The sequence below is a fragment of the Hippocampus bargibanti genome, unplaced genomic scaffold (genome assembly GCF_051943395.1).
Source record: "Hippocampus bargibanti isolate YZ-2025 unplaced genomic scaffold, ASM5194339v1 Contig00090_ERROPOS177943, whole genome shotgun sequence".
Taxonomy (NCBI): domain Eukaryota; kingdom Metazoa; phylum Chordata; class Actinopteri; order Syngnathiformes; family Syngnathidae; genus Hippocampus; species Hippocampus bargibanti.
Window position 1 is genome coordinate 106230 of NW_028296996.1, and position 70583 is coordinate 176812.

The 70583-nt window shown below is 45.8% G+C and overlaps 5 protein-coding genes across 6 annotated transcripts; 3 read left to right on the plus strand and 2 right to left on the minus strand.

Annotated features, from left to right (window-relative positions):
* The first annotated feature begins 12527 nt into the window (after positions 1–12527).
* LOC148881279 (pyruvate dehydrogenase (acetyl-transferring) kinase isozyme 2, mitochondrial-like) lies at positions 12528–14705 on the plus strand. The gene is made up of 4 exons (XM_088989386.1): positions 12528–12556; positions 12624–12817; positions 13137–13278; positions 14630–14705. Exons 2-4 carry the CDS (start codon positions 12700–12702, stop codon positions 14703–14705), a joined length of 336 nt encoding a protein of 111 aa, XP_088845512.1. The 5' UTR covers positions 12528–12556; positions 12624–12699.
* A 599-nt stretch (positions 14706–15304) lies between these two features.
* LOC148881280 (pyruvate dehydrogenase (acetyl-transferring) kinase isozyme 2, mitochondrial-like) lies at positions 15305–28070 on the plus strand. Its single transcript, XM_088989390.1, has 12 exons — positions 15305–15606; positions 15926–16067; positions 17422–17493; positions 18467–18651; positions 19015–19104; positions 19595–19672; positions 19798–19874; positions 19943–20041; positions 22122–22235; positions 23207–23320; positions 24550–24709; positions 25457–28070. Exons 1-11 carry the CDS (start codon positions 15489–15491, stop codon positions 24691–24693), a joined length of 1233 nt encoding a protein of 410 aa, XP_088845516.1. The 5' UTR covers positions 15305–15488; the 3' UTR covers positions 24694–24709; positions 25457–28070.
* A 2448-nt stretch (positions 28071–30518) lies between these two features.
* asb4 (ankyrin repeat and SOCS box containing 4) lies at positions 30519–38310 on the minus strand. The gene is made up of 5 exons (XM_088989387.1): positions 38052–38310; positions 37707–37940; positions 30913–31160; positions 30710–30823; positions 30519–30581 (listed from the first exon to the last, which is right to left on the minus strand). Exons 1-5 carry the CDS (start codon positions 38308–38310, stop codon positions 30519–30521), a joined length of 918 nt encoding a protein of 305 aa, XP_088845513.1.
* Positions 38311–48875: 10565 nt separating this feature from the next.
* Positions 48876–54873, plus strand: LOC148881282 (uncharacterized). Of its 2 annotated transcripts, XR_016114033.1 has the most exons (6): positions 48876–49607; positions 49691–51299; positions 51390–51491; positions 52111–52231; positions 53331–53393; positions 54018–54873. XR_016114033.1 is itself a non-coding variant. In XM_088989389.1 (5 exons), the coding sequence occupies exons 2-4, from the start codon at positions 51080–51082 to the stop codon at positions 52227–52229; spliced, it is 441 nt and encodes a 146-aa protein (XP_088845515.1). In that variant the 5' UTR covers positions 48876–49607; positions 49691–51079; the 3' UTR covers positions 52230–52231; positions 53331–53984. The 2 variants fall into 2 exon arrangements, 1 of the variants encoding a protein (XP_088845515.1); XM_088989389.1 differs by lacking the exon at positions 54018–54873 and having other exon boundaries at positions 53331–53984.
* A 4150-nt stretch (positions 54874–59023) lies between these two features.
* Positions 59024–60425, minus strand: LOC148881283 (uncharacterized). The gene is made up of 2 exons (XM_088989391.1): positions 60134–60425; positions 59024–60003 (listed from the first exon to the last, which is right to left on the minus strand). The coding sequence occupies exon 2, from the start codon at positions 59869–59871 to the stop codon at positions 59290–59292; it is 582 nt and encodes a 193-aa protein (XP_088845517.1). The 5' UTR covers positions 59872–60003; positions 60134–60425; the 3' UTR covers positions 59024–59289.
* Between the last annotated feature and the right edge of the window lie 10158 nt (positions 60426–70583).

The following is a 70583-nucleotide window of genomic DNA, read 5'->3' on the forward strand; positions in this document are numbered from 1 at the left end:
CGTTGGTCGCCAATCAGAACGTGGCAGTCTGCCACTGATCGGGACAACCAGCACCTGTGCAGGTACAGGCGGGGCCGACAGCGCCACCCGTTGGTCGCCAACCAGATCATGACAGTACCCTTATTTTCACAGACAAGATGCAAATGGTCCCACACGGCAGAAGACTTGCATTTACCAGTGATGTCTTCCATCTTGCGGATATTTAACGCAGAGTAACGCGCCAATAACTCGATGCTTGTTTTAAGCGTGCATCCTGTTGACGGATGCGCTTCATTATAAACGCAGTTTGGCGTGAGACCGCTGTGTCGACACATTTCCCGTCATGGTCACGTGACTTTTTAAAGCGGTATGCGCACCGACACGGGGTATCGCCCTGGAGGATCGGCGCACGCATCGATGCATCGGTGTCGCTGGACCCATCACTACAAATAACTGTGTTTCCCTTATATGAGTCCTATTCGTAACTTTTCAATGCAATTGCATGACTATGATGCACTTATTAAAAATGTGTTGAGGCAAAGCTGCACTACGACTTCCGCTTCCGGGACGAGCGGACGCTGGCGCGCTTTGGCTGCCGCTGCTTTCCCGCAAAATGTTTTTACATTCTTTTAGCCTTTTTAACCTCTTTTTAGCTTTTTTTTATGGTTCACGAGCCTCTGGAAATACCAGACAATCACCTACGAACGTTGGCTATCGATCCATCTCTTGATCCCGGTCGCTTATCCGGATCACAGACGAAGCCGCGTTATCATCTCCACCCACCTGTTCCCGCTGTCGAGGGCTAACCTGGCCGCTGCCTCTCTCTCGGTGTTGCTGGTGAATATCATGTCGCTTCTCCATCGACCTGTGGACGGCTACAGTACTCGGCGGCGGAGCTGCTGAAGTTCCGCTCCCGATGGACGAGCGTGCCACCGGCGATTTTCCGGTTCCCGGAAATCGCTCGTCGCCCTTCCCGGAGGTATATCCACCGCGGATCACGTCGAGGCTTTCACCTCGATGGCTCCAAGGATATCACCTCACTGTGGTCATCCGTCCGCCAGCTGCGCAGAAGGAGCAGCCGCTCGGTCGATCACCGTATGTTAGCCGGCCTCGCTAGGTCGGCTAATGCGCCTCGTAGTGGGCACGCCACCAGCGTCAACTTCGGCCTCCTCAACGTCCGCTCGCTTACAGGAAAGGGGTGTCTTATCCAAGACATATTAATTGACCGTAAGCTTGATTTTTTTTGTAGAAATGAGACTTGGCAAATGGCGGGAGACTTCTCCGAGCTCAATGGCGCGACTCTGCCAGGCTTTGTTTACATTTCTAAGCCCCGCCTCTCAGGCCGCGGAGGTGGTCTCGCGATAATTTGGAAAATCCTTCAAGTTTCACTCCAGGAAACCCTATCGTTTGAATGCCTTGCTTGTAAAATTTCTGGACCCTCACCCACCATCATAGCCACTGTATACCGTGAACCAAAACCACATTGTGACTTTGTAAAAGAATTCTCTGATGTCCTCACACACCTCTCCACCCTGTCACCAAATGTAATTATTCTCGGGGACTTCAACATCCACATGGACAATTCCACTCTTCCCCTCACTAAAGACTTCACCTCCTCACTCGACAGCTTTGGTCTGCATCAATTCTCGGACTTTCCCACCCACATAAAAGGCCACACCCTGGACCTCATTTGCATGTCTGGCCTTATCCCTAAGAATTGCACAGCTAATGAACTTCCCATAACAGACCATTTCCTGATTTCATTCACTGTTTCCATCACCCTCTCTCTCCCCAAACCCCCCCGTGTCATCTCATATCGCAACATCAAGGACATCAACGTTGCCACCCTCGCTGAGATGATCGCCACCCTGACTCCGGACTGCAACTCATCCCCTGATGAACTTGTTTCCCGGTACAACGCGGACCTCACGAACACCCGCAACGCCCTGCTCCTGTAAAGTCCCGGTCTGTCCAATTCACCCGGTCTGCACCCTGGTTCACCGCCCATCTCCGCTCCATCAAGACAAAATCTCGCCAACTTGAAAGACTTTACAGGAAGTCTGGGCTCACTACTCACAAGGACATGTACGCAGCCCACTTTACCCATTACAAGGACTCTATCACACGTGCAAAATCGCAATATTACTCTGGACTCATTGACTCTAATGCTGGAAACTCACGGGTCCTCTTTTCCCTCTATCACAAAATCACACAACCTCCTATCTCTCTCCCCTTACACTTCTATTCCTCTGAGACATGCAACACTCTGCTTATGTTTTTTAGTGAAAAGACCAACAAAATCCATCAGCACCTTGGGTCCTCTGTCCCCCCCCCCCCCCCAGCCTTTCTCCTCCTTCCCAACGACTTTATGCCTTTGAACTCCCCCATTCCTCTATAATCTCAGACATTATCACCAAATCCAAGAACTCCTCCTGTCAACTCGACCCCCTCCCTACTATCCTTATAATGTCCTGCCTACCCTCTCTTCTCCCATTTATTCCTACCATTATTCACTCCTCATTATCAACTGGAATTGTTCCTATCCCACTCAAAACCACAGCTGTCACTCCAATTCTGAAAAAACCTGGCTCAGACCCAAACGATTTCAATAACTTGCGTCCAATTTCCCACCTGCCATTCATCGCCAAAATTCTTGAAAAGACAGTTGTGTCCCAGCTTCACTCACACCTCACTCACAATAACCTGTACGAACAATTCCAGTCTGGTTTCCGCCCCCGCCACAGTACTGAATCGGCTCTCATAAAAATCACGAATGATCTTTTTATGGCAGAATCAGAATCAGAATCAGAATACCTTTATTCGTCCCGCAATGGGGAAATTTGCAGTCCACAGCAGCAATTGAAGAGGGATGGGGTTGGGGTGGGAGTGAAAGGATAGAAAACAAGATATTCTAAGCATAACAAAATAAAAATGTCAACTGTATACTGTGCAAATGTAGATGTGCAAAAACCGTTCTATAAACAAGACTGGCTGAAGTTCCGCTCCCGATGGACGAGCGTGCCACCGGCGATTTTCCGGTTCCCGGAAATCGCTCGTCGCCCTTCCCGGAGGTATATCCACCGCGGATCACGTCGAGGCTTTCACCTCGAGGCTTTCACCTCGATGGCTCCAAGGATATCACCTCACTGTGGTCATCCGTCCGCCAGCTGCGCAGAAGGAGCAGCCGCTCGGTCGATCACCGTATGTTAGCCGGCCTCGCTAGGTCGGCTAATGCGCCTCGTAGTGGGGACGCCACCAGCGTCAACTTCGGCCTCCTCAACGTCCGCTCGCTTACAGGAAAGGGGTGTCTTATCCAAGACATATTAATTGACCGTAAGCTTGATTTTTTTTGTAGAAATGAGACTTGGCAAATGGCGGGAGACTTCTCCGAGCTCAATGGCGCGACTCTGCCAGGCTTTGTTTACATTTCTAAGCCCCGCCTCTCAGGCCGCGGAGGTGGTCTCGCGATAATTTGGAAAATCCTTCAAGTTTCACTCCAGGAAACCCTATCGTTTGAATGCCTTGCTTGTAAAATTTCTGGACCCTCACCCACCATCATAGCCACTGTATACCGTGCACCAAAACCACATTGTGACTTTGTAAAAGAATTCTCTGATGTCCTCACACACCTCTCCACCCTGTCACCAAATGTAATTATTCTCGGGGACTTCAACATCCACATGGACAATTCCACTCTTCCCCTCACTAAAGACTTCACCTCCTCACTCGACAGCTTTGGTCTGCATCAATTCTCGGACTTTCCCACCCACATAAAAGGCCACACCCTGGACCTCATTTGCATGTCTGGCCTTATCCCTAAGAATTGCACAGCTAATGAACTTCCCATAACAGACCATTTCCTGATTTCATTCACTGTTTCCATCACTCTCTCTCTCCCCAAACCCCCCCGTGTCATCTCATATCGCAACATCAAGGACATCAACGTTGCCACCCTCGCTGAGATGATCGCCACCCTGACTCCGGACTGCAACTCATCCCCTGATGAACTTGTTTCCCGGTACAACGCGGACCTCACGAACACCCGCAACGCCCTTGCTCCTGTAAAGTCCCGGTCTGTCCAATTCACCCGGTCTGCACCCTGGTTCACCGCCCATCTCCGCTCCATCAAGACAAAATCTCGCCAACTTGAAAGACTTTACAGGAAGTCTGGGCTCACTACTCACAAGGACATGTACGCAGCTCACTTTACCCATTACAAGGACTCTATCACACGTGCAAAATCGCAATATTACTCTGGACTCATTGACTCTAATGCTGGAAACTCACGGGTCCTCTTTTCCCTCTATCACAAAATCACACAACCTCCTATCTCTCTCCCCTTACACTTCTATTCCTCTGAGACATGCAACACTCTGCTTATGTTTTTTAGTGAAAAGACCAACAAAATCCATCAGCACCTCGGGTCCTCTGTCCCCCCCCCCCCCTCCCAGCCTTTCTACTCCTTCCCAACGACTTTCTGCCTTTGAACTCCCCCATTCCTCTATAATCTCAGACATTATCACCAAATCCAAGAACTCCTCCTGTCAACTCGACCCCCTCCCTACTATCCTTATAAAGTCCTGCCTACCCTCTCTTCTCCCATTTATTCCTACCATTATTCACTCCTCATTATCAACTGGAATTGTTCCTATCCCACTCAAAACCACAGCTGTCACTCCAATTCTGAAAAAACCTGGCTCAGACCCAAACGATTTCAATAACTTGCGTCCAATTTCCCACCTGCCATTCATCGCCAAAATTCTTGAAAAGACAGTTGTGTCCCAGCTTCACTCACACCTCACTCACAATAACCTGTACGAACAATTCCAGTCTGGTTTCCGCCCCCGCCACAGTACTGAATCGGCTCTCATAAAAATCACGAATGATCTTTTTATGGCAGCCGATGCCGGTTCACTCTCGATCCTCATCCTTCTCGACCTGACCTCAGCCTTTGACACCATTTCCCACCCTATCCTGCTCGATAGACTTTCCACCCTAGGCATTACCCACACCCCACTCCGCTGGTTTCATTCCTATCTCTCTGATCGCTCACAATTCATCCAAATCAACTTGTTCACCTCACGGTCCTCTCCGGTGTCCTCTGGTGTGCCTCAAGGGTCTGTCCTGGGGCCACTTCTCTTTATTATCTACCTACTTCCTTTTGGCAATATTTTCCGTAAGTTTGGCATTCACTTTCACTGCTTCGCGGATGACACCCAACTCTACCTCTCCAGCAAACCCGACGCCTCTCTTCCACCTTCATCCCTCTCACTTTGCCTCTCAGAAATTAAATCCTGGCTTTCCCATAACTTTCTCAAGCTTAACAGTGGAAAAAACGAACTTCGCCTTGTCGGTACTGTCATGATCTGGTTGGCGACCAACGGGGGGCGCTGTCGGCCCCGCCTGCACCTGCACAGGTGCTGGTCGTCCCGATCAAATTGGCGACCAGCGGGTAGCGACGTCAGCCCTGCCGGCAGCCTCGCAGGTGCTGGTCGTTATAATCAATGACACTTAAAAAGACACCTGGCACGATCATCCGGTGCCGATTCATTGTTTGTTTGCTGCTTGGTTGCAGCATGCATTGTGTACGTGTTTGTTTAACCTTGGCGGACTTTTACACTTGGTTTTCTGTTGCTACTTTGTATTTTTTTCCATTCAGATCATTTTGATGTTTTACATTTTGTTCCTGCTGACTTTATTTTAATACAATTTGTCAAACAACCTCCTGCTCCCTCCTGCCTGCTTTTTGGGATCCGAACCCGCCATCACCACCTCGCAAAACCGTGACAGAATGAATCGGCCAACCATCGGATCCCGCAGGTACATCGGACCCGTCTCATTTCCACCCTGTGCCTGGCAATGCTACGTCCACGTTAGCGAAAGCCTCGTCGCGTTTGAATCGCGTCACTCGACGAGCCGCAACGTCCACGTAAACGTCCGGCCGAGACCTCCTTCCAGGTGGCCGTCCAGGGTGAAACTGGGTGACTGGCATTGCACGCCCACGTCCAGCCACGCTGTCGTCGTGCATGACGAATTGATTCTCATCCACGACGAGCCGTGCAACGTCCGCGTCAACGTCAGTCCGAGACCCCACTCACCGCTGGATCCCGGAGCGGCTCTGGACCCGTCTCGTTACCCCGGAGCCGGGCAGTTCACGCCCACGTCGGCGTCCGGCCGAGACCTGGTCCCATACGGCCGTACGGGGTGCCATTCTGCGCCTGGCAGTCGACGTCCACGCAGAGCCATGCGCCGTCGCGTGAACGTGCGAGAGGGATCGCGCTCACGCCCACGGCGATCCGTGCCGCGTCTTCGTCCACCCCAGGCCGAGTCCCGTTCCCATCAGGCCGCCGCCCGTCGTATGCTGGAGAGGTTTCCGCTTGACGGGCGTCCCCGGGGTAGGAAAACCCCTCGACCGTATGAGGAGGTAGATGATGCATCCTCCACACCATGCTGGGCTGGTAGGCAAATGCAGCGGGTCCAGCGATGAGCTTGCCAGCGGCGCAGGTGGAGGACGAGTCTCCAGCGTTCATCAGGTAGACGTCAGCGCCACGGTCTGTAGCTGTTGAGCTCTGGGGTTGGCAATCTTGGGCATGGGCCAGGCATGACGTTTTCCACAGCTGTGGACTCTGCCCAGCTTCAGGCTCAGGTTGAACAAGTGCTGGACAATGTCACACAGCTGGTCGGAGCAGGTCTTGAGGATCGGGAACTGATGTCATCCGGACCTGCTGCCTTCCTCACTTCATCGTCCTCATGGTTCCTCCTGCGCAGTTGTGCAGACAGGCAGGAACCAGGAGGCAGAGTGGCGGCTGAGGGTGTGGCAACGGTTGGGAGGGCAGATGTTGTTTGGAAAGCTGGTCGTGAGAGGGGGCAGGGAGGGTAAGGCCACAGTGAGGTTGGTGCAGGTGCAGTACAGGTGAAGTTGACGGTGGGCCGGGGGCTGGGTCTTGTCAAACGATTGAAAAAGCGGTTGATTTCATCTGCGTCCTTGTCTTTTTCGTTCAATGTCACTGGGCTTTTGTGGCCTGAGATGTTTTTCAGGCTTCGACACAGCGACATTGCTGGCTTGCAGCTGCTCCTCCTTTTTCCTGTAGGCCTTCTTCCTCTCTGATCTTCCTCCTCAGTTGATCGCACGGCCTTCAGTTCCTCTTGTTGCGACACAAAAGCTTTTTTCTCCTTCGGAGGACTTATGTCGGGATTAATCCATGTTTGTTGTTGGCAAAACACCGCACAGTCCTGGGGGTACGGTGTTTTGTTCACAAAAGTTATGTAGTCTGTGATGGTGTTGGTGGTGAGTCAATGTCTTCCATGATTCAGTAAAGAGCTCACCTGGTTGAATCAACAGCCCCAGAGCTTCTTCAGCTTCTGTGGACCATCTTTTGACGTGGGGTCACAGTGGTTGCTCTGGTACACAGGCGGAGATAAACCTTTGTGGTTGCCTTCGAGGGGGGGGGGGGGGTTTGTATGCATCCTTGGCTTTGAATAAAATAGGTCCAATATTATTGTCTCTGGTGGCACAATTACATACTGTGTGAATGTTGGGGAGAATTTCAGGGAAATGTGATTGAAGTCCTGAGATGATAAACAAGGCTTGGGACTGGGTTTGCAGCTTGTTTACAACAGATATGGGGATCGGAGGCAGCGCCGCCATTTCGGTAGGGGGAATGTACGTCGTCACGGCTATGATGTGAGAATTCTGGCGGTAATGGCCGAAGGCTAACGGCTAGCAGCTCGATGTCGAGTGCAGTTTTTCCTTCACCGTGATGTGCGGATTGCACCATTTGTCATTCACAATACAGCAATCCCCTCCTTTCTGCTTACGCTGCCTTCATTTCTGTCCGCTCGTACGAGTTGGAAGCCCTCCAACTCTGCGTGGGCGTCTGGAGTGATTGCCGAAAGCATGTCTCCGTGACGAGTAGCAAGCTGGCTTCGGTACTCCCTCTGATGTCGCGTTAGCGCCGCCAGCTCGTCCATTTTATTTGGGAGCGATCTCACGTTCCCCATGATGACGGACGGGAGAACGTGTCGGTATTTCCTCGTTCTTTTGCGGCGATCATTCCCGGCCCGACAGCCGATGCGGTTCACTCTCGATCCTCATCCTTCTCGACCTGACCTCAGCCTTTGACACATTTCCCACCCTATCCTGCTCGACAGACTTTCCACCCTAGGCATTACCCACACCCACTCCGCTGGTTTCATTCCTATCTCTCTGATCGCTCACAATTCATCCAAATCAACTTGTTCACCTCACGGTCCTCTCGGTTGTACCTGGTGTGCCTCAAGGGTCTGTCCTGGGGCCACTTCTCTTTATTATCTACCTACTTCCTTTTGGCAATATTTTCCGTAAGTTTGGCATTCACTTTCACTGCTTCGCGGATGACACCCAACTTACCTCTCCAGCAAACCGACCTCCTCTCCCTTCTGCCTGCTCACTTTGGCATCTCAGAAATAAATCCTGCTTTCCCATAACTTCTCACCTACGACAAAACTCGCTGACAGGTACCAAATCCACCCTCCACAAAACTACCAGTTTCTCTCTCACCATTGACAGTTCAACCGTGCCCCCCCCCCCCCCCCTCAGGTCAAGAGCCTGGGTGTCATCCTCGATAGCTCACGATCTTTTCAGTCCCATATAAATAACATAACTCGGTCTGCTTATTTCCACCTCCATAATATTAATCGTCTCCGTCCCTCGCTCACTCCTCACTCCGCTGCTATCCTTTTCCACAGTCTCGTCACCTCCCGCATCGATTATTGCAACGCACTTCTCTTCGGTATCAATCAGAAATTTCTCCATGAACTCCAACTCGTCCAAAATTCTTCAGCCCGGATCATCACTAGAACCCCCTCCTTTCACCACATCACCCCTGTCCTCCAGCAACTCCACTGGCTACCTGTTAAACATCGTATCGAATTCAAAATACTTCTGTTTACATTCAAAAGCCATCCATAACCTTGCCCCTCCCTATCTTTCTGACCTGCGTCAAATCTCTGTTCCCTCTCGGTCCCTCAGATCCTCATCCTCCCTTCACCTCTATGTGCCCTCTGCCCATCTCACCACGATGGGATGCAGAGCTTTCAGCCGTTCTGCTCCCAAACTCTGGAATTCACTTCCACCCAACATCCGTAATATTGACTCCCTCCCTATTTTCAAGGCTCACCTCAAAACCCACTTGTTTAAAATTGCTTTCAATGTCTAGTTCTATCTGCTATTTTATTATGTATCATTTTACTTATGGTTTTATTGTTATGTGCTTTGTTTTATTGTTTTTATTGTAAAGTGTCCTTGGGTGTTTTGAAAGGCGCTTGAAATAAAATGTATTATTATTATTACGAGTAAAAAGTGTGCAAAAAGACTAATTTGTTCTGCAGACAGAAAAATGTCACTTTACTTGAGGACACTGCACAAATTGGATGAGATGTTTTAATATTCATACACGATGCTTACAATTTAATCGATCGTCAACGTGACCAACAAAACAGGAGCCGTTTTCTGCCGCGGATTAATTTATTTCATTGACCTCAGGTAATTCGGTCTCTTGGTTATGTCCTCCGACGTTATTTCTCAAGCAAGTGCATTAGCTGGGCACAACTCTGATAGTATAACGGGTTTTTATTATAAATAAGAAGACAATGTAAATACAAAAAAAATACAACGTGCGTTCTCCCACAGTGGGGAGACTGGTGTATTAGGTGCGCTCTACGTTGTCTCTTGATAACCTTCCGTCACGCCCAATCCTCGGAAACACGGCGGCCATTGGTGCGATTCGAAGTCAATCTGTCGTCGTCTCCGCCCAACAACAAATACTGTTCAAACATAATTTTTGGTAGGTCAAAACATGCCAGGTGGACACCGCCAGCGACAAAGTAATATTTTGCTAATTTTAACATTCAATTGGCAATGTTAACCAAGCAATTTCTTTCACTGTGCTAGACATACGGCGGCAAACTGTTAATGTAGTCTGTGATGGTGTTGGTGAGTGAGTCAATGTCTTCCCCATGAATCTCAGTAAAGAGCTCCCACCTGGTTGAATCAAAACAGTCCCGCAGAGCTTCTTCAGCTTCTGTGGACCATCTTTTGATCGTGCGGGTCACAGCTGGTTGCCTCTGGTACACAGGCTGGAGATAAACCATATTGTGGTCTGCTCTTCCGAGAGGGGGGAGGGGGGAGGGTTTGTATGCATCCTTGGCGTTTGAATAAAATAGGTCCAATATGTTATTGTCTCTGGTGGCACAAGTTACATACTGTGTGAATGTTGGGAGGGAGAATTTCAGGGAAATGTGATTGAAGTCCCCTGAGATGATAAACAAGGCGTTGGGGGACTGGGTTTGCAGCTTGTTTACAACAGATATGAGGGCATCGGAGGCAGCGCCGCCATTTGCGGTAGGGGGAATGTACGTCGTCACGGCTATGACGTGTGAGAATTCCCGTGGCAGGTAATGCGGCCGAAGGCTAACGGCTAGCAGCTCGATGTCCCGAGTGCAAAGTTTTTCCTTCACCGTGATGTGCCCAGGATTGCACCATTTGTCATTCACAAATACAGCAATCCCCCCTCCTTTCTGCTTACCGCTGCCTTCATTTCTGTCCGCTCGTACGAGTTGGAAGCCCTCCAACTCTGCGTGGGCGTCTGGAGTGATTGCCGAAAGCCATGTCTCCGTGACGAGTAGCAAGCTGGCTTCCCGGTACTCCCTCTGATGTCGCGTTAGCGCCGCCAGCTCGTCCATTTTATTTGGGAGCGATCTCACGTTCCCCATGATGACGGACGGGAGAACGTGTCGGTATTTCCTCGTTCTTTTGCGGCGATCTTTCCCGGCCCGACAGCCGATGCCGGTTCACTCTCGATCCTCATCCTTCTCGACCTGACCTCAGCCTTTGACACCATTTCCCACCCTATCCTGCTCGACAGACTTTCCACCCTAGGCATTACCCACACCCCACTCCGCTGGTTTCATTCCTATCTCTCTGATCGCTCACAATTCATCCAAATCAACTTGTTCACCTCACGGTCCTCTCCGGTGTCCTCTGGTGTGCCTCAAGGGTCTGTCCTGGGGCCACTTCTCTTTATTATCTACCTACTTCCTTTTGGCAATATTTTCCGTAAGTTTGGCATTCACTTTCACTGCTTCGCGGATGACACCCAACTCTACCTCTCCAGCAAACCCGACGCCTCTCTTCCACCTTCATCCCTCTCACTTTGCCTCTCAGAAATTAAATCCTGGCTTTCCCATAACTTTCTCAAGCTTAACAGTGGAAAAAACGAACTTCGCCTTGTCGGTACCAAATCCACCCTCCACAAAACTACCAGTTTCTCTCTCACCATTGACAGTTCAACCGTGCCCCCCCCCCCCCCCCCTCAGGTCAAGAGCCTGGGTGTCATCCTCGATAGCTCACGATCTTTTCAGTCCCATATAAATAACATAACTCGGTCTGCTTATTTCCACCTCCATAATATTAATCGTCTCCGTCCCTCGCTCACTCCTCACTCCGCTGCTATCCTTTTCCACAGTCTCGTCACCTCCCGCATCGATTATTGCAACGCACTTCTCTTCGGTATCAATCAGAAATTTCTCCATGAACTCCAACTCGTCCAAAATTCTTCAGCCCGGATCATCACTAGAACCCCCTCCTTTCACCACATCACCCCTGTCCTCCAGCAACTCCACTGGCTACCTGTTAAACATCGTATCGAATTCAAAATACTTCTGTTTACATTCAAAAGCCATCCATAACCTTGCCCCTCCCTATCTTTCTGACCTGCGTCAAATCTCTGTTCCCTCTCGGTCCCTCAGATCCTCATCTTCCCTTCACCTCTATGTGCCCTCTGCCCATCTCACCACGATGGGATGCAGAGCTTTCAGCCGTTCTGCTCCCAAACTCTGGAATTCACTTCCACCCAACATCCGTAATATTGACTCCCTCCCTATTTTCAAGGCTCACCTCAAAACCCACTTGTTTAAAATTGCTTTCAATGTCTAGTTCTATCTGCTATTTTATTATGTATCATTTTACTTATGGTTTTATTGTTATGTGCTTTGTTTTATTGTTTTTATTGTAAAGTGTCCTTGGGTGTTTTGAAAGGCGCTTGAAATAAAATGTATTATTATTATTACGAGTAAAAAGTGTGCAAAAAGACTAATTTGTTCTGCAGACAGAAAAATGTCACTTTACTTGAGGACACTGCACAAATTGGATGAGATGTTTTAATATTCATACACGATGCTTACAATTTAATCGATCGTCAACGTGACCAACAAAACAGGAGCCGTTTTCTGCCGCGGATTAATTTATTTCATTGACCTCAGGTAATTCGGTCTCTTGGTTATGTCCTCCGACGTTATTTCTCAAGCAAGTGCATTAGCTGGGCACAACTCTGATAGTATAACGGGTTTTTATTATAAATAAGAAGACAATGTAAATACAAAAAAAGATAACCTTCCGTCACGCCCAATCCTCGGAAACACGGCGGCCATTGGTGCGATTCGAAGTCAATCTGTCGTCGTCTCCGCCCAACAACAAATACTGTTCAAACATAATTTTTGGTAGGTCAAAACATGCCAGGTGGACACCGCCAGCGACAAAGTAATATTTTGCTAATTTTAACATTCAATTGGCAATGTTAACCAAGCAATTTCTTTCACTGTGCTAGACATACGGCGGCAAACTGGAGCGTGTTGAGGGGAACGAGCGTTTGTGACAAACTGGGCTCTTTCGGAACAACAACCATGAAGTTCGCACGGTTTCTCATGAAAAACAGCTCAGTTGCCGGAATACCGAAGCAAGTGGAGAGGTTTTCCAAGTTCTCCCCGTCGCCTTTGTCGATGAAGCAATTCATTGACTTCGGTAAGTGTTTCCAGGACAGTTAATCACGTTGCCAGGTGTCTTGCAACCTCTCAAGGACAGCTGTGCTTTCTGGCACTGATTAAACTCTTGACGTGAATTGCTATGCTCGTTCAAAATATTTCAAATGGTAAAAAATACACGATTTGAAATAGTTAGAACTCACTTTTTGAAATAAGTTACTCATATTGTTTGATAAAGAGTACAAATTGCACAATTCTTCAGTCTATGGTCTTTTGGAACAGGATCTCCATCATCATTTGATAGAATTGGGTCAAAGTTTGTTTGCTAAGTTGTTTTGTTTGACGCATGCTGACTACAGGCTCTGCCAATGCGTGCGAGAAGACCTCCTTCGTGTTCCTGAGGCAGGAGCTCCCTGTCAGGCTTGCGAACATCATGAAGGAAATTGATTTTCTTCCGGATAAGCTCCTCAGCACTCCTTCTTTGAAACTCCTCACAAGTTGGTAAGACACATCAGGCGCATTCTCTTTCTATGCCCAATATTGCATCCAGAATCTGTGACGGATACAGCCCAAATTTCCAGCTTCAATGTCAAAAGCAACCTGTGTCAGCCTGGTTGCTACTCTTTATGTAACAAAATAAACTGTCCAAGCCAGCCAGTCTATATGCCTAACTAAACATTTTAATTCCAGTATTCCAATTTTGGAATTAAAACGGTATCAAACGTTCCTCCATCAATTAATTATCATGACATGCATGTGATAGAGGCCTCATGATTTCTGTCAAATTGGATAACACTGACGGCACTGGAAGTTTCCCATATCGTTATTTCAACTTTTCTCATGAAAAGAGATGTTGGCGTCTTTTATCTTGTACACCTCACATGTATTTGTACCACAAATGTTGTATTGATAGTGTCTTCAAAAATCAAATTTGTGCATGTCTGGTATGGCTGTGGCTGAGAGGTCAAAGCAGGTCGCCCAGTAGCCATGCGGTCCACTCTTGGCTTCGCACTCTGTCCGAGTCATGTGTCATTGCGACCTTGGAAAAGAAACTTCACCCACATTGACTCCAGAGTCACTCACACTGGGTGTACCTCAGTGTGAATGTTATGAACCTGGGTGGGTTGCAATAAAAAAAGAAAAGACTTAAAAAAATGACTGAATATTTTTAGCTCTACTGTATGCATTTCTCAAAAGATAGTTGGTCAAGTTTACATCGCACTTGGCTTTTAACTACTACCCGTTACATCAGTTTAGCATATTTATTTTTCTAAACTTTTGTTCTTACATTTTTGGTATGATATCTGAGGGTCATTAAATAACAACACGTTAGACTGCAATCCCCCACGACAGACTTTGCTCCGACTGTTATTTTGTCATCGCTATCTGCTATGTTTCTGCACAAGTCACGTGAAGTCATTTCTACGGGAAAAGGTCAGTCAGAAGACTTCCCCCGACCTGTTTCACGACATGTCACACGTGTATATATATTTGGCCCTTATAGCCCTCATGCTTCATTGCACTGACACTTTCTCCGTTGTGCAGTACTGTACATGTGGAGTTCAACCAAGGCGACTTTGGTGCTTTGGTTCATTGTAACAGATGTTCCCATGACAGGAAGTAAAGTGAGGGTCATTTGACGGTCAGCACAAGACAGACATAATTGCATTGTTCACCTTTCACCTACTTTCTCAGCACTACAGCATGTGCAGTCTACAACATTTACTGGCCTGCATTTACAACATCATGTATCACGAACCAAATGTTTATACTGTAACAAACTGTATTTTCAGTGTTTTTAACACGTAACAATCCAAAGTCATCTTCAGTGTTGTGTATTTGCTTCTCATAGGTATTCACAGAGTTTGTTGGAGCTAGTTGAATTTTTAGAGAAAGATCCAGATGATAAGGACAGCCTGACAGGGTAAGCCATTTATATGAAAAACACATATGTGCTTTGTTTTATTGTTTTTATTGTAAAGTGTCCTTGGGTGTTTTGAAAGGCGCTTGAAATAAAATGTATTATTATTATTACGAGTAAAAAGTGTGCAAAAAGACTAATTTGTTCTGCAGACAGAAAAATGTCACTTTACTTGAGGACACTGCACAAATTGGATGAGATGTTTTAATATTCATACACGATGCTTACAATTTAATCGATCGTCAACGTGACCAACAAAACAGGAGCCGTTTTCTGCCGCGGATTAATTTATTTCATTGACCTCAGGTAATTCGGTCTCTTGGTTATGTCCTCCGACGTTATTTCTCAAGCAAGTGCATTAGCTGGGCACAACTCTGATAGTATAACGGGTTTTTATTATAAATAAGAAGACAATGTAAATACAAAAAAAATACAACGTGCGTTCTCCCACAGTGGGGAGACTGGTGTATTAGGTGCGCTCTACGTTGTCTCTTGATAACCTTCCGTCACGCCCAATCCTCGGAAACACGGCGGCCATTGGTGCGATTCGAAGTCAATCTGTCGTCGTCTCCGCCCAACAACAAATACTGTTCAAACATAATTTTTGGTAGGTCAAAACATGCCAGGTGGACACCGCCAGCGACAAAGTAATATTTTGCTAATTTTAACATTCAATTGGCAATGTTAACCAAGCAATTTCTTTCACTGTGCTAGACATACGGCGGCAAACTGGAGCGTGTTGAGGGGAACGAGCGTTTGTGACAAACTGGGCTCTTTCGGAACAACAACCATGAAGTTCGCACGGTTTCTCATGAAAAACAGCTCAGTTGCCGGAATACCGAAGCAAGTGGAGAGGTTTTCCAAGTTCTCCCCGTCGCCTTTGTCGATGAAGCAATTCATTGACTTCGGTAAGTGTTTCCAGGACAGTTAATCACGTTGCCAGGTGTCTTGCAACCTCTCAAGGACAGCTGTGCTTTCTGGCACTGATTAAACTCTTGACGTGAATTGCTATGCTCGTTCAAAATATTTCAAATGGTAAAAAATACACGATTTGAAATAGTTAGAACTCACTTTTTGAAATAAGTTACTCATATTGTTTGATAAAGAGTACAAATTGCACAATTCTTCAGTCTATGGTCTTTTGGAACAGGATCTCCATCATCATTTGATAGAATTGGGTCAAAGTTTGTTTGCTAAGTTGTTTTGTTTGACGCATGCTGACTACAGGCTCTGCCAATGCGTGCGAGAAGACCTCCTTCGTGTTCCTGAGGCAGGAGCTCCCTGTCAGGCTTGCGAACATCATGAAGGAAATTGATTTTCTTCCGGATAAGCTCCTCAGCACTCCTTCTTTGAAACTCCTCACAAGTTGGTAAGACACATCAGGCGCATTCTCTTTCTATGCCCAATATTGCATCCAGAATCTGTGACGGATACAGCCCAAATTTCCAGCTTCAATGTCAAAAGCAACCTGTGTCAGCCTGGTTGCTACTCTTTATGTAACAAAATAAACTGTCCAAGCCAGCCAGTCTATATGCCTAACTAAACATTTTAATTCCAGTATTCCAATTTTGGAATTAAAACGGTATCAAACGTTCCTCCATCAATTAATTATCATGACATGCATGTGATAGAGGCCTCATGATTTCTGTCAAATTGGATAACACTGACGGCACTGGAAGTTTCCCATATCGTTATTTCAACTTTTCTCATGAAAAGAGATGTTGGCGTCTTTTATCGTGTACACCTCACATGTATTTGTACCACAAATGTTGTATTGATAGTGTCTTCAAAAATCAAATTTGTGCATGTCTGGTATGGCTGTGGCTGAGGTAGCAGCAGAGCAGGTCGCCCAGTAGCCATGCAGTCCACTCTTGGCTTCGCACTCTGTCCGAGTCATGTGTCATTGCGACCTTGGAAAAGAAACTTCACCCACATTGACTCCAGAGTCACTCACACTGGGTGTACCTCAGTGTGAATGTTATGAACCTGGGTGGGTTGCAATAAAAAAAGAAAAGACTTAAAAAAATGACTGAATATTTTTAGCTCTACTGTATGCATTTCTCAAAAGATAGTTGGTCAAGTTTACATCGCACTTGGCTTTTAACTACTACCCGTTACATCAGTTTAGCATAGTTATTTTTCTAAACTTTTGTTCTTACATTTTTGGTATGATATCTGAGGGTCATTAAATAACAACACGTTAGACTGCAATCCCCCACGACAGACTTTGCTCCGACTGTTATTTTGTCATCGCTATCTGCTATGTTTCTGCACAAGTCACGTGAAGTCATTTCTACGGGAAAAGGTCAGTCAGAAGACTTCCCCCGGCCTGTTTCACGACATGTCACACGTGTATATATATTTGGCCCTTATAGCCCTCATGCTTCATTGCACTGACACTTTCTCCGTTGTGCAGTACTGTACATGTGGAGTTCAACCAAGGCGACTTTGGTGCTTTGGTTCATTGTAACAGATGTTCCCATGACAGGAAGTAAAGTGAGGGTCATTTGACGGTCAGCACAAGACAGACATAATTGCATTGTTCACCTTTCACCTACTTTCTCAGCACTACAGCATGTGCAGTCTACAACATTTACTGGCCTGCATTTACAACATCATGTATCACGAACCAAATGTTTATACTGTAACAAACTGTATTTTCAGTGTTTTTAACACGTAACAATCCAAAGTCATCTTCAGTGTTGTGTATTTGCTTCTCATAGGTATTCACAGAGTTTGTTGGAGCTAGTTGAATTTTTAGAGAAAGATCCAGATGATAAGGACAGCCTGACAGGGTAAGCCATTTATATGAAAAACACATATGCAACTTTTTAGTTGCGTTGGGTATCCACTTTAATGGGCTTATTTAGAATTATTTTCAACCAACTTATTTATGCTCAAACTGTATTAATGTTACCAACTGTTCCACAGTCTAACAGAATAAGTTTGATATATTTTGCCACCAAACACAATATATCAGCAATAAATATAATAGCCTCCAAAATGATAATAGAAATTAACAAACATGCGAATCAAACCTCTGAAGATGGAGGACACTGATTCACTCTGGCGAACCTTGAAGGGAAAAGCCGATAGGAAAAGAAGAATCAAACCCATACTCTAGAAAAAAAAAGTTTAATTAAGGAAGGAGGTTTAACTCATTCACTGCCAGATGATATGCAAAAATGTGTCCAGTCCAGTGCCAGGGTTTTTGTCGTTGTCACTCGAATTCCAGGAACCACAGATATTGAGTTATAGGACTACACAAACATTCAGCGAAGCATAAGAAACCGTAGACTCTCTTCTTTCATCAAAAAAAAAGTTATTTCCTAAATTATATGGGTCTGGAGTTATATGAGCTCAAAATGAGGGCGGCTGTCCAATATACAATGCAATACATACTGTGCATATTAGTTAATATAGCACATTAACAACAGCTGAAGCTGGAACATAGCGCGAACATGAAAAAAAGGGGAATGCAGCCCCCTTGTGGAAGGGAAAAAACATTGCCAGTGGTCTGGTCAGCGCTTTACCGGCACCCAAGCAAGAAAAAAAACAAAACCCGAACTAATTCGAGAACTGCGCTCTACGTCACATTTTCAATTCCCGAATAAATTTGTGAATGGCAGCAAATGAGTTAATGGCATTTAAATTCAGCACTTCATCAATCCATTATGAATAAAGCTATGTCTGTAGTATTTATACTGCATTTTTGGGGCGGGGCTGGATAACTGATACTGTACAGTACATCCATGTTTTTATTCTCAGCTTCACGCAAACTCTGATCAAAATCCGCAATCGACACAACAACGTGGTGCCCACAATGGCTCAGGGCGTGGTAGAGTTCAAGGAGGCCTTTGGGGTGGATCCCGTGACCAACCAGAACGTGCAGTACTTTCTGGACCGCTTCTACATGAGTCGCATCTCCACGCGAATGCTCATGAACCAGCACAGTCAGTATAGCATTTGGTGATTATCAGTGAGCTCATCCTCACGCTTGCTTTATGTTCAAGTGTAATATTCAAGTATTGGATGTATTTTTTGTAGCGGTAAACTATCATTAGATTTAATTTAAAACAGATTCTTTACTTACAGACAGTGTATTGTAGGTGTTTCAAATACCTGACATGTTTCGGCTCTGACAAAGGGGAAGTAGACGCCGAAACATGTCACACCTACAATACACTGTCTGTAAGTAAAGAATCTGTTTTAAATTAGATATCAAGTAGACAGGATGAACTTAATACAACGAACTATCATTAGAGTTGTGCGTTTGCATGAAGATTTCTAAACGTTTTCTGCATTGTGTTATGTAGCATTAATCTTTGACGGCAGCGTGAACCCGGCACACCCCAAGCATATCGGCAGCATTGATCCCACTTGCGATGTTGTGGAGGTCGTAAAAGGTAATGAATGATGGTCCTCGGTTCTCTTTTTCATACACACACACTAAATGTGTCATCTGTTTTGCCACAGATTGTTTGAATTTAATTACATTTTTATGGTCAACATAAAGGCCTGCCTGTCGAATGATGTTATCATTAGATTTATGGACAGGATTTACTGAGGTTGAACTGGTTCACTGAAGACTAGAAGCATCATAAATGTTTCTGTACATCATCAAGGATGCGTCTTAGAAATATAATGCTCCAATCAAAGCATTTTGGTTTATTTCAATTAGTTTTGTATACTTGCGTCTGTTTTGTATACTTGGGCAATCTAGTTAAATCGGGCCCCCTCAATTTTAAAATTTGGCCCCCTTTCCAGACACCAGGGGGCCAACCGGCCCCCTTTTTTAATTTCCCTGATGGATCCGTGCATTCCTGCTGTCATTTCCCTTTTCTGCCTTGGTTTCATGGTTGTAACATTTTTTTGTATTGGTTTCTACCTAAAAAGATGCCTATGAAACGTCCAAGATGCTATGTGAGCAGTATTACCTCACCTCACCAGATATGGAAGTCACACAAGTAAACGGTAAGTCGGAAAGAACCATTTGTTCCATGCAGTATTGTATTTTTTGATTTTAGGTAGGTTTAATACACTCGACTTAAATTTCTTCTCTCTTTTTTATTTATTTTTAATTGATCAACATTGCACAGCCAAAACCCCAGACCAGCCCCTCCACATCGTTTATGTGCCATCGCATCTTTACCACATGCTATTTGAGCTTTTCAAGGTAAGCAGCCAACGGTGAACCTTTTATTTTTGCCACATCCGCTCACAATCTACGATGTTCTCTCTCAGAATGCAATGCGGGCAACAGTCGAAACGCATGAGACGAGCCCATCGTTGCCTGCCATCAAAGTGCGCATCTCACTGGGCACTGAGGACCTGACAATCAAGGTGAATGAGTTCACGCAGCAGTTTCTCCCGCAGAACTATTTTGTTTTCAGACCATTCTTACTCAATCGTTCTATTTCTAGATGTCAGATAGAGGATGTGGCGTCCCCTGAGGAAGATTGAGCGGCTGTTTAGCTATATGTACTCCACAGCTCCGAGTCCTGTACACATAGACAACTCTCGGAACGCACCTCTGGTGAGACTTGAAGGACAATCGACACCATTATTTTGTTTCCTAACTGTCATCAGAAAAACTTTTACAACATCTAAAATACCGAAAACACGCACGCTGATATTTTAGTCAAATGCAAAACACCAATAAAAATGACTTCAAGTGTCCCAAAACTGCCACAAAATGAGCTCGAAACTGGGCCGATTCAGAAATTCCCGCCCCTTGTTCGTGACGTCACTATTGGTCACACACTGCCTTGGTTCTGAATCAAAACAATGGCTTCAGAGAGTTCAGATTCGGAGAAGATGCTTTCTTGTTACTCATCCAGTTATGAATATGATTCAAATAGTTGTGAAGAGAAAATCATAAATGTTTGCAATCGATTAAAGAAGTTCTTCCGTATCCATTCAAGCCGTCTAGACTCCAATGTAGCGCCCAGAAAATGCACAAGATGGCGCACAAGCTCTGTTGGAAATGGCCTGATTTGTCCGCTGGAAATTTGTGTAAACTTAGACCTTCTTTATGTGTGTTACCGCAATTGGCTGCGACACACACAACGATTCACTATCGCGTTATTTATGTAGTTTTCCTTCTAATTTCGCGATCAACACAAGATGAAAAAAAGTACCCAAAATGCGTTGTGTGTCCCTTTCTCGGTCACAGGCGTTCCCTCCGTGATGTCACGACAAGACTTCCTAAATATTCAGCGCAAGTCTTAAAACATAAAATATAGCTATATGCGGTGTAATCTTTGTAAAATGCGTGCAATAGAAGTCATTTGAAGTGATTTTACAAATTATGGACGCAACTTGTGTGGCGGTGTCGGTTGTCCTTTATAGGCACACTGTTTGTAAATTATGTTCTAAAAGTTTCCAAGATGTAACCACTGCAACTGCAAGTCCCCCTTTTTAGGGCAACTCAACGACTATTTATCAAGTCTAGCGGAACTGGTATGCTCCTCAAATGCTGTTATTCTTTCCTTCAACCCCTCAAAGGCCGGTTTTGGCTATGGGCTCCCAATCTCCCGCCTCTATGCCAAGTATTTCCAAGGAGACTTGCAGCTCTACTCTATGGAAGGCTACGGAACGTCAGCTGTCATATACTTAAAGGTGACTACAGCACAAATTATCCCCTATCTAAAATACCCATAGGTTGATGGCATAGGCATAGAGTAATGAAACACAAGACCTTCGCACTTGATGACGGATGTGCCCTTTTGTAAACGATGTGTTCTCACAAGATGGTAGTTGGAAATTGCACCAGGGGGCCAACCGGCCCCCTTTTTTAATTTCCCTGATGGATCCGTGCATTCCTGCTGTCATTTCCCTTTTCTGCCTTGGTTTCATGGTTGTAACATTTTTTGTATTGGTTTCTACCTAAAAAGATGCCTATGAAACGTCCAAGATGCTATGTGAGCAGTATTACCTCACCTCACCAGATATGGAAGTCACACAAGTAAACGGTAAGTCGGAAAGAACCATTTGTTCCATGCAGTATTGTATTTTTTGATTTTAGGTAGGTTTAATACACTCGACTTAAATTTCTTCTCTCTTTTTTATTTATTTTTAATTGATCAACATTGCACAGCCAAAACCCCAGACCAGCCCCTCCACATCGTTTATGTGCCATCGCATCTTTACCACATGCTATTTGAGCTTTTCAAGGTAAGCAGCCAACGGTGAACCTTTTATTTTTGCCACATCCGCTCACAATCTACGATGTTCTCTCTCAGAATGCAATGCGGGCAACAGTCGAAACGCATGAGACGAGCCCATCGTTGCCTGCCATCAAAGTGCGCATCTCACTGGGCACTGAGGACCTGACAATCAAGGTGAATGAGTTCACGCAGCAGTTTCTCCCGCAGAACTATTTTGTTTTCAGACCATTCTTACTCAATCGTTCTATTTCTAGATGTCAGATAGAGGATGTGGCGTCCCCCTGAGGAAGATTGAGCGGCTGTTTAGCTATATGTACTCCACAGCTCCGAGTCCTGTACACATAGACAACTCTCGGAACGCACCTCTGGTGAGACTTGAAGGACAATCGACACCATTATTTTGTTTCCTAACTGTCATCAGAAAAACTTTTACAACATCTAAAATACCGAAAACACGCACGCTGATATTTTAGTCAAATGCAAAACACCAATAAAAATGACTTCAAGTGTCCCAAAACTGCCACAAAATGAGCTCGAAACTGGGCCGATTCAGAAATTCCCGCCCCTTGTTCGTGACGTCACTATTGGTCACACACTGCCTTGCTTCTGAATCAAAACAATGGCTTCAGAGAGTTCAGATTCGGAGAAGATGCTTTCTTGTTACTCATCCAGTTATGAATATGATTCAAATAGTTGTGAAGAGAAAATCATAAATGTTTGCAATCGATTAAAGAAGTTCTTCCGTATCCATTCAAGCCGTCTAGACTCCAATGTAGCGCCCAGAAAATGCACAAGATGGCGCACAAGCTCTGTTGGAAATGGCCTGATTTGTCCGCTGGAAATTTGTGTAAACTTAGACCTTCTTTATGTGTGTTACCGCAATTGGCTGCGACACACACAACGATTCACCATCGCGTTATTTATGTAGTTTTCCTTCTAATTTCGCGATCAACACAAGATGAAAAAAAGTACCCAAAATGTGTTGTGTGTCCCTTTCTCGGTCACAGGCGTTCCCTCCGTGATGTCACGACAAGACTTCCTAAATATTCAGCGCAAGTCTTAAAACATAAAATATAGCTATATGCGGTGTAATCTTTGTAAAATGCGTGCAATAGAAGTCATTTGAAGTGATTTTACAAATTATGGACGCAACTTGTGTGGCGGTGTCGGTTGTCCTTTATAGGCACACTGTTTGTAAATTATGTTCTAAAAGTGTCCAAGATGTAACCACTGCAACTGCAAGTCCCCCTTTTTAGGGCAACTCAACGACTATTTATCAAGTCTAGCGGAACTGGTATGCTCCTCAAATGCTGTTATTCTTTCCTTCAACCCCTCAAAGGCCGGTTTTGGCTATGGGCTCCCAATCTCCCGCCTCTATGCCAAGTATTTCCAAGGAGACTTGCAGCTCTACTCTATGGAAGGCTACGGAACGTCAGCTGTCATATACTTAAAGGTGACTACAGCACAAATTATCCCCTATCTAAAATAACCATAGGTTGATGGCATAGGCATAGAGTAATGAAACACAAGACCTTCGCACTTGATGACGGATGTGCCCTTTTGTAAACGATGTGTTCTCACAAGATGGTAGTTGGAAATTGTGCAAAGGGTTAGGCATGATATTTACCGTATTTTCCGGTATATAAGGCGCACCCCCATTAAATGGTGTATCTTCAAACTTTTTCCATATATAAGGCGAACCTTCAATCTTCTTTTCCTTTCGGCTTTTCCCTTCAAGGGGTCGCCACTGCGAATCAGTGTCCTCCATCTTTTTTGTTTTGGCCAAGCATATCCATCGGATGCCCTTCCTGACACAACCCTCTGTATTTATCCGGGCTTGGGACCGGCACAAGAAGACACTGGCTTGTGTCCCCCTGTGCGAACCTTCAATGAATGAAAAAAAGTTTTGCAAATATTATATATAATTTTTTTAAGTTTTCCAAGTATAAGGGATGATAAAGCGCTACAGCAGAGGCTGGGATTATGCACGACTTCTTCTACGACTTCTTAAATGGAGTTGGTGGCCACTGACAGTCATTGTGAGACCTGTTGTGGCTCAATATTACCGTATTTTCCGGTGTGTAAGGCCCACCGGAGTATGAGGTGCACCCGCAATAAATGGTGTATTTTCAAGCTTTTTCCATATATAAGGTGCACCGGCAATGAATGGTGTATTTTCAAACTTTTTCCATATATAAGGCACACCGGACTATAAGGAGCATTTTCAGTGAATACAAAATGTTTCAAAATATAGTTTTTCAAATATAAGGCACACCACATAAGGTGTTACATTAGAGGCTGGTGTTGCGCACTACTTTTTTGACAGGGGCTAAATGGAGTAGGTAGCGGCTGACAGTCTTGTGAGGGCTGTTGTGGCTCAATATGACTTCACATATAAGGCGCACTTGCGTATAAGCCGCTCGGTCATATTTTGAAGAAAATCAAGGCTTTTGGGTGCACCTTATACACCGAAATATAGTTGATGACGCGGCAGGATTAGTAACAATGTGGTGGAAAAGTAACACCATTCTATCAGTGTTAACACAGCTTTCACAAACTAGTAAAATAGCTGATATAGAAACTAAGCGTCAACCTTATTGAATTATTACCGTGTAGCAAATTGGTATCTCCAATGAAAGCTTTCAAGAGTCATAAGTGTCCTCGCTTGCGAACATTTCACAGGCTCTGTCCTCTGAGTCGGTGGAGAGGCTCCCCGTGTTCAACAAGTCCGCCCTGCGCCATTACCAGTCCAGCAGCGAGGCCGATGATTGGTGCATGCCCAGCAAGGAGCCAAAGAAACTGGGCAGAGTCGAGAGGATTCAGTGATGGCGAACTGTGGGAGGTAGTGGAGAAAATAATGGGGTGGGACAGAAAACTATTTGGCCAGTTTTGATCAAATCTTCTTTTCCTTTCCGCTTTTCCCCTCAGGGGTCGCCACAGCGAATCAATGTCCTCCATCTATCCCGGTTTTGTGCATCCTCTTCTCTCACACCAGCTACCTTCATGTACTCTTTGACCACATCCATAAACCTCCTCTTCGGTCTTCCTCTCTGTCTCCTGCCTGGCAGTTCAAGATTCAGCATCCTTCTCCCGATATTAGTCACTCTCTCCTCTGGACATGTCCAAACCATCTCAGTCTGGCCTCTCTGACTTTCTCTCCAAAGCCTCTAATATGAGTTGTCTCTCTAATGTACTCATTCCTGATCCTATCCAACCTGGTCACTCCCAAAGAAAACCTCAACATCTTCAGCTCTGCTACCTGTCTTTTCTTCAGTGGCACTGTGTCCAGTCCAAACATCATGGCTGGTCTCATCACGGTTTTATACACTTTTCCTTTCATCCTAGCTGAAACCCTTCTATCACACATCACACCTGACAATTTTCTCCAGCCGCTCCAGCCTGCCTGGACACGCTTCTTCACCTCTTTTCCACACTCTCCATTGCTCTGGACAGTTGACCCCAAGTACTTAAAATCCTCCACCTTCTTTATCTCTTCTCCCTGTAGCATCACTCTTGCACTTGGATCCCTCTCATTCACACACATATATTCCGTCTTGCTGCGACTGATCTTCATTCCTCTCCTTTCCAGGGCATATCTCCACAGCTCTAGTTTCTCCGCCACCTGTTCCCTGTTCTCGCTACAGATCACAATGTCATCTGCAAACATCATGGTCCAAGGAGATTCTTGTCTAATACCGTCTGTCAGCCTGTCCATCACCATAGCAAACAAGAAGGGGCTCAGAGCTGACCCCTGGTGGAGTCCCACCTCCACCTTAAATTCCTCATAGGTTTGATTCGCATATTTGTTTTGGCAAAAATTTTCAGAATCAGAATCAGAATCATCTTTATTGCCAAGTATGTAGAACACACAAGGAATTTGTTTCCGGTAGAACACACTGCACTAGTATCGTCGTCAAAAAAACTGCTAAGTGGCACTATACAGTTCCATTTTGGCTACTGTTGAAAGAGTTAAAAGAGTTAATGGCTTGGGGGAAGAAGCTGTTTAAATATCTGCTGCTTTTTACGTCGGATGCCCTTCCTGACACAATCCTCTGTATTTATCCGGGCTTGGGACCGACACAATAAGACACTGGCTTGTGCCCCCTTGTGGCTACATTAGGTTTGATCAAATAATAACTTGAATGTTTTTATCTAGACTAGGGGTGGGCAAACCTTTTGACTCGCGGGCCACAATGGGTTCTAAAATTTGACAGAGGGGAGCCAGTAGCATTTGGAGTGTTTGATCCCGATATATTAAACCTAAAGCATTAAATGTAGTGTGTGCAAACCTCATAGCACAGTAAGAACATTGAAACCCAATTTATTAACTGTCTTTCAAATGTGAAAAATAGCCCTTATCAGTTAATAAATTTGTGTCAAGGAATATGCAAGATATGGCATTTACATACTATTTCGCAGATACTGGGAGGCGGAAATGGAAATCGATTGAAATAACATACGCACTGTGATTTATCAGGATTGCGTCTGTTTTTAAGTTTCAATCGAAGGTGCAAAGTTAAAGAAATCAACATTTACTGCAACTTTGCTGCTGTGAAATGTCAATTTCTCCACTGCGAGACGAATAAAAGCAAATCTCCCAATCCAAATTTATTGAAAAATGGAATCACTTTCAACATTCAAAACATATTATTACACAATGAAATACTCAAGCTCAATAATATCTACTTGTGTTAAACTCAAACAAAATCATGGATGGATTGTTCTGACCGCGCACTATACAAACTCGCCACGGCCGCCCTCACCTTCACACGCAAATAGTACACGTGATCGTTGCCAAGCACACAGACATAGGCCACATAGCCAATCAGAAGCCTGCTTCGTGCTTCGGACTTTCCCAAGCGTTATAAGGTCTGCATTTGCATATCATTTCCAAAATAGATGCACAGAACCTCAGCCCAGAAGAAAGATTCAAAAGAAGATAACAAAATGTGTGACGCTACAAAACGTAAACATTATACCGTGACTGTAAAGTGTATCTGAGAGTTATGAAAGGCGCTCAGTGGCTTGTAGCAGACAACGCAACGCAAAAAATGCATCGTGCACCATGACGGCAATCGACAACTGGAGCAAAATCTTCAGCTATGTATATTTACCATGAATTAAGCAATATAGCATTTGTGGTAGGTACAGCCTTAATTTAAAAAAAAACATACATTGTGACAATGTTTTTTTTTTGTTGTTTTTTTTTGGGGGGGGGGATTTCTCGTCTTTCTTTATGGCAATTTTTCAGAGTGGTCGGCCCTGTTGTCCGCTAACATTTTGTCATGACTCTCAGACACTGTTTTTACTATAATTTGGACAAGTTCGGCGGGCTATAGTTTGCTCATGTCTGATCTAGACTGACATTGGAGATTGTTTTGAAAAGTCCCAGGTTGCTGCTCTCAATACTTTAAGATACCACATTTACCCGTTACAAATGATTAATTTGACAAAAATCCACAATGTCTCTGAACATGGCAGCTATGTTTTTAAAATTAAAACTAGCATCAAGTGGATTTGCTCGAACTATCAATCTGTGCAGGCAAATTTTATAACCAAAACCATGTTCAGGGTGCTATTTGTAAAAGCCAATCACTTTTCTCTACTTGTAGTAACTATTTCAGCTGGAAGTAAAACCTGAGTTTAGGCAGAAAACACAAAGGGACGAACTACCTTGCTTTTTACGTTTAGCCTCTTAAACATGCGTATTGTATTTTCAATTAACATGGCGGATTATTGTCTACATACAAACATATTGATTTATATAGCGCTTTCACAACAGCTGAAGCTGGAACAAATGATGAGCACCCAACGTGCACATTTCTTGGCTTTGGATGATGGGTATTTTGGTAATCCAAATAAAGGCTGGAGTTGATGAACAGTACCTTCGAAAGAGTTTATTTGCAGAATAATCCAGACACATGATTTACAGACAATGACTGCATGATCACAAGTGTGTTCACATCATGGACACACAACATATTTATTTCATCAAAAGGGCGATATCAACACTATGGCGCGACACCGAGGCGACATTCTTCCAAAACAATTCCTAGCTTTTATCAGTCTGTCTCCAGAAAGTCTCCAGTAAGCAGTGTATCAGGGTTAACAGATGGCTCCAAGAATGAACTTGGTTCACTCTGTGTATCAGAAGGTATTCTACAGCAGGGGTGGGCAAACTTTTTGACTCGCGGGCCGCATTGGGTTCTAAAATTTGACAAAGGGGCCGGGCCAGGAGCATTTGGAGGGAGTGTTTGGGCCGGAAATACTAAACCTAAAGCATTAAAGGACAACCAACGCCTCCGTACAAGTTATGTCCATAATTTATAAAATCACTTCAAATGACTTTGACTGAGCGTATTTTACAAAGATTCCACAGCATATAGCTATAGTTTACGTTCTAAGAATTGCGCTGAATATTCATGAAGTCCTTTTTTCGAGTTGATGACGACCCCCATGTGACGTCACGTTTGGACCGCCCCTGACCGAGAAAGTGACACACAATGCATTTTGGGTACTTTGTTTGGTCTGAAAACTTCGTGTTGATCCGTGTTGATGGCGAAATTAGAAGGAAAACACCTAAATAACGCCATGGTGAATCGTTGTGTGTTGCACCAAGACAACTATTTGATATTCGCTGACGAAGCCTCTTGGATAGGAGGCGAAACGTCCGAAACCTTCACTTTTGTACAGATGACGGCTGAAGAAACCTTCTCATCAACAAGATTGCTTCTGTTTTTAATTAAGTTTTCATTGAAGGGGCAAAGTTAAAGAAATCATCATTTATTGAAAAATGGAATCACTTTCAACATTCAAAACATATTATTACACAACGAAATATTCAAGCTCAATAATACCTACTTGTCTTAAATTCCGCCAAATGATAGATGGTTTGTCCTGACCGCGCACTCAACAAACTCTCCACTGACGCCCTCGCCTTCATGCGCAAACAATACACGTGTACCGTCGCCGAGCACACAAACATAGGCTACCTGCATTTGAAATTTGCATACTCGGCACGGCAGCCAATCAGAAGCCTGCTTCTTTCTTCCGGACTTTCGCAAGCGTTATAAAGTCGTGCAATTGCATGTTATTTTCCAAAATAGATGCACAGAACCTCAGCCCAGAAGAAAGATTCAAAAGAAGCTAACAACATATGTGACGCAACAAAACGTAAATTTACATTAAACCGTGACTGTAAAGTGTACGTGAGACTTATGAAAGGGACTTAGTGGCTCATAGGAAGCAATGCAAACGTTGCATTGTGCACCACAATGACAATTGACTACTGCAGAAAAATCTACAGCCATGCACATTTACCGTAAATTAAGCAAGGTAGCATTTGTAGTAGGTACATTCTTGATTTAAAAAGTTTATACTTTGTGACATTTTTTTTAATGTGATGAGTTGTCTCATTTTGCTTCAAGTTGTGAAAAATGGGGCAGGTAACTTTTCAGTTACCTGCCCCGTTGTCCGCTAACTTTTTGTCATGAGTTTCAGACACTGTTTTTACTATAATTTGGGCAAGTTTGGCGGGCCGGATTAAAAAGCCTCACGGGCCGTATGTGGCCCGAGGGGCGTAGTTTGTCCATGTCTGTTCTACAGGCTAAGTAAATATGGCGGAAGACACACATCATGACATTATTGAAGATGCACATCATTACATTGTTGAAAACGCAAATCATGACATTTAAGACGCACATCATGACATTATTTTCATGACATATCATTTAGAAACGTAAAATACCCTGTCAGAGTCTTACACATTATAATTTGAAATAATCCTTCAATGTTAAAAAAATGGTTGGTTTTATCCCAAAGCAAAACATTTTCAATTCCAAAATATTTAACTCTCTAAATCTAAATATTACAGCCACTTTACAATAACCTCCTCTTGAGGAGGTTTTCTAAATGCAACCACTTAAAAGTCGATTCCAAACAGGGAATCTCTCTGATATGATCACACTGTATATTTCAACTCTCAAAAAGTATTGTGACAAGTATTTGTGTCAGCGAATATCAAATAGTTGTCTTGGTGCAACACACAACGATTCACCATGGCGTTATTTATGTGTTTTCCTTCTAATTTCGGCATCAACAAGGATCAACACGAAGTTTTCAGACCAAACAAAGTACCCAAAATGCATTGTGTGTCGCTTTCTTGGTCAGGGGCGGTCCAAACGTGACGTCACATGGGGGTCGTCATCAACTCGAAAACAAGACTTCATGAATATTCAGCGCAAGTCTTAAAACGTAAACTATAGCTATATGCTGTGGAATCTTTGTAAAATACGCTCAGTCAAAGTCATTTGAAGTGATTTTATAAATTATGGACATAACTTGTACGGAGGCGTCGGTTGTCCTTTAATGCTTTAGGTTTAGTATTTCCGGCCCAAACACTCCCTCCAAATGCTCCTGGCCCGGCCCCGCTGTCAAATTTTAGAACCCAATGCGGCCTGCGAGTCAAAAAGTTTGCCCACCCCTGTCTTAGACACTCGAAAAATGTGTTCATTTTCCCCTCTCAACAGATCTTGCATTTTCTCTGTTGAAACCATCTTGACAAGAACCTGAATCAATAGAGTACTCCCTCCGGTGTCAATAATAAGTAGTTCTTAATACTTGACGGTAACGACAAAAGTGCTGTTCCTCTTTCACACGAGCCCACCATACCGCCTCTGATGGCGCATCTGCTCAGATGCAATAAGCTGCGCGGGCTGTTGGTGCAAACAGCGAACAAGGAGTCGTAGAATTCTTTGTATCGCTGGGATTCGACAGGACAAAACAGACCGACCTAAAAGACAAGGTGGAGTTTAGAAACTTCACTTGAGAATTTGAATCCTACCTTGTAGCAATCATCTGGAATGGCAGATCTCCACTTCCTTGTGGGCTTTAAATGGTCATACGAGTTGACCAAAATCTCTACAACTTTAGGGTAGTTGTGGCAGGACTGCAACACCTGCGCAGGTTCCAATCGGCAACAATCTCCAGGCTATGTGGTTAAAAGCGTCATTTGCCCTCCAGCTTCACGTCACTGTGTCTCCCTACCTTATGAAACTGGGGTGGGTATATCCTGGCTGCCTTGTAGTTAAGCAGTAGCTGATAGCACCTTTGGTGCAAGGCCGTGTGCCTTACGTCAGTCACTTTGAGGAGGTACTGGATGGGAGAGGAGCCGTTGATGTCAAAGGCTCGGCTGTCCGCTCCGGCTTCCAGCAACATCTGCATCAAGATGTGATCACAGTTCCAAGCAGCCTTGTGAAGAGCTGTTTTGTTATCCTCCTCTTGAAGGTTGACAACTTCAAAAGAGGAATGCCCTCGTGAAACCAACTATCGTACTGTCTTAGACGCAGACGAATTTACAAGAGGGACATTGTCAGAGATGTTCGGTCAGAAACTGTGAACAAAGGTTCGAACAAAGGAAGATTGTCTTTTACTGCCGGCAGGTGGCGCAGGCTCTGCCCCCTGCCTGCTGTGTCACACAGCCATTCATGACAAACTGCAGCCCTCTGCCAAGCTATTTATTGAGAGTGCAGCGAGACCTTGGCTTACAAACTTAATTGGTTCCCAGACAGAGTGTGTAAGGCGAAAGTGTGTATCCCCCCAAAAAAAATCCCATAGGAAACCATTAAAATGAGAATAATCCATTCCCAGGTCTCCATAAAATATAACTAAGTAAACTTACAAAAAACTACACGCAACATACCTTATTCTTTGTATAATAAATGTGCTATTGTATTGTAATGAAAGAAATACACTTCACTGTATAATAAAGTCACTTTATTTACATTTGTGATGGTCAATGATGGCTCTTAATTGACACCTGTTGCTTTCTGACTTGTAAGATCTTACGAAACTGAGGCATCACATTATCATTCATCATGTTGATGATTCTCATAGCCTTTTCTGGATGGATTGGATTGGATATGCCTTTATTAGTCTCACAGTGGAGAAATTTACATTTCACAGCAGCAAAGTGATGAAAGGAATGAAAGTAGAAAAACAAAATACATGAGCTGCTGGAAAGGCAGCCACTCTCGCGGCGCCGTCTTGAAGTCTAAATAACAAATAATATGACAGTATAGAGACAATATGACAAAACAAACACACAGAGAGACATTCATTCTTCAGGACTTGCTGTACCCTATTTGTGATGATATGAAGCAGTTCTAGATGAAAGAGGAAAGGATCAAGGCGTCTTTCCACCAGTGGATCAGGGACATCATGGTGGAACGTGCACGTCAATACAAGCTAAATGTTGAAAGCAAACACGCAGCTGTAGCATCCATTGACGAAAAGAGATTGTCTCACATCTCCTGTTTCACATAAATCTGCTTCAATTCCAAGCCGCAACAGTTCCACATACGCATCGGCGCTCTGCGCTGACGCTCCTTTCTTCTTATCGCGGCTTCCTCAAGCCGTGCATCCATCCAGCCGCAGACTGCCAACAGCACTGACCTTCCACTGAACAAAGCGGGGCTGTGAAGATGCTGCCCATTAAAGGCGCAAAAAAGCACAATGGCCCCTTTGGTGTCCAGCGATGGCAGTCGAATGGCTCCGACATTCCTCCCATTCAAAAACAGTACTGGCATATTCATGCTGCTGAAAAGGCGCAACCGCTCAGCACAGTCTCCTCCTTGATGAATGTCGTGGTCAAAAATGCTGAAAAACAATCTGTATCCGTTCCACACGATGCACAACAACACAAAGTGACAAAAGAAAACACAAGACAAAAACAACCAAAAAAAGCAAGGCTCATGAGAGCACTTGCTGAGGCTGCCTACTCGGGCACCATCTTGGACTTCTTTCAACTGTTCAATAAAAGCCTGCACATCAACTCCTGGATGGCCTGCTTCTGCTTGTCCTCTTGAAGGCAAATAAAATCCTCTGTGTTGAGGAGTTCATTATGGTCAGCAACAAGCTCCTCAATGTCATCTGCATCCACTTCGAGTCCCGTCGGTGCTGGCAGAGATTTTATTATAACAAAAGGCGGGAGTCTGATGATTCCACGGACGCGGAATAAAACGCGATCCGTCCAGCATATTCGTGATCCCGGAAAGTGCCAAATTTACGCTATCGCGGCTAACAATCACCTCCGGCAAAGCAAACTGTTGGACTTGCCAGCACAAGCGTCGTAATCATGTCACTGGTGAGGTGACAGCTACTCTCCGGCTTCCAGCAACATCTGCATCAAGATGTGATCACAGTTCCAAGCAGCCTTGTGAAGAGCTGTTTTGTTATCCTCCTCTTGAAGGTTGACAACTTCAAAAGAGGAATGCCCTCGTGAAACCAACTATCGTACTGTCTTAGACGCAGACGAATTTACAAGAGGGACATTGTCAGAGATGTTCGGTCAGAAACTGTGAACAAAGGTTCGAACAAAGGAAGATTGTCTTTTACTGCCGGCAGGTGGCGCAGGCTGTGCCCCCTGCCTGCTGTGTCACACAGCCATTCATGACAAACTGCAGCCCTCTGCCAAGCTATTTATTGAGAGTGCAGCGAGACCTTGGCTTACAAACTTAATTGGTTCCCAGACAGAGTGTGTAAGGCGAAAGTGTGTATCCCCCCCAAAAAAAATCCCATAGGAAACCATTAAAATGAGAATAATCCATTCCCAGGTCTCCATAAAATATAACTAAGTAAACTTACAAAAAACTACACACAACATACCTTATTCTTTGTATAATAAATGTGCTATTGTATTGTAATGAAAGAAATACACTTCACTGTATAATAAAGTCACTTTATTTACATTTGTGATGGTCAATGATGGCTCTTAATTCACACCTGTTGCTTTCTGACTTGTAAGATCTTACGAAACTGAGGCATCACATTATCATTCATCATGTTGATGATTCTCATAGCCTTTTCTGGATGGATTGGATTGGATATGCCTTTATTAGTCTCACAGTGGAGAAATTTACATTTCACAGCAGCAAAGTGATGAAAGGAATGAAAGTAGAAAAACAAAATACATGAGCTGCTGGAAAGGCGGCCACTCTCGCGGCGCCGTCTTGAAGTCTAAATAACAAATAATATGACAGTATAAAGACAATATGACAACACAAAGACACATAGTCATTCATTCTTCAGGACTTGCTGTACCCTCTTTGAGATGACATGAAGCAGTTCTAGATGAAAGAGGAGAGGATCAAAGCGTCTTTCCACCAGTGGATCAGGGACATCATGGTGGAATGTGCACGTCGACTACAAGCTAAATGTTGAAAGCAAACACGCAGCTGTAGCATCCATTGACGAAAAGAGATTGTCTCACATCTCCTGTTCCACATAAATCTGCTTCAATTCCAAGCCGCAACAGGTCCACATACGCATCGGCGCTCTGCGCTGACGCTCCTTTCTTCTTATCGCGGCTTCCTCAAGCCGTGCATCCATCCAGCCGCAGACTGCCAACAGCACTGACCTTCCACTGAACAAAGCGGGGCTGTGAAGATGCTGCCCATTAAAGGCGCAAAAAAGCACAATCGCCCCTTTGGTGTCCAGCGATGGCAGTCGAATGGCTCCGACATTCCTCCCATTCAAAAACAGTACTGGCATATTCATGCTGCTGAAAAGGCGCAACCGCTCAGCACAGTCTCCTCCTTGATGAATGTCGTGGTCAAAAATGCTGAAAAACAATCTGTATCCGTTCCACACGATGCACAACAACACAAAGTGACAAAAGAAAACACAAGACAAAAACAACCAAAAAAAGCAAGGCTCATGAGAGCACTTGCTGAGGCTGCCTACTCGGGCACCATCTTGGACTTCTTTCAACTGTTCAATAAAAGCCTGCACATCAACTCCTGGATGGCCTGCTTCTGCTTGTCCTCTTGAAGGCAAATAAAATCCTCTGTGTTGAGGAGTTCATTATGGTCAGCAACAAGCTCCTCAATGTCATCTGCATCCACTTCGAGTCCCGTCGGTGCTGGCAGAGATTTTATTATAACAAAAGGCGGGAGTCTGATGATTCCACGGACGTGGAATAAAACGCGATCCGTCCAGCATATTCGTGATCCCGGAAAGCGCCAAATTTACGCGATCGCGGCTAACAATCACCTCCGGCAAAGCAAACTGTTGGACTTGCCAGCACAAGCGTCGTAATCATGTCACTGGTGAGGTGACAGCTACTCGTTGAAGTGAAATGAAATTGAAGTGTCTTCTTCGGCTGGTGGAGGTCGCGAGCGGCGGCCCCACCCCAGCTGTCAACTCGCACGTGACAATTTCGGTGTCATTAGTCACATGAAAGCATCGACTAAATAACGCCTTTGTGCTTTTAGGCGAAGGATGGTAGCAATGGTGAATGGTACCGGGCTCTTTATTTGTAGAATGGTCGTAGAAAGTTACTCTCAGGGAAGTGACACACAGCGTGAGAGATGTGTCAGGCTGAGATTCACATTACAGTCGCGGTGTGCACATGTGATGCCACAAATGCACACCTCGTTCGTCTTTCTCAATGATCCCCTTTTCCTCGACGGTGATTATTAGGGGATTTCATTTCCTAATAGTAAAATTATCTGCAAAAAGCTCCTCAAAGGCAATCGACGTGTGAATTCAGAAAGAGAGCGTGTGGAAAGGTGCACCGGCTGGAGCGCTGTTCGGTCGTGTGCTTTCGCCGAAGATCACTCCGCCAGATCTGAAGATCACTCCGCCAGCCGTGGTGGGTGTGTATCGCGAAAAGTAGTGCGTATTTCAAGGTTTAATTTTCATAAATTTGACGTTCGTAAGGTAAGGTGTTCATAATCTGAGGTCTCACTGTATATGCAAAGACATTTTAATTGGTTGTCCTTTCCATGAACTCATAGATTTGTAACCTGGCTAATGACCTCTTCCTGTGAAGGAGTTGACCAAGTCATAAATTAGTCCAAAGCCAGATCTCCTACATGAAGATGACAATTTAACAGGCTGTGTCTGTGTCACCTCAGGTTGACCCTAGATTTTCTGTGCTTCCCTTGTGGGCCTTCTAAGCATGAAACTTTTAAATATGATAACTTATATTCTGTCTATTCTCTATCAGACATTCAATGCAAACCTGCGTTGTGGTCCAACAGGATGGGGCAGATGGTGATGTTGGCTGTAGGCTCTTTAGTATCAAAAGCCCAAAAGGCTGCTGTCATCAGAAGGTTTTCTTGTAAAGAGTTGACTAAATCCACATTCCTTTCTTCTTATCGCGGCTTCCTCAAGCCGTGCATCCATCCAGCCGCAGACTGCCAACAGCACTGACCTTCCACTGAACAAAGCGGGGCTGTGAAGATGCTGCCCATTAAAGGCGCAAAAAAGCACAATCGCCCCTTTGGTGTCCAGCGATGGCAGTCGAATGGCTCCGACATTCCTCCCATTCAAAAACAGTACTGGCATATTCATGCTGCTGAAAAGGCGCAACCGCTCAGCACAGTCTCCTCCTTGATGAATGTCGTGGTCAAAAATGCTGAAAAACAATCTGTATCCGTTCCACACGATGCACAACAACACAAAGTGACAAAAGAAAACACAAGACAAAAACAACCAAAAAAAGCAAGGCTCATGAGAGCACTTGCTGAGGCTGCCTACTCGGGCACCATCTTGGACTTCTTTCAACTGTTCAATAAAAGCCTGCACATCAACTCCTGGATGGCCTGCTTCTGCTTGTCCTCTTGAAGGCAAATAAAATCCTCTGTGTTGAGGAGTTCATTATGGTCAGCAACAAGCTCCTCAATGTCATCTGCATCCACTTCGAGTCCCGTCGGTGCTGGCAGAGATTTTATTATAACAAAAGGCGGGAGTCTGATGATTCCACGGACGCGGAATAAAACGCGATCCGTCCAGCATATTCGTGATCCCGGAAAGTGCCAAATTTACGCTATCGCGGCTAACAATCACCTCCGGCAAAGCAAACTGTTGGACTTGCCAGCACAAGCGTCGTAATCATGTCACTGGTGAGGTGACAGCTACTCGTTGAAGTGAAATGAAATTGAAGTGTCTTCTTCGGCTGGTGGAGGTCGCGAGCGGCGGCCCCACCCCAGCTGTCAACTCGCACGTGACAATTTCGGTGTCATTCGTCACATGAAAGCATCGACTAAATAACGCCTTTGTGCTTTTAGGCGAAGGATGGTAGCAATGGTGAATGGTACCGGGCTCTTTATTTGTAGAATGGTCGTAGAAAGTTACTCTCAGGGAAGTGACACACAGCGTGAGAGATGTGTCAGGCTGAGATTCACATTACAGTCGCGGTGTGCACATGTGATGCCACAAATGCACACCTCGTTCGTCTTTCTCAATGATCCCCTTTTCCTCGACGGTGATTATTAGGGGATTTCATTTCCCAATAGTAAAATTATCTGCAAAAAGCTCCTCAAAGGCAATCGACGTGTGAATTCAGAAAGAGAGCGTGTGGAAAGGTGCACCGGCTGGAGCGCTGTTCGGTCGTGTGCTTTCGCCGAAGATCACTCCGCCAGATCTGAAGATCACTCCGCCAGCCGTGGTGGGTGTGTATCGCGAAAAGTAGTGCGTATTTCAAGGTTTAATTTTCATAAATTTGACGTTCGTAAACCGAAAAGTTCGTAAGGTAAGGTGTTCATAATCTGAGGTCTCACTGTATATGCAAAGACATTTTAATTGGTTGTCCTTTCCATGAACTCATAGATTTGTAACCTGGCTAATGACCTCTTCCTGTGAAGGAGTTGACCAAGTCATAAATTAGTCCAAAGCCAGATCTCCTACATGAAGATGACAATTTAACAGGCTGTGTCTGTGTCACCTCAGGTTGACCCTAGATTTTCTGTGCTTCCCTTGTGGGCCTTCTAAGCATGAAACTTTTAAATATGATAACTTATATTCTGTCTATTCTCTATCAGACATTCAATGCAAACCTGCGTTGTGGTCCAACAGGATGGGGCAGATGGTGATGTTGGCTGTAGGCTCTTTAGTATCAAAAGCCCAAAAGGCTGCTGTCATCAGAAGGTTTTCTTGTAAAGAGTTGACTAAATCCACATGTGCTCCATGAGCCAAATAGAGTGCCACCAGTTCCGCAATCCCAAACCTGACCGCAATGTGTAAAGGTGTGTCCTCTTCATTGTTGTGACTAGCTAGACTGACCTGCGCACCTGTATGAGCAAAAATGCCAACATTTTTTTAGGATGCCAAGATGCAATTGGGCAGTCTACGTCTATATCAAAGTCAAAATTTCCTTTGACTATTTTGACAATATGTTTTACCGTTGAGGATAAGCAGTTTGGCGCAATTCACGGATTCTTTGGTGGTGCAGTAATGCAGTGGGGCTTGTCCACTATGGGACAAACTGTTGACCTTTGCACCGTGCGCTAAAAGCAGACCCACGCAATTGCCGTTGGACACCTCACAGGCCATGTGCAACGGCGTCTTCCCGTTGGGCATTCCGTTGACGGCCGCGCCTTCCTCTAGGAGCACCAGTGCGGTTTCCACGGCGTTGTACATCACACACACGTGAAGAGCCATCGCCCAGGACTTTTCTAGTTTGTAGCCTGGCAGCCAATACCCTGTCACAAATCGGAATTTATTAACCTCTTACTTGGCTGAAAGCTAATATCCGGGCACGTTAATGGGTGACTGGTTTTTAGGAAAGCACTTTTTTTTTTAAATCCCTTTCTGGTAGTCTTGATTCCTGGAGCCTTATCGCCATCTAGTGAATAACTGACAGAATTCTTTATGTGTCCGTGCGTGTGTGTTTGTGTGTGTGTGTATTCTCGTTTGTGCGCCACGGTGGGGATATCAACCTGACTGCACGGAGCCCGGTGGGGACTTGTGTACCCGTGGGGATCTAAGATGAGGTCCCCACGGGCAAATTGGTATGAGAGACTGCAAAATGAGGTACCCACGGGCAAATTGCTCTGAGAGACTTCAAACCACGTTTTAAAGACGTTTCATGACATTTCCTAAAGTGTCCCCACGGGGGCATTCCAGACCAAAAAACTGTGAGTGTATGCGAACCTAATGTGGCAGACTGGTGTACGCCAGGGATGTGTCCTCTCACCAGTCCTGTTCAACATCTTCCTCCTGTGTGTGACACTGTTGCTCCATGAGAGGATCGAGAAGAACAGTGGGGTTACCATAGATTTCCGGCTTGATGGAAATCTATTCAACATCAGGAGGCTCCAGGCAGTCACGAAAGTAAGATCAGAGCAAGTCATCGAACTCCAATATGCAGATGACTGTGCAGTTGTGGCCCACACACCAGAAGCACTACAAGCTAGTCTCTCAGCTACTGCAGATGCCTATGGGAGACTGGGCATCTCTGTCAATGTGGAAAAGACTGGGGTAATCTGTCAGTGGGCATCCATTCCTCCAGTTTATCCACCAACATTCACCATCTCCAATAAGCCACTAGCAATAGTGGAATACCTGGACAGCTTTCTCTCTGACGACTGCAGCATCGACAGAGAGATACAAAACCGGATGAAACAGGCATCAGCATCTTTTGGTAGACTTGGGAGGAGAGTCTTTCAAAACAAAGATCTCAAATTCTACACCAAGACTGCAGTTCATCGGGCTGTTGTTGTGGCAACCCTCCTCTACAGCTGTGAAGCATGGACCCTGTACAGTCGCCAGCTCAGGATGCTTGAGGCCTTCCACATCAAGTGCCGACAATGCATCCTTGGGCTATCTTGGAGAGACAGAGTCCCCCACACTGAAATACTGTGCAAAACCAACTGCACCAGTGTGCAGAAGCTACAGTCACCCAGCACCAACTTCGCTGGCTAGGCCATGTGATCAGGACGCCAGAAGAGCGCTTGCCACGTAAGGTGCTTTATGGCCAGCTCCATCTCGGCCGTTGCCTGGCAGGAGGCCGCAAAAAACGCTGTAAAGACCAGGTGAAGACTGCCATGAAAAAATGCGGCCTGAACCGACCGACCCAGCTGGAGGACATTGCAGCTCAACGCTCCATCTGGCGGCAGCTCCTCCAACAAGGCATACAGAAACTTGAGGAAGACCGAGGTGACCGACGGACCATGAAACGTCAAAGGAGACATCATGCCAGTGTCATACCCACAACCCCAGTCAATGCCTTCACCTGCTCTGCCTGTGGCAGCAGTGTGGATCACGGATTGGGCTATACCAGGCGTGGGCCAAGTTTTTGGCTCGCGGGCCACAATGGGTTCTAAAATTTGACAGAGGGGCCAGGAGCATTTGGAGGGAGTGTTTGGGCCGGATATACTAAAGCATTAAAGGACAATCGACGTCTCCGGAAATGTGTCCATAATTTGTCAAATGACTTCTACTGAGTGTATTTTACAAAGATTCCACCACATATAGCTATATTTTACGTTTTAAGACTCGCGCTGAATATTCCGGAAGTCTTGTTTTTGAGTTGGTGACGAGTCCTCACGTCGCGTCACTGAAGGAACGCCCCTGACCGAGAAAGGACACACTGTAGCAGTCCTTTGATCGCGTCCACGTATTTTGCGGTACTTTGTTTGGTCTGAAAACTTCGTGTTGATCCGTGTTGATGGCGAAATTACAAGGAAAACACATAAATAACGCAATGGTGAATCCTTGTGTGTTGTGACAAAGACGTTGAGCAATTTCCACACGGAGCTTTGTCGCCATCTTCTGCCTTTTTTGGGTGTGACATCCCCCCCCATGCCTCAAAATGACACGGGATAAATTCTTTCATTGATTGCAAACATGTATGCTTTCCTCTTCTGAACTATTTGAATCATATTCATAACTGGATAAGTAACAAGAAAGGATCTTCTCCGAATCTGGAGCCATTGTTTTGATTCTCGAGCAAGGCGAGACGTCTTGGCGAGACACCACGAACAAGGGTGCGGGACCTTCAGAAACTGGCCACTTTCGGTTTCGATTTTTTGCAGTTTCAGCACACTTTAAGTCATTTTTATTTGTGTTTTTCATTAGATTAAAATATCATACTGCATGTTTTGGGTATTTTAGATTCTATAAAACATTTTTCTGATGTCAGTTAGGAGACAAAAAAGTGATGTCGGTTGTCTTTTAAATGTAGTGTGTGCAAACCTCATAGCACAGTAAGAACACTACAACCCAATTTGGATTGGATTTGCCTTTATTAGTCTCGCAGTGGAGAAATTTACATTTCACAGCAGCAAAGAGATGAAAGGGATGTTTTTTGATTGATTCATTAAAAGTCTTTCAAATGTGAAAAATAGCCCTCATCAGTTCATAAATTTGTCTCAAGGAAAATGCAAGATATGGCATTTACATACTATTTTGCAGATACTGTGAGGAGGAAATATAAATAGATTAACATACGCACTGTGATTTATCAAGATTGCGTCTCTTTTTAATAAGTTTCAATCGAAAGTGGAAAGTTAAAGAAATCAACATTTATTGAAAAATGGAATCACCTTCAACATTCAATAAATATTATTACACAACGAAATACTCAAGCTCAATATCTACTCGTGTGTGTGTGTGTGTGTGTATATAAAAAAAAAAAAATCCTCGTCTCACCCACCATGGGTGGTGTCTGTCCCCATTTCAGCTCGGGTCCTCTACCAGAGGCCAGGAAGCTTGAGGGTTCTGCGCAGTATCCGTGCTGTTCCCAGCACTGCGCTTTTCTGGACCGAGATATCCGATGTTGTTCCCGGGATCTGTTGCAACCACTCGTCGAGTTTGGGGGTCACTGCCCCAAGTGCTCCGACCACCACAGGCACGACTGTCACCTTTACCTTCCAGGCTCTCTCCAGCTCCTCTCTGAGCCCTTGGTATTTCTCGATTTTCTCATGTTCCTTCTTTCTGATGTTCCCATCACTCGGGACCGCTACATCCACGACAACGGCTTTCCTTTCCCCTTTATCTATGACCACGATATCTGGTTGGTTGGCCATTACCATCTTGTCAGTCTGTATCTGGAAGTCCCACAGGATTTTTGCTCGGTCATTCTCCACCACCTTGGGAGGTGTTTCCCATTTTGACCTTGGGGTTTCCAGTCCATACTCCGCACAGATGTTTCGGTAGACTATGCCAGCCACCTGGTTATGGCGCTCCATGTAGGCTTTCCCTGCCAGCATCTTACACCCTGCAGTTACGTGTTGGATTGTCTGAGGTGCCTCTTTGCACAACCTACACCTTGGGTCTTGTCTGGTGTGGTATATCCCTGCCTCTATGGCTCTGGTGTTCAGGGCCTGCTCTTGGGCAGCCAGGATGAGTGCCTCTGTGCTGTCCTTTAGGCCAGCCCTCTCTAGCCACTGATAGGACTTCTTGAGATCAGCCACTTCTGCTATGGTTCGGTGGTACATCCCGTGTAGGGGCTTTTCCTCCCATGATTGTCCCTCTTCCAGCACCTCATCCTCTGTTCCCCATTGACTGAGACATTCTCTGAGTACATCATCCGTTGGAGCCTTTTCTTTGATGTATTCATGGAGCTTGGATGTTTCATCCTGGACAGTGGCTCTCACACTCACTAGTCCCCGGCCTCCTTCCTTATGGCTTGTGTACAGTCTCAGGGTGCTGGACTTGGGATGGAACCCTCCGTGCATGGTGAGGAGTTTTCGGGTCTTAACATCCGTGGTCTGAATCTCTTCCTTTGGCCACCTTATTATTCCTGCAGGGTATCTGATCACTGGCAGGGCATAGCTGTTTATTGCCCGGGTCTTGTTCTTGCCATTGAGCTGGCTTCTGAGGACCTGCCTCACCCGCTGGAGGTATTTGGTCGTAGCCGCTTTCCTTGTTGCTAATTCGAGGTTGCCATTGGCCTGTGGTATACCGAGGTACTTGTAGCTGTTTTCAATGTCTGCTAGTGTTCCTTCAGTGAGTGAGACCCCTTCAGTGTGGACTACCTTGCCCCTCTTAGTCACCATCCGACTACATTTCTCCAGCCCGAATGACATTCCGATATCACTGCTGTAGATCCTGGTTGTGTGGATCAGGGAGTCTATGTCCCTTTCGCTCTTAGCATACAGCTTGATGTCATCCATGTAGAGGAGGTGACTGATCGTAGCTCCATTTCTGAGGCGGTATCCATAGCCTGTCTTGGCGATTATCTGGCTGAGGGGGTTCAGTCCTATGCAGAACAGCAGTGGGGAGAGTGCATCACCTTGGTATATGCCACATTTGATGGACACTTGCGTTAGTGGCTTGCCATTGGCTTCAAGTGTGGTTTTCCACATCCTCATCGAGTTTGCAACGAAGGCTCTCAGGGTCCTGTTGACCTTATACAACTCCAAGCATTCATTGATCCATGTGTGTGGCATCGAGTCATATGCTTTCTTGTAATCAATCCAGGCTGTGCACAGGTTGGTATGTCGGGACCTGCAGTCTTGAGCGACTGTTCTGTCAACCAGCAGCTGATGTTTGGCACCTCTAGTATCTCTACTAATGCCTTTCTGTGCTTTGCTCATGTATTGATCCATGTGTCCACTTATCTTAGCCGCAATGATGCCTGACATGAGCTTCCATGTTGTGGAGAGACAGGTTATTGGCCGATAGTTGGAAGGAACTGCACCCTTTGAGGAATCCTTCATGATCAGGATTGTTCGCCCTTCGGTTAGCCATCCTGGGTGAGTCCCATCCATCAGCAGCTGGTTCATTTGTGCTGCTAGGCGCTCGTGGAGAGCTGTGAGTTTCTTTAGCCAGTAGGTGTGGACCATATCCGGGCCTGGTGCCGTCCAGTTTTTCATACCTGAGACTCTTCCTTGTATATCTGCCGCTGTGATGGTAACTGGGTTCTGTTCAGGGAGGTTGCTGTGCTCCTCTTTCAGAGTCACCAGCCATTGTGCACTGCTGTTATGTGCGACCTCCTTCTCCCATATGCCTTTCCAGTATCTTTCAGTTTCCAGCCATGGAGGGTCTGCTCTGCTGTTAGAACCCTGCCACTGAGCGTACACTTTCGCAGGTTGTGTTGCGAACAGCCTGTTTATTCTTCTATATATATATATATATATATATATATATATATATATATATATATATATATATATATATATATATATATATACACAGTTTACGGTTGACCACGAAACAACTACAGTAAAGTCTCGTTATATCGATATCGGATATATCGATAGTCCCGGTTATATCGATACTATTTCTATGCACGCACGGAGAAAATTACATGCAAACAGGGTCAGATATATCGATAGTCCCGGTTATATCGATATTTTTTCGGACTCCCTTGAATATCGATATAACGAGACTTTACTGTAGTAGCTCAGTGTTCCAATATCCACAAACGGCAATTGCTACCACAACTTGAGATTGATGAGGTTCAACACAAATTCCGAGGTGAAGGGCCCTAGGCTGCCACATCAGAGGAAGAGGTTCAACCAGAGATGGGGAGGCAAGCCCCAATGAATGATGAGATTGGGAAGCCAGCCCCAATGAATGAAATGCTGAGCGAGGCAGCAACTGATCTGAGAGATAAGATCATGGCAGGAATGAAAACTGGGCAACTAAGAAACCGATTACAACGGCTATGTGAAGTACCACCTGAAAGTCTCATGGAAACTGTGAATGCAGCACTTCCAATCACGCCCTTCCAGGTCCCACTGTCATTGCCCACATGAGCATTGAAATCGCCCAGCAGAACAAGGGAGTCCCCAGGGGGAGCGCTCTCCAGCACACCACCTAAGGTCTCCAAAAAGGATAATTACACTGAACTGCTGTTTGGTCCATATGCACAGACAAAAGTCAGAACCCGTCCCCCCACCTGAAGGGGAGGGAAGCAACCCTTTCGTCTACTGGGGTGAATCCCAATGTACAGGCGGCGAGTCGGGGGGCAATAAGTATGCCGACACCTGCTCTACGCCTCTCACTGTGGGCAACTCTAGAGTGGAATAGAGTCCAACCCCTCTCAAGAGGGCTGGTACCGGAACCAAGGCTGTGTGTGGAGGCAAGCCCAACTATGTCTAGTCGGAACTTTTCAACCTCGTGCACCAGGTCAGGCTCCTTCCCTGTAAGAGAGGTGACATTCCACGTCCCCAGAGCTAGCTTCTGCAGTCGAGGGTCGGACCGCCAGGGTCCCCGCCTTTGGCTGCTGCCCAGCTCACATTGCACCCGACCCCTCTGGCCCCTCCCATGGGTGGTGAGCCCTTGAGAAGGGGGACCCACGTTTCCTCTTCGGGCTGAGCCCGACCGGGCCCCATGGGTGTAGGCCCGGCCACCAGGCGCTCGCCAACGAGCCCCATCTCCAGGCCTGGCTCCAGAGAGAGGCCCCAGTGACCCGCGTCCCGGCATGGGAAAACCAAATCCATTTGTCTTTTTCTTCATATGGGGTACCTGAAGCACTCGAAACTGCCAAACAAAGGCTCCAGGCCTTGTCCAGTCGCCTGAAGAGGTACACGAAAGAGAATGAGGCCAGAAGAATAAACAGGCTGTTCGCAACACAACCTGCGAAAGTGTACGCTCAGTGGCAGGGTTCTAACAGCAGAGCAGACCCTCCAAGGCTGGAAACTGAAAGATACTGGAAAGGTATATGGGAGGAGGAGGTCGCACATAACAGCAGTGCACAATGGCTGGTGACTCTGAAAGAGGAGCACAGCAGTCTCCCTGAACAGAACCCAGTTACCATCACAGCGGCAGATATCAGAATCAGAATCATCTTTATTGCCAAGTATGTAGAACACACAAGGAATTTGTTTCCGTCAGAACACGCTGCACTAGTATCGTCGTCAAAAAAACTGCTAAGTGGCACTATACAGTTCCATTTTGGCTACTGTTGAAAGAGTTCAAAGAGTTAATGGCTTGGGGGAAGAAGCTGTTTAAATGTCTGCTGGATTTGGTGCGCATGGATCGGTAGCGCCTGCCTGAGGGGAGTAGCTGGAAAAGGTGGTGGGCAGGGTGCGGAGGGTCCAGTAGGATTTTCCGCGCCCTAGTTTGGATTCTTGCAGTGTGCAAGTCCTCGAGAGTGGGTAGGGCGGTGCCAATGATTTTTTTCCGCCGTCCTAACTGTCCGTTAAAGTCGGATTTTGTCCATTTTTGTGGCGGCCCCGAACCAAACGGTGATGGAAGAACACAGGATGGATTCGATGACAGCCGTGTATAAGTGTTGCAGCACCTCTTGTGGCAGGCCATGCTTCTTTAGCAGCCTCAGGAAGTACATTCTCTGTTGGGCCTTTTTCAGGATAGAGTTGGTGTTGACCTCCCACTTCATGTCCTGGGAGACTGTGATTCCCAGGAACTTGAAGGTCTCAACGGTTGACACAAGGCAATTGAATAGTGTGAGGGGTAGTTGTGGTGATGGATGTTTCCTGAAGTCCACGATCATCTCAACTGTCTTGAGCGTGTTCAGCTCCAGGTTGTGACGGCTGCACCAGAGCTCCAGCTGCTCCACTTGTTGTCGGTACGCAGACTCGTCGCCGTCTTTGATGAGACCGATGACCGTGGTGTCGTCTGCGAACTTTATGAATTTGACAGCTGGGTGCTTTGAGGTGCAGTCGTTCGTGTAGAGAGAGAAGAGCAATGGAGAGAGGACGCATCCCTGCGGGGCTCCAGTGCTCGTGGTTCGTGTTGTGGATGATATATTTCCCAGTCTGACCTGCTGTGTCCGTCCTGTCAGGAAGCTAAGGGTCCACTGGCAGATCGTGGGGGACACACCAAGCTGGAGAAGTTTGGGGATGAGGAGTTCTGGGATGATGGTATTGAACGCAGAGCTGTAGTCCACAAACAGGATCCTTGCGTAGGTTCCTGTGTTGTCAAGGTGGTCGAGGATGTGGTGCAGTCCGATGTTGACTTCATATACAAGGATGAGTCTCAGGTATGAAAAACTGGACGGCACCAGGCCCGGATATGACTGCACCAGGCCCGGATATGGTCCACACCTACTGGCTAAAGAAACTCACAGCTCTCCACGAGCGCCTAGCAGCACAAATGAACCAGTTGCTGATGGATGGGACTCACCTAGGATGGCTAACCGAAGGGCGAACAATCCTGATCATGAAGGATTCCTCAAAGGGTGCAGTTCCTTCCAATTATCGGCCAATAACCTGTCTCTCCACAACATGGAAGCTCATGTCAGGCATCATTTCGGCTAAGATAAGTGGACACATGGATCAATACATGAGCAAAGCACAGAAAGGCATTAGTAGAGATACTAGAGGTGCCAAACATCAGCTGCTGGTTGACAGAACAGTCGCTCAAGACTGCAGGTCCCGACATACCAACCTGTGCACAGCCTGGATTGATTACAAGAAAGCATATGACTCGATGCCACACACATGGATCACTGAATGCTTGGAGTTGTATAAGGTCAACAGGACCCTGAGAGCCTTCGTTGCAAACTTGATGAGGATGTGGAAAACCACACTTGAAGCCAATGGCAAGCCACTAACGCAAGTGTCCATCAAATGTGGCATATATCAAGGTGATGCACTCTCCCCACTGCTGTTCTGCATAGGACTGAACCCCCTCAGCCAGATAATCGCCAAGACAGGCTATGGCTACCGCCTCAGAAATGGAGCTACGATCAGTCACCTCCTCTACATGGATCACATAAAGCTGTATGCTAAGAGCGAAAGGGACATAGACTCCCCGATCCACACAACCAGGATCTACAGCAGTGACATCGGAATGTCATTTGGGCTGGAGAAATGTAGTCGGATGGTGACTAAAAGGGGCAAGGTAGTCCACACTGAAGGGGTCTCACTCCCTGAAGGAACAATAGCAGACATTGAAAACAGCTACAAGTACCTCTGTATACCACAGGCCTAAGGCAACCTCGAACTAGCAACAAGGAAAGCGGCGACGACCAAATACCTCCAGCGAGTGAGGCAAGTCCTCAGAAGCCAGCTCAATGGCAGGAACAAGACCCGGGCAATAAACAGCTATGCCCTGCCAGTGATCAGATACCCTGCAGGAATAATAAGGTGGCCAAAGGAAGAGATTCAGACCACGGATGTTAAGACCCGAAAACTCCTCACCATGCACGGGGGATTCCATCCCAAGTCCAGCACCCTGAGACTGTACACAAGCCGTCAGGAAGGAGGCCGGGGACTAGTGAGTGTGAGAGCCACTGTCCAGGAAGAAACATCCAAGCTCCATGAATACATCAAAGAAGGCTCCAATAGATGATGTACTCAGAGAATGTCTCAGACAATGGGGAACAGAGGATGAGGTGATGGAAGAGGGACAATCATGGGAGGAAAAGCCCAAACACGGGATGTACCACCGAACCATAGCAGAAGTGGCTCATCTCAATAAGTCCTATCAGTGGCTAGAGAGGGCTGGCCTAAAGGACAGCACAGAGGCACTCATCCTGGCTGCCCAAGAGCAGGCCCTGAACACCAGAGCCATAGAGGCAGGGATATACCACACCAGACAAGACCCAAGGTGTAGGTTGTGCAAAGAGGCACCTGAGACAATCCAACACATAACTGCAGGGTGTAAGATGCTGGCAGGGAAAGCCTACATGGAGCGCCATAACCAGGTGGCTGGCATAGTCTACCGAAACATCTGTGCGGAGTATGGACTGGAAACCCCAAGGTCAAAATGGGAAAAACCTCCCAAGGTGATGGAGAATGACAGAGCAAAGATCCTGTGGGACTTCCAGATACAGACCGACAAGATGGTAATGGCCAACCAACCAGATATCGTGGTCATAGATAAAGGGGAAAGGAAAGCCGTTGTCGTGGATGTAGCGGTCCCCAGTGATGGAAACATCAGAAAGAAGGAACATGAGAAAATCGAAAAATACCAAGGGCTCAGAGAGGAGCTGGAGAGAGCCTGGAAGGTAAAGGTGACAGTCGTGCCTGTGGTGGTCGGAGCACTCGGGGCAGTGACCCCCAAACTCGACGAGTGGTTGCAACAGATCCCGGGAACAACATTGAATATCTCGGTCCAGAAAAGCGCAGTGCTGGGAACCGCACGGATACTGCGCAGAACCCTCAAGCTTCCTGGCCTCTGGTAGAGGACCCGAGCTAAAATGGGGGACAGACACCACCCATGGTGGGTGAGATGCGGATTTTTTTTTATATATATATATATGTGTGTGTGTGTGTGTGTGTGTGTGTGTGTGTATGTATGAATTTTGTATGTATGTATGAATTTTACGGTTGGTAATCTCTCTCTCTGTCTCTCCCTCTTTCAGCTTCACATGAAAATGATTGAACAAACCATGGACGATTCTCTGTCGAGTTCTGACAATACTGTATACTATATGTTCCCAAACCTGGAGAACAAACAAGTGACAGCTCGATAGAAGAAACAGAGCAGCAGAAGAACAAGAGGACAAAGAAACGGAAAGTGCCTTTGACCAACCCACGGAAAGTACATGTAACTTCACATAAAAAAGACATGTGACACCTTCTTCTATCCTGGACACGGATAAACCTCATGAATCAAAAAGTTTATACCTGGCCAATTCCTCTAAGCCACAGACACAAAGACGCGTGACTTCTCATCTCATCTCATCTCATTTTCCGTACCGCTTATTCCTCATTAGGGTCGCGGGGGTTGCTGGAGTCTATCTCAGCTGTCTTCGGGCACGAGGCGGGGGACACCCTGAATTGGTTTCCAGCCAATCGCAGGGCACACAAAGACATACAGCAGTCACTCTCACACTCACACCTAGGGACAATTTGGAGTGGTCAATCTGCCTGCCATGCATGTTTTTGGAATGTGGGAGGAAACCGGAGGACCCGGAGAAAACCCACGCGGGTCCGGGGAGAACATGCAAACTCCACACAGGGAGGCCTTACCGGGACGCGAACCGGCGACCTCTGCACTGTGCAGCCGGTGTGCTAACCACTCGACTACCGGGCCGCCCGACGCGTGACTTGTGCCGACTCATCTGACTCAGAACATCCAGTGGTTCTGATATGAAGGTCATTACTTTCAAAAGGAAAACAGATGGTGGCAGGCTCTACAACAAATCTCACTTCTGTGTGTTTTGCTCCAACCCTTACAGAAAAAGTGCACGCCATTTGATAACACAACAGATACCCCATGAAGTGGAAAATGTGCTTCAATTTCCAACTGGCTCCAAAGGGAGAAGAATCCAACTGGATCTTCTCTGAAATAAAAATCGTGCCCATAACAATGACATTCTTCGTGAAGGTCAAGGACTGTTGATACCTCGCCAGCAATCCAAAAAAACGTGGAAGCCAAAGATCACATGCATTGTGTGAATTGTCAGGGCTACTTTGTGAGGAGAACAATGTGGAGGCACATGGTGTCAATTAAACATGCATGTGCAAAATTTGAAACCAGCAAAGACTAGGGTTCAGGCCTTGTGTGAATATGCTCAGCCAGTTCCAGATGGTGTAAATGAACAGTTTTGGAAAATGGTGCTTGCTATGCATCAAGATGCAATCACAAATGCTGTGCCTAATGAAAAGGTGATTCTGAAATTTGGGGAACACCTCTACAATAAGCATGGGCATGATGTCTCAAAACATGACTTCATCAGACAGAAGATGCGTGAGACAAGATGACTGCAGGGGAAGAAAAATGGCAAGCTTAAAGACATGGTGGATTTCTTCATCCAAGTAAATTTCCCTCATGTGATCGAAGCAGTGAGGAAGGTGGCTGGCTTAAATGAGCAATTAAAGGCATTCGAAATACCATCCTTAGCACTCACGTTAGGCCACAACCTCAGGAAAATTGCAAATATTATTGAATGTGAAGGATTAATCTCAGGTGATGACGATGCCATTAATAATGCACGGGTGTTCAAACAAATCTGTTGCACCAGATGGAGTGAATGTGTATCCTCAAAGGCCCTCAGAAACCTGCGTGAAGCAAAATGGAATGTTCCTCAACTTCTGCCTTTTACCGAAGATCTGAAAAAGATGCATGAGTATCTTAAGGTCCAAAGACAGGTGTACCAAACAAAATTCAAAGAAGACACAAGTAGGAAACACTGGGGAGAACTTGCAAAAGTTACACTTTGCGAAATTATCCTTTTCAACCGGAGAAGAGAAGGGGAAGTTTCTAAGATGTCACTTACTGCGTTTACTTTGAGAGATACATCGTCGACACATCCGGATGTGGAGCTGGCTTTGTCTGACCTTGAGCGGTAACTGTGTCGGCACTTCCAAAGAATTGAAATACAAGGTAAACGAGGGCGAAAGGCGAGGGTGAAAGGTTCCCATTCTCCTGACACCTGAAGTTTAGACATCCATGGCGTTACTTGCCAATACTCGTCATGAATGTGGGATACTGGATGAAAACATTCTTTTTTGCAAGACCACAAGCCCCGAGTCACTTCAGAGGATCTAATGTAATTCGTCAGATAGCCCCAAACGGCGGGGCAAAAAATCTGTAAGCATTGTCTTCCACAAAATTGAGAAAGCACATGGCCACAATGTCCAAAGTTCTCAATTTAAAAGACAATGAAATGGAGGAGCTGGCAGACTTCCTCGGCTGTGATATCAGAGTGCACCGTCACTTTTATCGGCTTCCAGAGCGGACATTGCAGCTTGCAAAAATTAGCAAGGTACTCATCGCTCTGGAAACCGGAAGTTTGTCCCAGTTTAAGGGCAAGAATTTGGATGAAATCAACATTGATCCCCATGGTAAGAACACATCTGCATATTTTAGGAAATAATTGCACCCATTTTTTCTCTGCCTGCTGGAGTTTTATCTGTGTTTCCTCTGTTCCTCAGAAAAACTATGTGTTGACACTGACATGTCAGGCACTGATGATGAGGACGTTAAAGATATGACAAAATGTACTCCTACATCAACATCATCGCTACAATCATCTGGTATGTTTATGACTTCATTTTTTTTTTAGGTCAACATGTTTTATTCAATGCCTTCCCGAAAATGTAGACCATTGGTGTCATACATGTCAGTATATATTAATGTTGACGCAGAAAATAATTGTAAATTCAGAATACTTGTGAATTTCTCCACTGAGTCTAATAAAGGGTAATGTAATGTAATGTGATCTAATCTAATCTTGCACAAGGAGAGTGGGAGGAGTTAGAAGCAGTCACTGATGCTGAGACAGCAACTTACCCACCCGAAATCCAGTGATATGTTTGCTGTCGGGTATATTACAGACGGTATGGCATTTCGTGGAAATGATGGAAGTAAAGGCTCTGCTAATCGTGGCAACTATGTTGAACTATTACATGCTTTCGCTGAGAAAGATGACAGGCTAGCGAGTCATTTTGGGACATCCACTGTATTTTCTAGCCTGTGAAACAGAATACATAACGATTTAATTGAAGCAGTTGGTGATGTCATTAGAAATGACATTGAAAAGGAGATCGGTGCAGCCCCATTTGTTGCTGTAGAAGTAGACGAGATTGTCATTCTCAGCACTGAAAACATACAGTCGGAACAGGTCTGATCAAGGACGACTTTCTTCACTGGCAGTGATCTCCGTTGAGACAGAGAGACTTTTAAAACTGAAGAAAGATAAGGAAGGCTTCTACAAAGAAGTTATCGATGCCTTTCTTCAGAAGGAGCGGCGCAAGGACTTCATTTACAAGTAAAGGTAACACGATAAAAACATGTTTTTAATTATTTTTTTCTATGCTACAGTTTGTATATATAAAGAATGCTGACATGAAATTTTAAACAAAATACGTTAACTGTTGCCAATCAAATGGTGAATAAACTACTCTGTAGAGTTCATGTTTGTAAATCTGACTATGATGACGTCAGTGCCTCACCAGCCATGAACCTCACCGCACGTCACTGATCCTTAATCACCCGAACCTGCTGCAGGTCCTTACCATCTTTGTCTCTCTGTCTCGCCAGCCTGTAAAGGTCAGTCTCACCTTCCTTGCTGTCCAGCCGAGCATACAAGTCATCATAGGCCTCTTGTTTGGCCTTTGCCACCTTTACTTTAACCGTGCGCTGCATCTCCTTGTACTGCTGTCTACTCTCGTCCGTCCTCTCGGTGTCCCACTTCTTCTTTGCTAACCTCTTTCTCTGTATACACTCCTGCACCCCCCCGTTCCACCACCAAGTCTCCTTATCTACCTTTCTTCCAGTCGATACACCAAGTACTTTCCGACCTGTGTCTCTGATTATGTTCGCTGTAGTTTGCCAGTCCAGCTCTCTACCTTTACCTGTCATTATTCCTACATTCAAAGTTCCTACTCTTAGTTCTATACTCTTGGCGTTCCATTTCTCTCTTTTCCTCCGGGCACACCTCCCTCCTCTCCTTCTTCGACCAACAGTAGTCCATTTTCCACTGGCACCCTGAAGGTCAACAGTACCAATGGCGGCCGTTGTTAACCCGGGCCTCGACCGATCCGGTATGGGATTCATAGGTTTGATTCGCACATTTGTTTTGGCTTTTTTTTTTTTTTTACGTCGGATGCCCTTCCGGACACAACCCTCTGTATTTATCCGGGCTTGGGCCGGCACAATAAGACACTGGCTTGTGCCCCCTTGTGGCTACATTAATAATAATAATAATAATAATAATAATAATAATAATAATAATGGTGATAATGATGATAATAATAATACATTACATTTTAAGTGCCTTTCAAAGCTCTCAAGGACACTTTACAGTCACAGACAAGCATAGGTACTATAATAAATACAATCACAAATAGAATGCAATAAATGTTTTTGTGCAGGTAGGTCAGATGGGATGATGCTGCTCGTCAAGAAGGTGCCTGTTCCACCACAGCAAACAAAAGGTAAACTTTTCTCTTGGTTCGTGACTGAGTTATCATCTGACAAGCAACAGTGCTATGGGTCTATATACTGTATGGGTAGGGGAAATATGATACATTATTTTTGTTTTTGATTACCATAATGTATTGTTATCCTACAAAAAAATGCTCTATATCTCTTCCTCCTCATAACATTCTATGGGATACTTAGTATTGAACAACTTCAAGTTAATGTCGAGGGTGTATAGAAATCAGAATGGAATCTTTAAAATCATGTTTTCTCAGTAGTAAATAGATAAGCATTTCTTCATATAATGTGAAACCTTACAAAATAAATTGATCCCACAAAAAAAAATCTGAATTGCATTCAGACCTGCACCGTGAACATAGCACTGAAGTACATATTCCTGATTTTGTTGAACTCAATATATTTAATCTGTGTTTACTACTAATAGTAATTGGATGGTAGGGCGGAGCTGGTGAAGATCTCTGAAGGTAAACTGTTATCTAGTGGCTTGTGAATGTGTTATCATTTGATGTATAAAAACTACAAAACTGTTACAAAACAGACCAATGATGACCTTAGACAGCAATGGCCTGTGTCTTAACTTTTGGAGGAATATTAATTTACTGTCCCATTTTATATAGGGAAGGAAGAAGTAAAAATGAAGGTAAAAAAGTGGACAGAAGAAGAAATCCACGCTGTGGGAAAAAACCTTGATGGACTCCAACAGGTCTCTCAAGGTTCCAGGCAAAGACGAATGCATGAACTGCATTAAGGCTGCACCAGAAGAATTGAAAAGGAGAACTTGGAAGGGAGTTAAATATTTCGTTAAAAACAGCATTGATCAAAAATAATGAGAATGTCCGCAAAATGCAGTTTAGGTTAGATTCGAAACTAAAGAAAGGTTAGGTTTGGCAGCTGGAACAATGCATTGTTTTTATGTATATGTGTCATGTCCACTTGTTTCTGGCACATTTCAATACAACACAGAGACAATAGCTTTTATTTCAACATATTGAGTGTTTTTTTTGTTCTTGAATATTTGTCGACTAAACTTCTGGACACACCGATTTTGTCCAGCACTTTTATTTCAATCTTGAACGTTTTACACACAGTTGTTAATATGCAAAATGCAACTGGGAGGCTTTGTTTATCCCGGCGTATTTTTGAGATACACACTTTTCGCCTTACACACTCTGTCTGGGAACCAATTAAGTTCATAAATTGAGGTCTCACTGTATTTCAATTATTAAAAAGATCAGAGGCTGCCATTGAAGTTGGTACGTGAGCAGTGTTAATTTACTTGATTCAATCTATTTTATAATTGTCATGTTATTTGTTATTTAGATTTTTTGTTCTTTTGACTTCAAGATGGCGCCGCGAGAGTGGCTGCCTATCCAGCAGCTTCTGTATTTTGCTTTTCTACTTTCATTTCTTTCATAACTTTGCTGCTGTGAAATGTAAATTTCTCCACTGAGAAACTAATAAAGTCAAACCCAATCCAATAAATATGCAAGAAAAAGTATGTTTGTTCTAGCAACTTAGATTGAAAATTGAGAATATTAAAACATTGTCATTTAGGTCCGATCTGCACAGGTTGTTAGTCAATATGTAATTAAAAGACAAGAGATATTTTCCATAGATTAAACATACAAATCTAAAAACTACACAAAGAGCACACCAAGTGTTGGAACTCAGCACATTTATGAAACAAAAATTGGCTGGCAGCACCAATGGGTTGTAATTCACAGATAAATAATAAAGAATAGCACATTGAAAAGTCCAATACTGGATGCAGTCAAACTTTTGGTTGTGACAGAACCTGGCAGACCTACATCTGGTGCTTGATTATTCTGTCGGATATCATGTCAGAAAATGGGAGGGGGCTTGGACCCAGTTGTGCATGTGAACAAAATATTTTATGTGTTGAAAATTCAGAATATAGAAAATATACGATCATGGCTCCTGCAAAACACAATTGCTGACCTTACAGGCTCTAAATATTGTCTCTTGAAAAAAATAAGCGCCACCTGCTGGTAGTTTTGGTTTAACATGATTCGTTAATTCCCCACGGAGTTGCGAAAAACCTGGAAAATTTAAATCAAGAATTATGCCATTTTAAAGTGATTTCTGTGTGACCACAGGCTAAAAAAAATTAGGTCCTAAAATCAAATTTTTATGACTTTCATAAATGTTTTTTTCACGTTTGAAATCGGGTTCCCACGGGTCAAAACTTTTGCACACCATGTCTCTATCATGTAGCAAAACGTGTATGCGTGTGTGTGTGTCCTCTGCCTCCACCACATCATTGATTCTCACAGATTATTCACCATCAATTCACGTTGTTTGACTTGCATGCGTCATCTGAATTTCTCTTCCCCTTACCTTGTTTATAAGAGGCAAGGACCATGCTGGGGTCATCCACTTCCAGAACAGTGTCAATGTCCAGTTTCTTGACGTGGAGGATCCAGAGGACCTCCTCGGCATTGTTAGTCTGCAAAGCCTCCAGGTACCGTTGCTTTAGCTGCTTTACAGTTAGTTGGGTCGGGCAGAAGTTCTCCATGAAGAGCGGGCCATTGGCCTACATTAGCAACAGCAGCTGGCTCCGGCAAGAAAAAACAAAAAAAGGCTCTCCTCACAGCATGGCACACATTGTGAAAGAAAGCAAATTCTCAGGAAAGATTCATGACTACACACAGTTGAAGGCCTTCAAAGTCCTTATTTGGGGCTGCATAACAAAGAAAGAAATGAGAGCAACAAGTGACGGCAGGAAAATGGCAATAGAGTGAATTATGAATAGACGCAGCAGTGGGAGGGACTCTAGAACTCGAGCTCTGTATTTCTGAATTTGGGTTAGTGAGTCATGGTCATGGTTTTTGTCAAGCTGCAATAACTCCACAACTTGTTACTTTTTAAATAATCAAAAGAGACTCCGTGATTTATTGTTACCCCCCAGTTCAAATTTACAGTCAGACTAAATGATACTAAGTGAATTACATGAGGTGTATTTCAAACAATCAGATTGCTTAGCATGAAGTATTATTAGCGTCATTCTCAACATTGCAATAAATCACGGTTTTTTGAAAGTTCTACACCAGGACAGATAATACAACAATTATCTCATTCACTGTCATTCCTGAATTTATGTATTAATTTTGGACTAATTGGAGTTTATGGAGAAATTTTTGATTGACCCCGAAAAGAAGTGAATTACAATAATCTATACGGTGACGAGACTGTGGATGAGGATAGCAGTGGTGTGAGTGGTGAGAGAGGGACGGAGACGATTGATATTGCGGAGGTGAAAATAAGCAGACCGAGTTATGTTATTTATATGGGAGTGAAAAGATAGTGTGCTATCGAGGATGACACCCAGGCTCTTGACCTGAAGGGCGGGGGACACGGTAGAACTGTCAATGGTGAGGGAGAAACTGTTTGCTTTGTGAAGGGTGGATTTTGTACCGACAAGGAGAAGTTCAGTTTTTTCGCTGTTTAGTTTGAGAAAGTTATGAGAAAACCAGGATTTCATTTCTGAGAGGCAAAGTGTAAGGGATGCATGTGGAAGAGAGGCGTCAGGTTTACTGGAGAGGTAGAGCTGGGTGTCATCCGCGAAGCAGTGAAAATTAATGCCAAAATTGCGGAAGATATCACCAAGGGGAAGAAGGTATGTAATAAGGGGCCCCAGAACAGACCCTTGGGGCACACCAGAAGACACAGGGGAGGACCGTGAAGTGAATGAATTAATTTGGATAAACTGTGAGCGGCCAGTGAGGTAGGAATGAAACCAACTAAGTGGGGGGGGGGGGGGGTGTCACGCCTAGAGTGGAGAGTCGGTTGAGCAGGATGGGGTGAGAAATGGTGTCAAAGGCTGCAGATAGATCAAGAAGGATGAGAATAGAGAGGGATCTCTGCTACTATGAGATGGTCATTAGTGATTTTTATGAGGGCTGATTCAGTGCTGTGGCGGGGACGGAAACCAGACTGCAATTGTTCGTAGATGTTATTGAGAGTGAGGTGAGAGTGGAGCTGAGAGGCGACAGTTTTTTCTAGATTAGTGATAAATGGAAGATGCGAAATTGGACGCAGGTTATTGAAATCATTGGGATCTGAACCAAGTGTTTTCAGGATTGGCGTTACAGCTGCGGTTTTGAGAGGGACAGGAACAATTCCAGTGGATAATGAGGAGTGAATAATAGCTGAAATAAAAGGGAGGAGAGCGGGTAGACAAGATTTGATGAGGACAGTAGGGGGGTCAAGCTGACAGGTGGAATTCTTGGACTTGGTGATGAGGTCAGAAATTAAGGAGGAATGAGGGAGTTCAAAAGAGGACAGCAGTTGATAGGGAGTAGGAAGGTCGGGGAAGGGGAGGGATAAAGAGGAGCCAAGGTGCTGGTGGATCTTGCTGATCTTTTCAGTGAAAAACAGAAGCTGAGCGTTGCAGGTGTCTGAGGAGTGAAAGTGTGGGGGGAGAGAGATAGGGGTTGAATGATTTTGTTGTATAGGAAAAAGAGAGTCAGTGCATTCCCAGTGTTAGCGTCAATCAGTCCAGAATAGTATTGTGATTTTGCGCGTGTGATAGAGTCTTGTAATTAGTGAGGTGAGCTGTGTACATGTCCTTGTGGGTAGTGAGGCTGGTCTTCCTGTAAAGTCTTTCCAGTTGCCGAGTTTTCGCCATGGTGGAGCAGAGATGGGGGGTGACCCAAGGGGCGGATCGGGTTAATTGGACTGACCGGGACTTTACAGGAGCAATGGCGTTGAGCATGTTTGCAAGGTCCGTGTTGTACCGGGAAACAAGTTCATCAGCGGGGGAGTTGTAGTCCGGATTGAGGGTGGCAGCCATTGCAGTGAGGGTGACAGTGTAGATGAGTTTGATGTTCCGATAAGTGATGATGCGGGGTGGGTTGGGGAGAGAGAGTGTGATGGGAACGTTAAATGAGACAAGGAAATGGTCCGTTACAGGTAGTTCATTTGCTGTGCAGTTGGCGGGGGTAAAACCACAGCAGCATATCAAGTGCAGGGTATGCCCTTTTATATGCGTGGGAAAATCAGAGAATTGATGCAAGCCAAAACTCTCCAGTGAAGAAATGCAGTCTTTGGTGAGGGGATGGGTGGAATTGTCAATGTGTATGTTGAAGTCCCCCAGGATAATAATATTTGGTGACAGAGTGGAGAGGTGTGTGAGGACAGCGGAGAACTCTTTTGAAAAGTCACAATGTGGTTTCGGGGGACGATATACAGTGGCTATAACTGTGGGAGCTGGTCCAGAGATTTGACACGCAAGGCATTCAAATAAGAAAGTTTCCGGGACTGGCACTTGAATAGCTCTCCAGTTCTCGCGGTAGAATATCGCGAGACCGCCTCCGCGACCCGAGAGGCGGGGTTTTGAAGGGTAAACAAACCCTGGTGGCATCGTGTCGTTCAACTCGGAAAAGTTCCCCGCCGTTTGCCAGGTCTCATTCAAGCAGAAGAAGTCCAATTGACGGTCACTAAGTGTTGAGATCTTCAGTGCTTTCGCAATGCATTTGGGAGAATAAAGAGTCGAGATGGTCCTCTTGTTTAGATCATACAAGTAGGATATTTATTTGCCAGAGCACAGACAGCAACCGCTGCGGTCATCGTCGTACGAGAAGTCAAACACATAAACATTCACTGGCTTTGATCATTGTCAAATCATGTGATGTCGCGTTGTGGCTGGGTTGCCAGATCAGCTCAGTATTACAGCATTTCACAAAATGAGGATACAATCTAACTTTCTTGACATTACGGATGTCCTGGATAAGACAACCCTTTCCCGTAAGCGAGCGGATGTTCAGAATCAGAATCAGAATCATCTTTATTGCCAAGTATGTAGAACACACAAGGAATTTGTTTCCGGTAGAACACGCTGCACTAGTATCGTCGTCAAAAAAAAAACTGCTAAGTGGCACTATACAGTTCCATTTTGGCTACTGTTGAAGAGTTCAAAGAGTTAATGGCTTGGGGGAAGAAGCTGTTTAAATGTCTGCTGGATTTGGTGCGCATGGATCGGTAGCGTCTGCCTGAGGGGAGTAGCTGGAAAAGGTGGTGGGCAGGGTGCGGAGGGTCCAGTAGGATTTTCCGCACCCTTGTTTGGATTCTTGCAGTGTGCAAGTCCTCGAGAGTGGGTAGGGCGGTGCCAATGATTTTTTCCGCCGTCCTAACTGTCCGTTGAAGTCGGATTTTGTCCATTTTTGTGGCGGCCCCGAACCAAACGGTGATGGAAGAACACAGGATGGATTCGATGACAGCCGTGTAGAAATGTTGCAGCACCTCCTGTGGCAGGCCATGCTTCTTTAGCAGCCTCAGGAAGTACATTCTCTGTTGGGCCTTTTTCAGAATAGAGTTGGTGTTGACCTCCCACTTCATGTCCTGGGAGACTGTGATTCCCAGGAACTTGAAGGTCTCAACGGTTGACACCAGGCAGTTGGATAGTGTGAGGGGTAGCTGTGGTGATGGATGTTTCCTGAAGTCCACGATCATCTCAACTGTCTTGAGCGTGTTCAGCTCCAGGTTGTGACGGCTGCACCAGAGCTCCAGCTGCTCCACTTGTTGTCGGTACGCAGACTCGTCGCCGTCTTTGATGAGACCGATGACCGTGGTGTCGTCTGCGAACTTTATGAATTTGACAGCTTGAGGTGCAGTCGTTTGTGTAGAGAGAGAAGAGCAATGGAGAGAGGACGCATCCCTGCGGGGCTCCAGTGCTCATGGTTCGTGTTGTGGATGATATATTTCCCAGTCTGACCTGTTGTGTCCGTCCTGTCAGGAATCTGAGGGTCCACTGGCAGATCGTGGGGGACACACCAAGCTGGAGAAGTTTGGGGATGAGGAGTTCTGGGATGATGGTATTGAATGCAGAGCTGTAGTCCACAAACAGGATCCTTGCGTAGGTTCCTGTGTTGTCAAGGTGGTCGAGGATGTGGTGCAGTCCAATGATGACTGCATCCTCCACAGACCTGTTTCCCGGTAGGCAAACTGAAGAGGATCTAGCAGAGGTCCGGTGATGTTCTTTAGGAGGCCTAAGTTGACGCTGGTGGTGTCGTCATTTTACACTCGACCTGGAAGTGTAGTTTACATGATTATTCCAGACCCATATAACTTAGGAATCAACCTTTTTTCGGATTAAAGAAGATAGTCTTAGGTTGCTTACGCTGCATTGAATGATTATGTAGACTCAAAACTCAAAATTCCGTAGGTCCTGGAACTTGAGTTAAAATTTCAAAAACCCTGGCACTGGAGTGGACACATTTTTGCACATCGTCTGGCAGTGAATGAGTTAAACAACAAATTAAACTAACATCTGAAGTTACAGCTGTGCAGATTTTAATCACGATGACCCAAATTGCTATGCAGAAGTTAAAAATGTTATACAGGGTGAAAGCAAACATGCACCAGTTAATAGTGAATAGTGCCGCCCCTCAAAACTTTTCTCGATGCAAAAAAATCGCTTCAAATAAGCACATTATGGCAATGATCTGAAAGACAAATGAGGACACAACTCGAACTGTTTATTTTGCCTTGCTGGGAGCACCAGTGTAGTAGTCTAGGCATTGCATTCATCACAGCAGGTATGAGAAGTTGCTTCCCATCTCATAGTGGCTGACATGGAAAATTAGGATATAAATATTTAAAGATTGTGGCAGCATGGGGATGGATGAGAGGAAAGTAAACAAGTACAATGGGAGACCTTTGGCAACACAAAATTCCTACTTATTTCAAACCGATCAACACTTAAAGGCAAAAATTAATGCATCCAAAAGATCGTCTGCCAAATGAAAAAAAAGTAATGTAGTTTATTCAATACATTGTAAGAATGAAAATTGTAAAAAGCAGTGCATTGGGGAGACTAAACAAATTCTCAAAAAAAGACTCAACATCGCAGGGATAATACTAGTGGGCCTCGATCGGCAGTACATATGCGCCTAAAAGCTAGCAACCACTCATTTGACGACAATGAGGTTAAAATCTTAGCGAAAGAACACAGATGGTTTGAAAGGGGAGTAAAAGAAGCAATGTTCATAAAACAGCTAAATCCTTTACTAAACCGATATGGTGGTGTGAGGTTCAATTTGGATAGTTCGTACAACAGCCTGCTTAGGCAACATAGGATTAGTAATACTGATGGGGTGATACCGGAGGAAGTGGGGCAATCAGGCCAGTCGTTAGTCAGGACAATAGGAACAATCCGTGGAGCCGCAGGGAGTAGTCCTCTGCTCCCTCCAACCTGAGAGCAGGGACCTATCATAGCAGTGTCCGGCACCGCCATGTCTGGACAGTAGGGATATATATATCAGAATCATCTTTATTGCCAAGTATGTAGAACACACAAGGAATTTGTTTCAGGTAGAACATATATGGACGATACTACCATAAGACTAGTTCGCTGAAGAAGCATCTTGGATAAGAAGCGAAACGTCCGACACCTTCAAAGAAGTACAGATGACAGCTGAAGAAACCTTTTCATCGATGGACCACTCCTGTATGACAGAACTTACACAGACGAAGTACAATGAGACGCTTTGTTCAATAAATCATTTATGCAGAAAAAAAATCAATCAACTTACAATTCTGGATAAATCAATATTATAATTTCCTTGGTTCTTATACAGACGTAAGAAACAAGAATGTGGACAGTATATTGATTGCATGGAGGTGTCAAATCAAATATTCCCTATTCAGGCGTGGACCCCGTTTACAATCAGCAAAAACCAGTTTAAATCATGGTGACAACAGTCTATATATGTAAACCTATAGAACTGTTCACAATAATGATAGGGAAGTAATACAGAGTTCATATAAATGGCAAAGTCTTTTCCCATCTAACATCAAAGTATGAATTGTGAATTTTGAACCCTGTCTGAGCACAGACGTGAACAATTTATATGATATGGCTGCCTTCCTTTGGATCATTTTGCATCCTATTTTTTCTTCTGGCAGGGAAAAAGTTGTTTGAGGAAAATTCTCTAAACTTTGTAAAGGCAGCTGTTGGAGAATACTGTAGTTATTTAAAAGGAATATAAAAAGGAGGTCAAAGCGGGTGACAAGCGACGGTGTACTGTATATAAGCAAGAAGTTCTTTTTTTCTTCCTTTGGTCATTTACATTTTCCCAGGAGTGTCCATGAGAAGCAGTTATAAAGTACATCCACTTTTGAGACCTGCTTCACAGTATTGGATAGCAGTTTACACTGCAAAAAACATTGCAGTGTAAAAGTTTACAACGTTTGCACTTCCAGTGATAGATATTGTTGATAGTTGATATTTTTTTTAAATTACGGTGTTTTCCTTCCAACAGCAAAACTAAGCACTTAGTGGTCACTATGATATGTAACTAGTGTTGTACCATAGTGTTTTTGAGTGGTTCATTTGCAAGATACTGCTAAGTGACACTAGTACTGTAAAAATACTAGTTAGACACCAGTGATGTGCAGTCAGGTGAGGCAGGTGAGGCCGTGACTCACCTGTCATCATGGAAATATAAAATGAAAAAATAAAGTTATATTTAATTAGTGATTTGTACTTTAAAGTTCTTTTCCATTTAACTTCACCGTTTTTGGATTTGTTTTCAAAATCGCTGAATTTTCACATTTACCGTTCAAATACTAAGTAGAGACGAGCGGTGAGGCAGCAGCCGGCTGAGCCTCACCATGTATTGCGCAATGACTATGCTAACTGTGCTGGCTTGCTCTGCAGTGAGACCGCATTGCTCTCCCTCTGCATATGGCTATTAGTGTTCAAACACTTTTAGTATATGAACTAAATTTCTACAGTTTAGCTGATGTATATCATGTAGAGTCACATTATAAACATTTTAATTTTTAACAAAACTGTGTGCATAGGTGAGGCACACAGTTCTCCTGCCTCATGACAGGGGGTGCTGGTGATTACAGATACTTCTTGAGCGTCCTTGGCTGCAGAATAATAGAATTAGTGAGAGCAAGCTGCAGTAAACAGTTAGCAAGTTAAAGGACAACCAACATCACTTTTTTGTTTTTTAACTGACACCAGAAAAACGTTTTATAGCATCTAAAATACCCAAACCCTTATATTATTTATATATATTATAAATATTATATTATTGTTTGTATTTTTATATTTTTAGTCAAATGCAAAACACCAATAAAAATGACTTAGTGTCCAAAATCTGCAAAAAAATTGAGCTGCGAATTGGGCATTTTCAGAAAGTCCCGCCCCCAGTTCGTGACGTCACGCTAAGACGTCTTGCATTGCTCGTGAATCAAAACAATGGCTTCAGATTCAGAGAATATGCTTTCTTATTCCACATCCAGAAGAAGAAGTCCAAGATGGCGCCCGAGTAGGCAGCCGTCAGCAAGTGCTCTCACGAGCCTTGTTTTTTTTGGTTGTTTTTGTCTTGTTTTGTGTTTTCTTTTGTCACCTTGTGTTGTTGAGCGTCGTGTGGAATGGATACGGATTGTTTTTCAGCATTTTTGACCACGACATTCATCAAGGAGGAGACTGTGCTGAGCGGTTGCGCCTTTTCGGCAACATGAATATGCCAGTACTGTTTTTGAATGGGAGGAATGTCGGTGCCATTCGACTCTCATCGCTGGACACCATAGGGGCCATTGTGCTTTTTTGCAGCTGTAATGGGCAGCATCTTCACAGCCCCGCTTTGTTCAGCGGAAAAGTCGGTGCTGTTGGACAGTCTGCGGCTGGATGGATGCATGGCTTGAGGAGCCCGCGATAAGAAGAAAGGAGCGTCAGCGCAGAGCGCCGATGCGTATGTGGAACTGTTGCGGCTTGGAATTGAAGCAGATTTATGTGAAACAGGAGATGTGAGACAATCTCTTTTCGTCAATGGATGCTACAGCTGCGTGTTTGCTTTCAACATTTAGCTTGTATTGACGTGCACGTTCCACCATGATGTCCCTGATCCACTGGTGGAAAGACGCCTTGATCCTTTCCTCTTTCATCTAGAACTGCTTCATGTCATCACAAAGAGGGTACAGCAAGTCCTGAAGAATGAATGACTCTCTGTGTCTTTGTTTTATCATGTTGTCTTTGTGTTGTCATATTGTTTGTTATTTAATTTTTTTTTTTTGGTCTTTTGACTTCAAGACGGCGCCGCGAGAGTGGCTTCCTTTCCAGCAGCTCATGTATTTCTTTTTTCTACTTTCATTCCTTTCATCACTTTGCTGCTGTGAAATGTAAATTTCTCCACTGTGAGACTAATAACGGCAAATCCAATCCAGTGATGAATATAATTCAAATAGTTCTGAAGCGGAAAGCATACATGTTTGCAATCGATTAAAGAATTTATTTGTGCCATTTTGAGGCATCATTGGGGGAAAATCTCTCACCCAAAAAAGAGGCACAAAATGGCGACCTCCTGTGGCCACTTCCGTTTCCACAGGCTGATAAATTCCTTATATGGCGCTTGGGCGCCCTCTTTTGGCCTTCTGGCGGCTTTTGGGTGCAACTCGAGGTCCCCAGACCAAACAAGTACAGCAAAATACATTGGTGTGATGGAAGGACCGCTACAATGCGTCTTTTTTTACGGTAAAGGGCGGTCCTTTAGTGACGTCACATTCGGACTCGTCAAAAACATGACTTCCGGAATATTCAGCGCAAGTCTTAAAACGTAAAATATAGCTATATGCGGTGGAATCTTTGTAAAATACACTCAGTAGAAGTCATTTGAAGCCATTTTACAAATTATGGACACAACTTGTCCGGAGACGTCGGTTGTCCTTTAAGTGCAACCATCCAGTCATTTTTTCGTGTTGCTTGGCCTTATTTTCAGAATGGAGGATCACATATCTAAATTGAAATAAATAGAGAAACTTTTAAAACTGAAGAAATATAAGGAAGGTTTCTACAAAGAAGTTATTGATGCCTTTCTTCAGAAGGAGCGGCGCATGGACTTCATTTATTAGTAAAGGTAACATGATAATCACGTTTTTAATTCTTTTTTTCTATGCTACAGTTTATACAAAGATTGCTGACAAGATTGCTGGCACTAGGACCAGGCATCTCACCCAGCAGGTGCACGGGAGGGCGCGGGTGCATGTTACATATACATATTTTACTGCATTTGGTGTTTGAGTTAGATCCACTTGTTAGCAGTTGGAATAAAAACATACTCAGTCGATCGTGTGTTCTCCTTCCTCAACTGCTACACTGGTGACCCTGACTTTGGAAATGTTCATGGAGAGATGTCTTCTACGGCCATGTCACCACGACCGGTGCCTCAGCTCGCAGCTGCCGCCTACGCCGCGAAGCTGCCCGAGTTCTGGAATAGCGACCCGGCTTCGTGGTTCCAACATGTGGAAGCGCTTTTCCACCTATGAGGCATCACGACAGATGAGCCGAAATATTATCTGCATCGCAGAAGCGGCGCGGGAAAGCCATCTGCTTTTTCCATCAGCGGTTTGGCGCTAAGGCTCGACGCTGTGCTACCCCCTGCTCCTACGAGGCTCCTGGAATCTCCAACGCCCAGCACCCAGTAGCAGCCGTGGGCGGCGGCAACGAAAGCGAGCTGCTTTTCATCACGGACTCCTCGTCAGGTAGACATTTTCTTGTGGACAGCGGGCAAAAGTAAGCCTGCTGACGCTCACCGCCGCGGACAAGACGGCCTGTGGATGCGGGCCTCCTTGCGCGCAGCCAACGGCTCACCCATCGCCAACTTTGGCTCCAGATCGGTGACTGTGCACTTCCACGGACGGGAATTCAAGTGGAACTTTATTGTTGCCTCGATCACAGTTCCAATAATTGGCACAGATTTTTTATGTGCTCACGGACTACTTGTGGACATTGCTAACCGTAGTTTGATTGACGCCATCTCTTTCGCGACTTTCCCGCGTGAGGCTGGAGGGCTCGGAGCGTTAACACATGCAAATTATTTAACGTCAGGTAACGTTTACGAACGTCTGCTGACTGATTTCCCGTCGTTAACCACCCCCGCCTTTTCCAATTCCGAGACGAAACACGGGGCAGAGCATTTCATCCCCACGGTCGGCCCGCCAGTTTTTGCCCACGCTCATCGCCTCGACGCGGCAACATTGGCAATGGCGAAAGGGGAGTTCGCTACGATGGAGCGCTTGGGCATCGTGAGGCGTTCCAACAGCCCGTGGGCCTCACCATTACACATGGTGCCCAAAAGTGACGGTTCTTGGCGGCCGTGCGGTGATTTTCGTCGGCTTAATAACATAACCCCACATTTACAACCACACATTTATAACATAACCACACCGTTACCCCATCCTGCACATTCAAGATTTTTCCGCACGTTTGACCGGCGCCGTGATCTTTTCTAAAGTAGATCTAGTTCGCGGTTATCACCAGGTGCCGGTACGGGCAGAGGATGTGCCAAAAACTGTGGTGATCACCCCCTTTGGCCTCTTTAAATTTCTCTGCATGCCTTTTGGCCTGAAGGGGGCGGCACGGGCCTTCCAAAGACTGATGGACTCAGTTTGGCGAGGCCTTGTGGCCAGCCATTCACCGGAGGAAGACCTGTCGCACTTAACTGAGGTTTTCAAGTGTCTTGATTCACACGGCCTTAGCGTTAACACTGTGAAATGCCAATTTGGTCTGTCCAAGATCGATTTGTTGGGGCACCGCATTTCTCCACAGGGCGCCAACCCCTTACCCGCGAAAGTGCAGGCGGTGGTGGATTTCCCCCGCCCGGCCACAGTTAAAGCTCTGCAGGAGTTTTTGGGCATGATCAATTTTTACAACCGGTTTCATCCTCACTCAGCCGACCTCCTACAACCACCCTATGGCACCTTGAGAAAAAAGAAAAATGACCCCATCGAGTGGCCCCCACAAGGGGCACAGTCCTTTCAACGAGCCAAGGAAGCTCTCGCGGGTGCAACTCTTCTGGTCCACCCGATCTCAACCGCACAGGTGGCCTTGACTACCGATACGTCTGATGTTGCCGTTGTCACATCTCGTTGCCGTCCTGGGCGCGCCCCGCCCCTCCCGTCACCTCCTCCGCTGCTCCCTGGAGACGGCCCCTCCTATCATCACTCACCTGGGCTCCCACAGCTGTTTGTCATTTACTGATTGTGCCTTCTGACTATATATGCCGATCGCACATTACCGTTTCCGTCGGAGAATTCCGGAAGCTACCCTCGCGACTACCTTGCCGTCAGGTCTGTCATTGTTAGTTGCCGTCACTTACCTGTCCCTGTTTATTATTTTGCATGCGTGTCTCAGTAAAGACTTTTTTTCCTGGATATCTGTCTCGCCGTGTATTTCGGATCCAAACCTTCCCACCTTCCTTTGTCACTCGAGTCCTGCCTTCTAGCCTCGAGTGCCGTGACATAATTCTCCGACCACCCATGGATCCCGCCGGCGAAGACAGATTCATCACCGCCCTTACCATGCAGGCAGAGCATTCAAGCCAGCTGGCACAAGCCATTGCGGAAGTCTGCGAAATTACCACCACGCTGGCTCAACGTTGAGTCAATCGAGACACGCATTGCCTCTCACACCTCCCCCCCCCCCCGTGGGCAGGCACGAGATTCAGCTACCCCACCCCTCCCGCTACGCAAGCGAAACCGAACGATGCGCGCAATTTCTTATGCAATGCGCTCTCGTCTTCGAACAACAACCCCACACCTACGATAGCGAGGTCAAGGTAGCGTTCATCAACAGCCTACTCACCGGGATCGCGCGTCGTACCCGGACTTCGTGGCAGAGCTTCGCCGGGTCTTCCATCATCCGGTGACGGAGGTCGAAGCCGAGGGGCGGCTCCACGACTGTGTCCAGGGATCCCGCTCCGCTGCTGAGTACTCCGTCGCCTTCCGGATCCAGGCCGCTGGCAGCGGGTATGACGACCGAGCACTGAGGGGGGGGGGGTGTTTCGTCGCGGACTGAGCGCCGCACTCAAGTATGAGTTGGCCACCCGCGACGCCGGCACCACCTTCGACAACCTGGTGGACGCCGTCATCGGTCTAGACCTCCGTCTGAGGGAGCGGCGGAGGGAACAGGCCTGCCAGCGGTCCAACGATCCCGGCACACGGCCAAGGACCACTACACCCGGCAGCGAGCAAGTGCGGCGCCTGGAGGGATCCCCCGAACCCATGCAGAAGGGAGGGGGGGAACGACCGCACCGTCCCCGGGGCTCGTCGCACCTCAGGCCCCCTGCCCAAGACCTCCCTGCAAGTCCCCGACTAAACGACGACCGCGGCGATCCCAGGAGGCCAAGCCCACGGCCCCCGTTACACGACTAGAGCTGGACGGTGACGTCATCGGTCCATCCATCTCCCAGATTGTGCGGCCGCTACTGGACTCGGGGGGCCGACGGGTGTTTCATTGATCCCCAGCTGGCTGACTCTCTGGGCTGTCAACTGATTGATCTCCTTCCCCCTAAGGAGATTCTTGATCTTGACGGCCGTCTTTTAGCAAAAGTCACCCACATCACTGCCCCGCTCAAACTCAGGGTAGCGAGCAATCACGTGGAGCACCAACAATTTTTAGTTAGGCCCTCCCGTAACGTGCCGTTGATATTGGGCTCCCTTGGCTCAGTACCCATGACCCGTCCATTTCCTGGGAGGGCCTCACCATTCAGGGCTGGAGCCCCTACTGCTACGCCAACTGCCTGCGGTCGGCGACGGCAGGGTGAGACCCCTCCCGCGGTGGCCCGCCCGAGGCCATCTGCCTCAAGGGCGTGCCGCAGTGCTACCACGACCTGCGGGAGGTGTTCAGCAACGGCAACGCCCAATCCCTGCCGCCCCACCGTCCGTATGACTGTGCCATTGAACTGCAGCCAGGGGCTCCACTACCAGACTCCAGACTTTTTCATATCTCTCAACCGGAACGAGAAGCCCTGAGCACTTATATAGACTCCTCCCTTGCGGCGGGACTCATTCGCCCGTCACGTTCTCCGCTGGGCGCAGGGTTCTCTTTTACTGATAAGAAAGACGGATCCCTGCGCCCGTGTGTCTGAACGACATCACTATACGTAACAAATACCCTCTCCCCCTCATGGACTCCGCCTTTGCGCCTCTTCAATCAGCTACTGTTTTTTTCAAAATTGGACCTCCGTAGCGCATACCACCTGGTCCGTATCCGTGAGTGGGATGAATGGAAAACAGCGTTCAAGACGCCATTAGGGCATTTTGAATACCTGGTGATGCCGTTCGGACTCACGAACGCGCCCGCCGTCTTCCAAAATCTAATCAATGATGTGCTCAGGGACTTCCTCAACGTTTTTGTGTTTGTATACTTAGGTGACATTCTCATTTTTTCTCGATCCGCAGAGGAGCACTGTCAACACGTCCGACGGGTCCTGGCGTGGTTCCTGCAAAACCGGCTCTACGTGAAGGCAGAGAAGTGTGAGTTTCATGTCCGCTCTCTGTCTTTTCTGGGGTTCGTCGTGGAGCAGGGGCAGCTCAGGGCCGACCCCGCCAAAAGTAAAGCGGTGGTAGAATGGCCTACCCCAAAGACGCGTAAGCAGCTCCAGCGGTTTCTGGGGTTTGCCAACTTCTACCGCCGCTTCATTCGCGGTTATAGTCAGAAGGCACTCCCCCTCACTAACCTCACGTCCACTAAGGTACCCTTTAGGTGGACGGCTGACGCTGAGGGGGCGTTCAATCGCCTCCGACTAGCCTTCACTAATCCCCCTGTCCTGCGTCATCCCGACCCGGACCTCACGTTCACGGTCGAGGTTGACGCATCCGAGTCCGGAGTAGGGGCCATCCTGTCCCAGCGCTCTCCCACTGACCAGACGCTACGCCCATGCGCCTTCTTCTCCCGCCGAAGCCAACTATGACGTCGGCAACCGGGAACTGCTGGTGGTTGTCCTGGCTCTGAAGGAATGGAGACACTGGCTTGAGGGAGCAAAACCCCCCTTCACCGTCTACACGGATCATAAGAACCTGGCGGCAATCCGGTCTGCCAAGAGACTAAACTCACGACAGGCCCGATGGTCACTCTTCCTCACCCGTTTCAACTTTTCTCTCACCTACTGCCCAAGGTCGCAGAACACCAAGCCTGATGCCCTATCCCGCATTCATGAGCCGGCAGAAAGGGAGGAGATCACCGCCAACATCCTGCCCGCCCAACGCATTCTGGGCGCCCTGAGGTGGGAGGTTGAGAGGTAAGTTCAGCAAGCCCAGGGGACGGACCCCATCCCCAGAGGCTGCCCCGCGGATCGCCTGTTCGTCCCCCCTCCTCTACGCACTGAGGTGCTCATCTGGGGGGACATAGCCTGTCACCCGGGGGTCAACAG

What these genes read in the sequence shown, in the direction of transcription:
- LOC148881279 (XM_088989386.1), top strand. Translation starts at nt 12,700, where the DNA reads ATGAAGTTCGCACGGTTTCTCATGAAAAACAGCTCAGTTGCCGGAATA. An exon ending in GAAGCAATTCATTGACTTCG is followed by an intron (nt 12,818 to 13,136) that starts GTAAGTGTTTCC and finishes TGCTGACTACAG; the next exon opens with GCTCTGCCAATGCGTGCGAG. An exon ending in TTGAAACTCCTCACAAGTTG is followed by an intron (nt 13,279 to 14,629) that starts GTAAGACACATC and finishes TGCTTCTCATAG; the next exon opens with GTATTCACAGAGTTTGTTGG.
- LOC148881280 (XM_088989390.1), top strand. Translation starts at nt 15,489, where the DNA reads ATGAAGTTCGCACGGTTTCTCATGAAAAACAGCTCAGTTGCCGGAATA. An exon ending in TGTTGTGGAGGTCGTAAAAG is followed by an intron (nt 19,105 to 19,594) that starts GTAATGAATGAT and finishes CTACCTAAAAAG; the next exon opens with ATGCCTATGAAACGTCCAAG. An exon ending in CAGCTGTCATATACTTAAAG is followed by an intron (nt 23,321 to 24,549) that starts GTGACTACAGCA and finishes AACATTTCACAG; the next exon opens with GCTCTGTCCTCTGAGTCGGT.
- asb4 (XM_088989387.1), bottom strand. Translation starts at nt 38,310, where the DNA reads ATGGCTCTTCACGTGTGTGTGATGTACAACGCCGTGGAAACCGCACTG. An exon ending in ACCCACCCCAGTTTCATAAG is followed by an intron (nt 30,824 to 30,912) that starts GTAGGGAGACAC and finishes GAACCTGCGCAG; the next exon opens with GTGTTGCAGTCCTGCCACAA. An exon ending in TTCCAGATGATTGCTACAAG is followed by an intron (nt 30,582 to 30,709) that starts GTAGGATTCAAA and finishes TTGCACCAACAG; the next exon opens with CCCGCGCAGCTTATTGCATC.
- LOC148881282 (XM_088989389.1), top strand. Translation starts at nt 51,080, where the DNA reads ATGGCCACAATGTCCAAAGTTCTCAATTTAAAAGACAATGAAATGGAG. An exon ending in AATCAACATTGATCCCCATG is followed by an intron (nt 51,300 to 51,389) that starts GTAAGAACACAT and finishes TCTGTTCCTCAG; the next exon opens with AAAAACTATGTGTTGACACT. An exon ending in ATCATCGCTACAATCATCTG is followed by an intron (nt 51,492 to 52,110) that starts GTATGTTTATGA and finishes CTTCACTGGCAG; the next exon opens with TGATCTCCGTTGAGACAGAG.
- LOC148881283 (XM_088989391.1), bottom strand. Translation starts at nt 59,871, where the DNA reads ATGATCGTGGACTTCAGGAAACATCCATCACCACAGCTACCCCTCACA.